Raw genomic sequence first — 66,574 nt, 5'->3', positions numbered from 1 at the left:
GTGTGTGTGTGTGTGTGTGTGTTCCTCGCTACTCCCAGAAGCCCCCGGGGCGCGTGGGCCTTGTGGTTGGCGCCTCCCGCGGGCGAGGCCTGAAGTGGCCACTTGGCCGCGTTTCCCTGCTCGGGCCGTGTTTGCCCCGCGCCACGCGCGGCATGGACCGTTATGAGGTTGGTGTTGCGTCCGTGTGGGAGTGAGGTCGTGCGTGCCTGGGCGGGGGTCCCAGAGGAGGCCCCGGAGCGTCGAGGAGGCCCCACGACCAGCGAGGAGGCCCCAAAGCCCGGAATTGCTAATGGAGGACGGAGAACTCACCGTGTTCCAGGAGCCCACGGGCGTCTGTGGACTCACCGAGAGAGGCTGCGCTCCGCCTCCAAGATATTTTGGGGGGTTCTTTCAGTGCCCATTTCATGATGGATGATGTGCAAGCACACCTGCCCACACCGCGCTGAGTCTTATGTAGTTTTGGACCAAAAACAGCAAGACCCCTGTGCCCCACCCTCCCTGTTTAACCAATCTCGCCCCGAGAGACTTTTGCTTGTTTGTTTGTTTCCCCGATGAAAAAAGTCCTTAAAGGGAAACATTTTGCTGATGTGAAAGAGATGACACAAAAAACGACAGAAGCGCTAAAAGGCATCAAAAATTAATGAATCCAAAAATTGTTTTGAGCGATGGAAAAAGTGTCTTGATAGTTGTACATCAAACAGGAAGTACTTGTATGGTGACTAAAGTTTAAGCATGTAAGAGTGAGTACACAATTTTTATAAATAAATTCTGACCGTTTTCGGGGGACTCCCCCTCGTATTTGAGAACTAACCCTGCACACTAAATGGTGTTGTATTTTGGCAGTGACACCTGTCTTTCTTGGAGTTTGTACAGGAACATGGTTGAAAATGAGTGGCATTGCGTTCAAGAATCTAATCTCGGGCTTCTTTCCTTGTCCTTAGTTCTGCATTCTCAACTCTGTCACTAGTGGGGACACTGTTCCAGCACAGTGGGCATTAGCCATGTCACAGGTAAGTTTTTGTTTTATCTTTGTTTCCTGCAACATCATGGGTCTAAAATTCTAGAAACAACTAGTTGCGCTTCATGAAACTTGCTTGGGTAATAGAGACTGACAAGGACAAGGCCTCGGCTTTTTATTCAGTAGGAGATGGGGCTGTAGGGGCCTCTTTTCTCTGTCCATCTTTTTTACATTTCATTTATTCATTCAGCAAATTATTCTGGATCTTCACTGTGGCCAGTCTTCTTCTAAACACTATTTTAAGGTCAAAGAAACATTTTCCAGAGGAAAAGATGAGAGTCTTTACTTCATCTCGAAGTAAAGGTGAATGCTCAGTCATTTTTTACCTTCTTCACAGCTTTGGGACTGACAGAAGGCAAGATAGAAAATGCTGTTGGGTTTTTCAGTCTCAGTAATGGCACAGTCTGCCTTTGGAAAGTTTTGGGAATAGGAATGTGAGTGGTGTCTAGTGCATGGAAGTCCAGGTTAACAAAATCAGAACATTACTGGAGGCATCGGTGAAAGATGAAGTGTAGGTTCCCAGGGTCCTGTTTGGGGTTGGACAGCTGAAGATGATGTCACAGTCTTCATTTGTGGAATTCAGGGGAATAGCCTATCTATCAGGTCTTGATAAATGAGCAAGAAATATGCTGCAAGGATGAAGATGGATGAGCTGGCTATGTTTCCCGGAATAGAGTTCTGTGCAGGGTGCTTGCATGGGCCCTGAAACTCTATGCAAGAACAAACAGGTTTGATTCTTTTTCAGCCTGCAAAGCGTAGACAACAAGGCATTTTATTTGAAAATAGATTGTCTTCTCAAAAAGGAAACATTTATATTAAGAAAAGAGACAGTATTTTCATTCCACATGCTATTTGCTGTAACTCAAGCTATGCATAAAATTGTTAAATTATATTAATGAATTTTAAAATAAAAAACTATAAAAATGTTTTTAAAAGTCATATACCCACCATATAGGAAAAAAACACTTTTACCACTTTACTGTTCCTATATTGTATGTTGACATAGAATATTTGTGCCTAAGGTTTCTTTTAACCACCAATTCTTATTCCATTTGCTCCATGCTTCCAGTGCTTTCCTACTCTGTTGATGTTTTTGTGTGTTATCATTGTAATTGAGGTATAACTTACAAATAAAACACACAAATATTAAGTGTGCAGTTTGATGCTTTGGGGCAATTATTAAAGCCTTGTGACCACCATGAAAATCAAGATAGATGTCCATCAGGCCCAAAAGTTTTTTCATGCCCTTTTCCCTGCTCCAGCTATCAGAGAAAATCATTTTCTTATTTTTATGGCAATTTGTTTTGCTTTTCTTCCTTTTGGCTTCATATAAATTGAATCAAATAGTATGTAGGTGTGTGTCTGGCTTTTTCCATTTAATGTAATGTTTCTTGAGATTCATCAGTGTTATTTTTTGCTGAAGTGTTCCATTGTGTCACTATACTACAGTCTATCCATTCTCCTGTTGATAGACATTTGAGTTGTTTCTGGATTTCTGGTTATTACAAATAAAACTGCTATGAGCATTATTGTATTCCTTATTGAAATGCTTGGGATCAGAAGTATATCAGATTTTGGAATATTTGTATTATACTTACTGGTTGAACATTCTAAATTTGAAATCTAAAATGCTCCAGTGATCAATTCCTTTGAGGAGCATATCAGCACTCAAAAAGTTTTGAAGCATTTTGAAGCATTTCTGAAGAATTTTGAAGCATTTCTGATTAGGAATATATTCAACCTGTATGTGTCTTTTTGTGATACTTTAGAAGATATAGAAAAATACTGGCAGCTGGGTACAGTGGCACATGCCTGTAGTCCCAGCTACTTGGGAGACTGGGGCATGAGAGTCACTTGAGCCAGGAAATTTTTTTTTTTTTGAGTTGGAGTCTCACTCTGCCACCCGGGCTGGAATGCAGTGGCACACTCATGGCCACCCCAGTCTTGACCTGCTGGGCTCCGGCGATCTTCTGCCTTAGCTTTCCAAATAGCTGGAACTATAGGTATGTGCTACCACACCCAGTCAATTTTCTGTTTATTGTAGAGACAAGGTCTCGCCAAATTGCCCAAGCTGGTCTTGAAACCACAGGCTCAGGCAATCCACTTGCCTTGGCCTCCCAAAGTGCTGGCTGGGATTGCAGGCTGAGCCAGTGAGCCCAGCCAAGCCCAGGAATTTAAGAGCCATAGTGTGTTATGATCGCACCTATGAATACTCAGTGCACCCCAACGTGGGCTACATAGCAAGATCCCTGTCTCTTTAAAAACAGAAAATAAAAGACAGAAAAAATGTCAGCATTTGAAGATATCAAGAAAAATTGTTCATTAAAAATAATGTAGTGTTCCTTATCTATGGTGACAGATTTCAAGATAGTAAGAGGTGATAGTGTCTGGAAGCAGTACTAGGGAATCTTGGAAGTGCTGGTAATATTCAGTTTCCTAAACAGGGCTCTCCTTACAGGGGTGGATTGTTTTGTGAATATTCATCATGTTGTACACTTAATGTTGTATGCCATTTTTGGTATACATATTATATTGTGATAAGAATGTATACAAGTAGGACACCCATTCATGCAGAATGTTTCTTAAACCCCATATTAAAGTGAGAAAAGAGAAACCTTTCTGCCTGATGGTCAGTACTATAAAGTTTTTGATGGCTTCCAACCTTACAGGCTATTGTGACAAACAGATAGTGCAAAGATATATCTGAAAAGGACAGCATAGTGTGTTGGGAGCCAGCCACAGAGGCTCCCTGAGCGTTAGGGATCAGGAAGGGCCCTTGACCCCGAGACCACTAGGATGTGTTTGGGAGCTGTTGACCCCATTCCTTTCCTCCTTTTCCACTTGGCACTGCAACCAGAAGAGGCTCCTGCTGGCTCTAACAGAGGACTCTGAAACCGGAACGAACACAGCTAACTTGGGAGTCTCTTGTTCCCATTTTCCATGGTTTATGCTTTTTGCTTTTAAACAATTTAAGTTCAATTTTGAGTCACATTGAGGAGCCTTAGTGCAGGTCATATGTTCTCTTGATGTGATTTTAGAAATTTATAGATATAGGTTTTAGAAAATAGTTTATATAGATTGAAGAAAATTTAAGTAACCATTTTATTGTAGAAGCGTGGTTAGTTTAGTTTGATTCAGGGGGGCCAGTGAAGTTTGAATTAGGCCAGCTGGTGTTAGGAGAGTGTAACCATAGCAGCAGTTGTTTTAATAGAAACTAGTTTGAATTAGTACAGAATAGTAGAAGTTAATAATTCATTATGGTGGTTTCAGGTTTAGACATTGAGTGATGTTATTTCAAGATGATGTAGTTGTAATACAGTTAAGGATACATAAGAAACTGGTTTGGGGAACATTAAGCAAGCATAAGAAACAAAAAGACAATTTGTGGTTGTTCTTCCTCATGTTCTTCCTCATATTCTTCCTTATGTAGGAAAAAACATTTGCTTGAGAGTGGGGGGTATCCTTTGTGCACCTGGACCTGTTCATGTGAAAGGCACATGCTACCTTTTGTGTCCTGTGATGATGACTTTGCAAAATTTGGGGATAAAAGCCCTTGGATAACACTCAGTAAACGACTTCTGCTCAACCTTGAACAGGAGTCCACTTTCTTTCTTCCCCCTTTCTTCCCTCTAGTCGCCGACGCCCTTTCTCCTCCAGGAATCTCTGGCCCTGCTGAAGCTGGACTCCTGCAATAGTGCAATTGTATATGATTGAAGTAATTATTAATCATAGTTGTATTATGAATTGATGAAATTCCAGGATATTGGAAAGGAATATTAACAATGAGCTAGGTGTCCTTAGTCCATGTCCCAACTTGTTCTTCATAAGCAGCTGAAGACCAAACCATACTCCTTGTTCCTGTTGCAGGCCCTGATAGAGGCATATAAGATGAAATAATAGTACATCTAGTGCAATTTTCAGAACACTACAAACACCATCCTAAAATGTAGCAGTTAGAGCAAAGACAACTTTATTTCCTATGATTCTGTGGGTAAGAAATTCAAACTGGGTTAGGTAGGAATGACTAATCTGTGTTCCTATGATGTCTGCTGGAGCTTGAGTGCTCAAAATGGCTTCTTCATTCACATATCTTATACTTAGCTAAAATAGCCAGGGTCATGTATCTGGGCCTCTATTTTTTGCTGTTAGTTGGATTCTTCAGTTTTATTCCATATAGTTTTAGAGTCTCTCCCTCTCTGTTGGCCTCTTCTCATTGGCTTTTCTTCTTATATGATTCTGAGCCCTCTTGAGGCCAAAACAGAAGAAGAGAGACCTTCCAAAGGTTTTGACCTGTAACTGGCAGCATCACTTCTGTCACATTCTTTTGGTTAAAGCAAATGGTAGGGTCAACCCAGATTCAAGGAAAGATGACTACATTTTATTTCAGCCAAAAAGTGATTTTTTTTGGTATTCACACTAAAAATCCATGGTAGAATTGATCATGAGTGACTTTCAACAAAGTAATTGTGTGGTCATATTATGTATATATACAATTATAGAAACAACTGTGATGATTCTCTTACAAATTGGTTTTGAACCCATGGATATATATAATCTCTGAGTAACACATTTAAAATTTGATTCTTTTTGAGTCATCCTGTTTATCATGAACTTTGTTCTTATTAAATATTTTTCTATACTCAAATTTTAATAAACAGTATACTACAGTAGTGTCCTTTGGTGTCTTAAGCTGCTTTTTTGAGTTCTGATCAGCTTCTTAACATGCTTCCCAACCTCCAGTTCATTACCTGGCATCTTCTAAGAAAATGTTTGTCTTTTCAGGGATCAGTGACATTCCAAGATGTAGTCATTGACTTCTCTAAGGAAGAGTGGGAATTCCTGAACCCTGCTCAGAGAGATTTGTACACAACTGTGATGTTGAATTATCATAATCTGGTCTGGCTAGGTAAGTGAATTGAGTCCTTAATTCAGCCTCTATTCTTGGATATGTCTTCTTTTTTTCTACTTGGAATCTTTGGTGAAGTTCTGAATTTTCCATGAAATGTGGACATTGGAATGAGCAGTTTTCTTTATCCTATGTGTCAGATACTCCTCTAAAATGTTGTTGTTTGATGGCTTATATCCTGATTACAGTGTTGCTATGTCAGAATACTTGAGTAACTACAACATGGCCAATCCTTTCTGTTTATTTTCACAGGCCTTTCCATTTCTAAGTCTGTGATTTCACTGTTGGAGCATAGGAAACTGCCCTGGATGATAGGAAAAAAAGGGATAAGAAACCCATTACCAGGTGGGTAAGAGGAACCAACTATGGGTAAGCCATGTATATGAAAGACCTGCTGGTTCTAGAGGGCAAAGCATCTCTAAGGTGTGAAAGTTGCTCTTTTCTGGTACTCCATGCATGTGTAGAAATTGAGGCTCCTTGACTCTGAGTTCCCAAGGAGATGTTGATCACCGAACGTATATATCTACTTTTATAAATGCCTCTGGCCTCAGAAAGTGTAACTATATCTTTCATCCTTGTCCATGGTAAAGTTGCTTTTAAATTCAGGATCCTGCTTCTTACCAGCTTATCCTTTTTTTATTTGGTCTGTTGTAAGGCTCTATATTTTTACAGAACACCATTCTTTGATAACTGTGGTTTCTTTAATGTAAGTGACGTATATAGTTGTCTGATTTTTTGAGTGGATATATTCACTGATTATTTATTCATTAACAAACATGCATTTCTTTTTTTGAAACTGGCCAACTGTTGAGGGTCCCCAAGATCACCCCCAAGTTCAGTGATTCACTAGGTAGGTGTAGTCACAGGACTTAGCATATAGTTGAGTTCATGCCTGCAGAGTCAGTGAATAGTCCACAAGAACACCCTTGTACCGATGCCAGCTGCAGAGTTTGGGGTCCCCAAGACCACCCTGACTTCTGACACTAATTGCAAATTCAAGGGTCTCCTTTGGGTTTGATAGTTCACTAGAAGGGCTCACAGAACTCACTGAAAACTGTTATACTCATGGTTACAGTTTATTACAATGAAAGTATACACATTGAAGTCAACCAAGGGAAGAGACATACAGAAAGAGTCCAGGAGGATTCTAAGTGTAGAGCTTCCATTTGTCCTCCCACAGTGAAGTCATGGGGAATATTAACTCCTCCTCACAATGATGTATGACAGTGAGCATGGAAGATGGCTGACCAAGGAAGCCTATCTGACCTCCGGTGTCCAGAATTGTTATTGGGGCTCCATCATGTAGATGTGGTTGACTGCTCATGTGACTCACCTCAGTGTTTAGCCTCTCTGGAGGTCACATTGATAACCACGTCATCCAGAGCCCCACATAAATCACATATTGTTTGACTTTCTGGTGTATTCCAAGACCCCTAGGTAAATAGAGATACTTTTATCAGGCAGGATATTCTGAGGGGTCTGAGATTACAGGAACTAAGAGAAAGGGCTATATCTCCCTTTGAAAAAAGTTAAATTCTTTACTATACAATGGCTAAGATTTATTTTAGCAACGTCAGCCAAAGGAAAAAGCTCATGGGGCAAAGTCTGGAGGAAATCAGATGCTTGCTTCCAAGAGTCCTCTCCTAGTGAGCCAACCAGGATGTGCTTAATTCCTCTAGCCGCACATTGTGTGATATGTGTGAGATATTGGCTGCTAGATAGCATTAGAGACTCAGTGCCAAAAGGTTTTACTGGCGACAAGTCACAAGGTTCTCTTTGCCTGCCACATGCTAAAATTCCAGATTCTCAGAAGGAAAGCAAGTGTTTAGCATAAATCACACCACCTGTGCAGAGGATTTAGGGCACAGTGAGTTGCTTGTGTCAGTTCTGGGAATGGCAGGAATCCTTCTGAAATCCAAGGTCCTTAGGGACCATTCAAGGGCCAACTTTGCTAGTGGATCTTTGCAAGTAGACATCATTGCTGGGAGGAGTTAGCACTGTCTATGACTCCACTGTGGCAGGACAAGCAGCCTCAGACCTGCTATGTTAATTCTTTTTTGAGCTTATTTAAAAGTATAAAAACATGGGCAACCCCCTGGAGTCCCCTCCCTCTGTGGCAGTTTTTCTGTTCTCTCAATAAATCCTGCTTTAAAAAGTAGAATCAATAATTGGAAGCATCAAAATTGGTTGTTTCAATGTGTGAGGGTTGTCTGAGCCTATGGGTTCGAGAACAGCCTGGGCAGCTTGGTAAGACCACATCTCTCTAATAAATCAAAAAATTAGCTGGGTGTGTGGCACACGCCTGTAGTTCCAGCTACTTGGAATGCTCAGGTGGGAGGATCACCTGAGCCCAGCAGGTTGAGGCTGCAGTGACTGTGAGCATGCCACTGCACTCCAGCCTGGGCGACAGAGTGAGACTCCAACTCAAAAAAATTTAAAAAATAAATAAATTCAGAATTGGAGATAAATGTGTATTTCATATATTTACTGGTGATAGAAACGTAAGAATGGAAGAAATGGATTACCTGTGGATAGAGAAAGACTGGTTAGCAGTAGGAGAAAAAGGAAAGTCCTGTGTTAGAATTCTAGGACTTCACTATTCAGGAAGAAAAGTTAACCAAAATAAGATCAAGATAACATAGTAAGAAAACACTGACTAATCTATGGTTCTTGGTAAAGGGGATATTTCTGCTTAATGGATTGGGCTGTGACATCAAATAATGAGCTTGAATCATCACATTTGGTAATAATCGTTATTTGGGTTCATTTTAGAAACCTTTGGGCCTTTGTGGTAGAGATGCCTTGTAAAACCAGTCCTTGTACCTTTTATAAGCTTAACTGTCTCTACTATCTGTGTACACAGTTCAGTCTAGAATCAGTGCAGTGGGATACCTATATATTTAGTGCAGCAGGAACAAGCCAGAACTCAGCAGTCATCCTCCATAACTGAGGTTCTGTTCTCACTCTTACTGCTAGCTGGCTCATGAGGGTGGAAAGCGGAAGAACTCAATCCAGCTTGCTCATGAGGGTGGAAATGTAAGAACTCAATTCAGTTGGCTCTTGAGGGTGGAAAGTGTAAGAACTTTAGAATTTTCTAAAAAATGATTTCAATTGGCGTTGTTTACAGATCTCTTCACTTGTAGTACCATGTGGGAATAGTGAGTGCATGGGTCTGTGTGCTTGTATTCCACGTTGCCTTCTGCCTGTCTGTTGTTTGTTACCATTCTATGCCCACCACCATCTTATATTTTTTTTCAACTTTCATTATTTTATTGTCTTTCTTATCTTAGGATCCATGAGTTCCTAAATAGTAAAAATAACTACAGGTTGGAAGGTTACTACTTCTGTTCATTGTGGAAAATCCTTTTGCCTTTCTTTAATTTTTGGTGACATTGATCAGCCTTCCTGTAACATTTTGGGATCTGTGATTCCACATGATATGTTTCCTTAAGGCTTTACAACCTTTTCCTTTTTGCCTTCAATCGACTCTTTAGTCTTATTTCTCATGTGTACCTAGTGATCTCTTCAATCTCACAATATCTATATCACTAAGAATTCATACCCCATTTGACCTTGATTATATGCTTAATTTTACTGTTTCTATGTTACGTCAAATTGTTTCTATATTAAAATAATTGGAGATGCATTCTGTGTCCCAGAGTTGGACACAGTAATTCCTCAGGTTAATATATTCTTTTACCTTTCTGTGTTTTGAAACTTGATATATAACTTAACACACAAGTTTTCACTTTGTTCTTTTCACTTAATGAATGATCCTGCAGGTTGGAAAACTTAGCAGTCTTTTCTTAATAGCCAAGTAATAATCTCAGTATAGATACACTATGATTAATTTTGAGGGATACCTAGGTTATTTCCAATATAAAACTTCTTTCTTTTCTTTTTTTTTTTTTGAGTTGGAGTCTCACTCTGTCGCCCAGGCTGGAGTGCAGTGACACGCTCACGGCCACCGCAGCCTTGACCCGCTGGGGTTAGGCGATCTTTCCACCTCAGCTAAAGCTTATTTCAATAAGCATTCTTATCAGTATATCTTTAAAAACTGGTATCTTTATTTATTGAATAGATTCCCAGTGGTGAAATTGAAAGGGTGAAAGGCATGTGTATTAAGTAGTTTAATTTGTTTCTATTTTTTGATATTTTTCTCCTTTCAGATGAGTCAGGTGGAGAGATTAAGGAGTTATCTACAAAGAGGCTATTAAAGAAGTATTATCTCAGTTTGACACAGAAATAAAATGTACAAAAAATACATGTAAAGAATGTGGAAATGTTTACTTTCACAGTACTCAACTAATTCTCCATCAGAGAAATCATATACGAAAGAAATGCAATCATTGTTTAGATTGTGGGAAACACTTCACTCTTTGATCAACTCTCATTCAACATCAAAGAATCCACACAGAAAAGAGACCCTATAAATGTGATAACTGTAGTAAAACCTTCAATCAGGGGGCACACCTCACCCAGCATGAGAGAATTCACACAAGTGAGAAACCCTAAGAATGTAAAGAATGTAGGAAAATGTTCAGTCAGATGACTCATCTCACCCAGCATCAGAGTACACATAAGAGAGAGAGAGAGAGAGAAAGAGAGAGGAAGTTCCATGAAAGTTCCATGAATACAGCGAATGTGAAAAGCCATTACTCAGACCTTGTTGATCATCGCAGAATTCATTGTGGAGAAAAATCCTATGAATGTAAGGAGTGTGGGCAGAGACTTCACTCAAAATGCACAACTCATTAGACATCAGAAAACTCATTCTGGAGAAAAACCTATGAGTGCAGTAAACGTAAGAAATCCTTTGTATGCCTCTCTTCCCTGATTGAACATTGGAGGTTCACACTAGAGAAAAACCCTATCAGTGTAAGGATTGCAAAAAGACCTTTTGCTGTATTATGCAGCTTTCTCTGCACAGAATTCATACTGGTGATAAACCCTATGAATGTAAGGAATGTGGAAAGGCCTTAAGTGCCCATTCTTCCTTTGTTACTTATAAAAGAACACACAGTGGAAAGAAACCCTATAAATGCAAGGAATGTGGAAAAGCCTTCAGTGTCCACTCCTCTCTTGTTACTCATAAGAGAACACAGTGGAGAGAAACCCTATAAATGTTATGCCTGTGGGGGTGCCTTTAATACTTCCTCAACACTTTGTCAACATAATAGAATTCATACTATTCATATTATTAACCCTTAAGTGCAATCAGTATGGGAGGTCCTTTAGATGCAGCTCTCACCATAATTGACATTGTAGAATGTGTAATGAAAAATGCTAGCAAATCATGACAACTCAAAGTGTTATTTCTTATTCCACATTCTACTATCAGTCTTTAACATAAGCTATTTTAGTTTTTATGAAATGATACCTCATTGCAGTTTAAATTTGCAGTTTCTAATGACTATTGCTATTGAGAATCTGTTTATGAACTTTTTGGCTGTACTTTTCTGTGAAGTTTTTGTCAAAATCTTTTGCTGATTATTTTTAAAATTAGGTTTTTTTCTCTTAGTATGCAGTTGCGAGAATTGGAATGGTTTGCTAGATTTTGGAAACATTTTCTACTATCTGTATCTTGCCCTTTAACTTACATAATAGTGATAAAGTTTTGAATTTGATAACATCCAATTAATCACATTTTTTAATCTTTTATATAAGAAATATTTGCCCATGCTGAGCCTCATAGAATTTCTTGCATGTTTTCTTTAGCTATTTTGTAGTTTTACCATTTATAGTTAGCTCTATTTCAAGTTTTTTCTTACGTATAATGTGAAAAGGCAAGGGTTAACATGTATTCCCTCCCAATATAATTGCCCCATTCTGACATCGTTTTTTGGATATTCATTTTCTCCCTTAAATTGTATCAGCGCCTTTCTCGAAATCAGTTAGCCATTTATGTTTGGGTGTACTTCTAAAATCTATTCTGTTTTATCAGTCTATTTGTCTTTTTTGAAGTTCCACAGTCTTCATTATAAGTTTTAGAGGAAGTCTTGGAATTAGATAGTATAAATCCTCCAGTTTTGTTGCTCTTTTAAAAAATTGTTATAGCAACCCCAGCTCATTTGCATTTTCTAAGTTTTAGTCACCATCAATTTCTATCAAAAAGCCTGTTTGTAATACAATTGAGATTACATGGAATCTGTAGTTCAATTTGAAAATAACTGACACTTCAACAGAAGTGATTTTCAGTCTAACCTTAGCATAACTTTCTGCTTCAGTTTCCTTTAATTTCTCTTACCAATACCTTGTAGTTTTCTGTATAGAAGTCTTGCATATTTTTAAAACTTATTTGTAGATATTTTCACAACATGTAAACTGAATTGGTTTGTCTTATGTTTATTTTTCTGGTTGTTTGCTACTCATATATGAAAATGTAAATGAGTTTTGTACACTTACCTTGTATCCTGTCTTCTTGAAAATGTCACTTAACTCATTCTTGGAGTTGTCTTACTGATTTCTTAGGGTTTTTTTTTTTTTTTTTGGTAAGAAACAATTCAGTTTATTCACTTCTGGTTATTATATTGCCTTTTTTTTCTCATCTTACTGTAATTATCATGTGACCTACAGAACAATGTTGAATGGAAGTGATCAATGTAGGCACCCTTTCCTTGCTTTCTGTTTTAAGAGGAAAGACTTGCTGAAGGAGACTCTTCGGAGATTCATGATATAGAGTTCTTAGCACATACATTTTAGAACCTTGAAGTCCCAGATTTCCCTGTACCCTGTATGTCTTCTCTTCTTGTTTCTCCTTTGCAGAGATTACATTATGTTATCTTCCATGAAGCCAGCAGCTTTAAAAACAATGCTTGCCCGCAACAAGATATTTCCCCAATGCAGTAATGGGTCAAACTTCAGCAATACCAAAACACGGAAATGCTGAGACCGCTATGGTAAGGGATGGATTCAGACACCAAAGGAGCTGTAGGAACTATAATATGCTAGCAAAAACCAGAAGAGTATACCTCAGAGGAGATCCTGAAAATACCGAATCAAGGGGTAGAACATAAAATTGTATAAGGGAGAGTTTGTTGCAATGTAGTCACTGTATGACAGGATTTAACACCCTGGTAAGGGAACAGAAAGATGCTTCTAGTGGATACTGGGATAGTTCTTGAAGTCTGGAAAAAGCAATGTAAATCTAGAATTTTATGCCTGGTTAAAATATTCTTTAGAACTGAAGGTAAAATAGTAATACAAAAAGTAATAAAATTCAGAAAATTAAGCCAGGCATGGTGGCTCATGCCTGTAATCCCAGCACTTTGGGAGTCAGAGGTGAGAAGATTGCCTGAGCCTCAGGGGTTCAAGACCAGCGTTGGCAACTTTGCAAGACATCATCTCTACAATTAAAAAAATAATACAAAGTTATCCAGGTATGGTGACACGCTCCTGGTATTCCAGCTACTTGAAGGCTGAGACAAAAGGATCACCTGAGCCCAACAGGTGGAGGCTGTGGTGGCCATGAGTGTGCCACTGCACTCCAGCCTGGACAACAGAATGAGACTCTAACTCAAAATAAATAAAATGTAGCCAAAGTAAGCCTACATTAAAATAAATGTTAAAGGAAATCCTTCAGAAAGAATAAAGTGATACCAGATGAAAATTTGGAATTAAAAAAATTTGCGTGGATACATATGATTTGTTGTAGGGGTCTCACTGTTGCCTAGGCTGGAGTGCAGTGACATGATCACTACTCACTACAGCCTCCAACTCTAGGGCTCAGGCAATCCTTCTACCTCAGCATCCCGTGTGGTTGGGACTACAGATGTGTGCCACCATGTCTGGCTAATTTTTAAAAATTTTTCCAGCTGGGCTCGGTGGCTCAGCCTGGAATCCCGCACCTTTGGGAGACTGAGGTGAGTGGATTGCCTGAGCCCGCGGGTTCGAGACCCGCCTGGGCAGCGAGACCTCATCTCTACAATAAATCAAAAAATCAGCCGGGCGTGGTAGCGCATGCCTGTAATTCCGGCTACTTGGAAGGCTGAGCCAGAAGGATCGCCAGAGCCCAGCAGGTCGAGGCTGCGGTGGCCGGGAGCGGCCACTGCACTCCAGCCTGGGCGACAGAGTGAGACTCCAACTCAAAAAAAAAAAAAAATTTTTTTTTCCTTGAGACAGAGTCTCGCTATGTTGCTTAGGCTGGTCTTAAACTCCTGGCCTCAAGCAGTCTTCCTGTCTTGGCTTCCCAAAGTGCTGGGATTACAGACATGAGCCATTGCATCCATCCTGAAAAACTTCTTATTTAAATATACCAAGAAAGATCCCTAGAGAAAACATATAATGAACTATTTTGAGATTTATATTTATAAGGTAACATGGATAAAAATGTATGACAATAATAGCAAAAATGTCAGGAGGAGAGAAATAGAATTATCCTAGTTTAAGTCTTTGATACTACATATAAAATGGTATAATAGATTTGAAGGAAGACTGTCCTATGTTAAAGATGTATGCTATAAACCCTAAAGCAATCCCTAACATAACAAATATTTTTAACATAACTAATAAATCTAAAAGGCAGGTAACTGGAATCATAAAAATTTTTTTAAAAAAGATAAAGGGAAAAACTACAAAGAAAATTTAAACAAAATGAGTTATCACCTTAGACTACATAAAATATATCATATACCAAATTATGACATAATATGTGGAAAATACAAAGATATTAATATGAGGCATCAAAGTAGTTGTTAACATAAAAATATATTTGGAAGGAGTATCCTCCTTCACATATAGTTGAACACATCTATATAAGCAATTGACTGATACAGTCACTTGAGCATTGTTTTGTTTGTATCATATGGAAGAACAGTGTCACAGAACAAGAATGACTGAAACAGTAGTGGATAATAGATTGCTATAGTGACTTCATTCTGATCTTGCCGATCACTATCCTAAAACTTAAATTTTGGAAGATAGTATTGCTTTTATTCTGTTCAGAAATTCTCATAGACTATATATGGGTGGAAGAATAAAGAAAAAAATGAAAAAATTATATTGGTGACATCATTTCAATGTAAACTCAGGGTAACAAACATATTTCAAGAACTGTTCACATGAGTCCCTGTAAAAAATCAAAATAACACATTTCAGGACTCCAGACAATTCCTTCAAGCCTTGGGCTAAAGGATTTGTCAGAGGTGTTTAAACTTAAGCTTTAAAAACACAACAAAACACTGCTATTACAACAGTGTCTTTTTTACACTTGACTACAGTAAACCACAAAAGTAATTTTGTCATTTGGATGTAGACACATGTCTGTGGTTCCAGCTACTTGGAAGGCTGAGGTAGAAGGACAGCCTGAGCCCAGGCGGTTGAGGCTGTGGTGGATGTGAGCATGCTACCGCACTCCATCTTGGGCAGCAACAGAGTGAGACTCCAACTCAAAAATAAAAAGTGAAGGCCTTTCTAAATTCATTACATTTATAGAGTTTCTCACCAGTATGAATTCTGTGATGCCCAAAACATGTAGCTTTCCCATATACTTTACATTTGTAGGGCTTTTCACAAGTATGAATTATTAATAAATGATGTTGAATAATCATCAATAAGTAACTAAAGCATTGATACGGGTTCTCACCAGTATGATTGCTAAGTTGCACATTAAGTTATGAAATCTGATCAAAGGCTTTTCCACATTCATTAAATTTACAGGTTTTCTCACCAGTATGAACTCTCTGGTTGGTGGCTAAGCTGTGAGTCCTGCCCAAAGGCCTTTCCACAATCTTTACATTTATAAGGTTTCTCACCATTATGGATCCTATGATGTTGAGGAAGATATGATAGAAGGTCTTTCTGCATTCATTACTTTATGTGGTTTCTCACTAGTATGAATTTTTTGATGTTCAATAAGTTGTGTTACACTTTTAAAGGCCTTCCCCTGGAATGAATTCTCTGATGTTGAATGAGTAGTGACAAGTGACTAAAAGCTTTTCCATATTTAGAAAACTGACAGTGTTTCTTACTAGTGTGAGTTCTATGACTGTACATAAAGTTATGAGACCTGAATATGTTTTCCCACAATCCATGCTCACTCTGGAATGATATAGAGAAGATTAGCATGGCCCCATGATGACACGCAAATTCATGAAGCGTTCCATATTTTAAAAAATTTTTTTTCCACACAATCCATATATTCATAGGGTTTTCCACCATCCTATAATGTCAGGTAAAGAGTGAAAAAGAACTACAGGCTTTTCCACATTCTTTATATTCATAGGATTTTTTCACCAATATGAATCCTCTGATGTTGAGAAAGATAGTAGCAGCAAGGAAAAGACTTTCACATTGCTTACATTCAAAAGATTTCTTACTAGTATGAATTTTCTCATGATTAAAGAAATTCTTCTGCCTAAAACCTCTTCACATTCATTGCATACATAGGAGTATCTCTAGGAGAAACTTACTGAAGCAGGTTATGGGATGTTTGCCATCTCAGAGTGGGCATTTATTCATGCGTGATGATGACTAGACTGGAATTTATTTCCTTTCTCTGATATCTCTCAAATGTGCCTTTACATTCCCAGTCATTGTGGAAACTATGATCCTCAGGATATTTGTTTATAAATTTTTCCATTTTCTACCATTGGGATCCCCACTCTTAAAAAAAAATTAAAAAGCAAAGAGATAACTTGTTTTAATATCTGTTCTCAGAGAGTTATAATTTCTTCAGTAGAAATAAAAGTTTTAAACTGAAAATAATGCTTAATTAAAAATGAGCTCCCAAATAGCCCCCAAATGTGACTGGGAAATTAGGAAAATAGACAATGAGAACAGAATGAGGGCTCCTAAGTAAGTGAGGTCATTATTATTGAGACAGATTGTCAGTTTTCATCATTACAAAGGCCTAAAGAGTTTGTTAAAATAAGGATGCCTGAGGCATTTCTTGGAAGGATCATTTTTTGTAAATGAAAGCATGAGACTCATTACTGAAAATACTTTTAAGAGTTCTATGTTTCACAGGAATAAAGTCCTGATTCCTCAATCTGTCAAATCCGTTCAACTTCATCTTAAGGTATTTGCCTTCCTACCTGTGAAGAAAGTTGCTTCCTATCCCTAGTTGCTTCTTGAATATCTGAAGTGTATTAAGTTGCATCATTCTCTGTATATACTACTATGTATCCAGTTTTTACACATTTGCCTGTGTTCTAGAATTCAGATCTCAAGTTCAACATCACTTCTTTAGATGCCTGTCATTGTCTTAACCTAAATATTGTCTCCTCTATTATTTCCTATTCAATCAACTTGTTGCAAATTTATAAATTATGTATATACACATATATAGATGTGAATATATAAATATGTATAATATATATTTTACTGATATGTTTATTGTATCGCTACTTCCATAAAAGCTTATAAAACAAATCTGATTTACTCATTATTGTATAATAAATCCCAAACTCAGTACTAATTGCACAACTGATATTAAATACTTTATATACATTGAAGGAATGAGCCACTATATTGAGGAAATAAAATCAGGGTGGATAAGGGAAAATATCACAAAGGGCAAAGAAACTAGAATAATGGATCATTTTATAACCTGTAGTAAATATTAGTAGCATCAAAGCATAATTTTCCAAAGTTAAAACATGATTCATACAAATAAAGAATGAAGATATATTGAAGATTTACTTTGTTAATAAGAAACCAAAATAATGGTAAAGCTGCTTCAAAGGAGAAGTAAAGAAATGACTACATAGACATACATAAACATACTCAAATGTCAAAATGAGCTTGCTAACAGGTTGAAACTGGTTAATGTCACATAGAGTAATAAAAAATCAGAGCTTCTGGGTTTTTTTCTGACAAAGCAAGTAACTTCACAAGTCTGGGCCCTAATCAATGGTAAATCAAACAAAGGTAAAAATGTTATGAAGGATAACTGGGCCTTACTCATGCTTGTTATAACCCCCACAATATTATGACTAAGTTCTGATGTGAGAAGTGATGAGTAAAACTTATAATCTTGCCCTTAAAATGATTGGGCATGTGCTCCCTTGTTCTACACTGGTGTGAAAATTGTAACAATCATCCTGGATGTACAAGGGCAGACTACATGTTTAAAATGAAAAGTCAGCCATTATGTTACTAGGCTATGGTGTGGCCATATGCTTTTTGAGCTCTGACCAGGCCATGTTTCCTGGTTTGGGCCTCCTCCCCTACCTTGGGAAAGTCAATCTCCACTCTCTCTCTCTCTTTCTCTCTTTCAAGTTTACATTCTAAATAAACCATATTTTCTAATCTTAAATAAGTAAATAAATATAAAATGAAAAGTCTTCTACTAGCCCCTACTGCTAGACTTGAGGGGGAAATAACTTCTTTTATAGTACTTTATTTTGGGAATCTCTGACACAGAAGCTTCCTATACCCAGTTTCCCTTTCTAAACCTCTACACGCAGCCCAAAAGTTGAGATGGTCTCTTTGAAGTTGGTCATTTCAATTGCTGGCATTTGAACATATTTCCTTTCCTTCCACCACACTTCACCTTTTGTGTATTTTGAGTTTTCAGGCAGCAAGCAAACTTGTTGGATATGCTCTTCTTTAGGAAACTGCAGATTAAGAAAGAAAAAAAGAAGCAAAACTTCTCACAAGCTCAAACATAATGTGATCTCAGGTTAATCTTTTAGAAGTAAAAGATGCTTGACTCTATTTGTGAATGGTCACATTGCCCACAGTGATGGCCTTGCAGAGATATAATCCCGGGACAGGAAAGCCAGAAAAAGCAGTGAGGAGCAGCAGCGTGGTCACATGGACACCTCTGGAACCACCACCAAATCCCAAACACACACCACTATACCTTGCAACCGGCTCCAACACACTTCAGCCTCCTCCCGAACAGGCCAGGGAGACTGCTGGTATGCCCATGCTGATTGGAATCCATGGATCCTCGAGGTACTTGAGGAAAACGACCCTGGGGGAGGGGGTGGGTGGAGGGGAAGCAAGCTTGATGGGGCTCCAGACGCCAGACCTTCCAGGGAATCGCAGAAGGCACTAGGTCTCAGGAGCCCCTCTCCACCCCTCACTAACACACCCCCCGTGGCCCACACCCAGCCAGGCTTGCTCCTGACAGGCCACCACCACACCCCAGAGGTGCCCACTCTAAGAATTGCCCATTTTCCCTCACAGAGCGACACACCTTCTGGCATCACAAGAGTCGTCAGGGATGCACAGGCCGCCACAAAGACCTCTGGGAATGGAGCCCAAACCAGAAGTGCCCTTTGCATCAAATGCTAGAAGTTCCAGCATGGCCAGCCCCAACTCAAAGGCCAGGACACCTAGGGTTCTTGGCCTGATGCGGAAAGTCGGGCTCGGTCTGTGGAAAGGGGCTTAAAAAGACATCTACAATGTCAAAAATTAGGCTAAACATGTACTCAGCCTTTGCATAGTTAAAAGGTTCCCTTCCTGGAAACTGGCAACAGCACTTGCTGGCTAGGTTAAACTGTCTAACAGCTTTTTTTTCATTTCTGTGAACCACGCTTGCATTGCTTGAAAGGCACCTAGGCCTCCAGGATGTTGCGGTTTAGCCCACTTGAAAAGTTCCAATGTGGTTTAGCCTTTCTTAAGCAAGCCCTTACAGCTAGTCAGGGTCTCTTGCTGTGGGACTGTTATGTCCAGCAGGCAAATGACTGCCAGCCCGACTCTTGGCTAATAGAAACCTCTCCTTTTTATAACTTGTACTTTCGGTGTTGGAGTCTGTGAATTAAGCGCTTGGACCCTATTTCATTTGGGGGCTTGTCCGGGAGATCTGAGAGCTTAATCTCCAGCCCCAATCACCAGCTGACCTTGTGGGTCTGCATACCCGTGAACCTCAGTGTTTGTCGGGCCTGGTGAGTCTGTGAACTTGCAAATGGCTGATTGTCATCTCTGGCAGACTCACAACGTCCCCAGAGCCCTCTGAGAAGTGAGTCAAGTTCCTGTTTTGTTTATGCGCACTTCTGGTTGGACCCACAGGAAAGTTGGATGCAGTGCTAATTCCTGGGTCTGAGGTCTCAGTGAGACATCACTGGGCCCTCCGGTATTGCCCTTGGGCAGTTAGGTCTGTCTGTTCAGTTTGTGTTATTGTCTTTATTTGTTCAGTGTTAGTCACTGTTGTGTCTGTCATTGCTATCGACATTATGGGACAGCAGTGCTCTAAGCCTGACACCCCTCTGCAACTGGTTTTGTGCCACTTCAAGGATTTCCAAGGAACAGCACAGCAGTCAGGTTATCAGGTAAACCAAGGAAACCTAACCACTTTTTGTTCCCTCGAATGGCCCACGTTTCCTAATTGCAGCTGGCCATCAGAGAGGACCTTCAACCCTGCCATAGTGGGGAAGGTCTTACAGTTCATCTATTGATGCCACCCGGACCAGATCCCATACATCACTACCTGGTACCTCCTGATAATGTAGCAGCCACCATGGATGAAGAAAGCTGAAAAGAGAGCTATAATTCTTCTTGTGTTTTAGCCCTACAGGAAACTCCAAAAGCCAAACCTCCAGTCCTCCAGAGCCCACCGGAGGATGATGAAATTCCCCCACCCTACTCTACATCTGAGCGGGAGCAGAGGGCCCACAAGGTTCTCAGCCCATCACTCACCAGGAGTGGGTCCCCATATCAGTCCCTTTATCCCCCTCTTCCCCATGCATCTACCGAGGGCCCAACCACCCCCAACAAACCAACTAGCCCCGCCTCATCTTCGGGGAACTCAGAACCACAAACTTCCACAGTCCTTCCCCTGAGACAGGCCCTGGGACTAGACATGGGAGGTTCGAGAGGCCAGCCCTTTATGGTTTATGTCCCTTTACTAGTGATCTTTACAATTGGAAACAACACAATCTGGCATTCTCCGAAAAACTTCAGAGCCTCATAGGCCTTTTAGAAACCATTTTCTTCACCCACCAGCACACTTGGGATGACTGCCAACAGCTCCTCCAAGCCCTTTTTACTGTGGAGGAAGGAGAATGAATCTGTCAGGAGGCAAGGAAATTGGTCCTGGGACCGGATGGCAGACCAGCAGAGCAGGACTGTGTGGACTGTGTCTTCCCCGCTGAGAGGCCTAATTGGAACCTGAACACCAATCATGATAGGGAGTGTCTCACCACCTACCGCTGGACTCTAAGGGGGGGTCTCTGGGCCACCGCTAGGTGACCCACAAATTTGTCTAAGGTAAGTGAGGTAACTCAGGGCCCACTGGAATCTCCCACGGCTTTTCTGGAACGTTGTATGGAGGCCTATCAGACGTATACTCATAGACACAGAGGCTCCAGAAAATTGGAGGGCTTTAGTTATAGCCTTTCTCTCCCCTGATATAAGAAAGAAATTGCAGAAAATTAAAGGCATTGAAGGGAAAAGTTTATCAGAGTTAACTGAGGTAGCCCAGAAGGTCTATAATAGCAGGGACTCGCTTGAAGACCAACGAACCAAAAAGATGGCCAAAGTAGTAGCAGCAGCCTTATAGGAAGTTAAACCCAAGCAGCCAACAGGAAAAAGAGAAACCGGCACCAGGCAAAAAACTCCACTAGTAAAAAAATCAGTGCACCTACTGTAAAAAAAATTGGGCACTGGGTAAAAGACTACCCAGACAGGCCACAAGAGTGCCCTCCTGGGGGAGGGGTGCCCACCAAAATCTACTCCTGTGCTTCAATTACAAACTGACTGACAGAGCTGGGGCTCTGTCAATTCCTCTCTCCCCCCGGAGCCCAGGGTGAAACTTATGGTGAGGGGAAGCCCTGTCCACTTCTTAGTGGACACGGGGGCTAAGTATTCAGTTCTCCAAAAATACAACGGCCTGCTTCAGAATAAGCTTTCCTTGGTCCAGGGAGCAACCGAGACTCAATTATGCCCCTGGATCACTGAAAGAACAAATTTGGGAAAAGGGGAAGTAACTCATTCATTTCTGGTAATGCCAGACTGCCCATACCCACTCCTGGGACATGACCTCTTACACAAGCTTAAGGCCAACATAGGTTTTGAGGAAACCACAGCAGCAATAAGCCTAAACCCACCTGGGGCATCAAAAATTCTTGTTACTGTTCCCCTAAATGAAGAATATGTGTTAACAGAAGGTGGGGCCCCTCTTGGCTCTTCAAACACCATACTGTTGGCCCAGCTGCAGAATAAGTTTCCCCAAGTCTGGGCCGAATTACACTCCCCTGGGCTGGCATCCCATCAACCACCAGTCGTTGTACATCTCAAAAGTCAAGCAACACCCATTAGGGCAAAACAGTACCCTATATCCCCAGAGGCCCAGAAAGGCATAGCAATCCACATTCAACATCTCCAGGAAGCTAAAATCCTAGTGCCATGCCACTGATCCTGGAATAACCCGCTTCTTCCTGTCAAAAATGTGGGCACAGGAGACTACTGCCCTGTCTAGGACCTCAAGGAGGTCAACAGGCGAATGGAGGATATCCATCCCACAGTCCCCAACCCATACACCCTCCTCAGTGGGTTGCAGAGAGGCAGGTATACACTGTCCTGGACCTTAAGGATGCCTTCTTTAGCATCCCATTGGCTAAGCAGAGCCAACCCTTGTTTGCTTTTGAGTGGACAGATCCTGAAAAAGGGGAAAATGGCCAGTTAACCTGGACACGACTCCCACAAGGATTTAAAAACTCTTCCATGCTGTTTGATGAAGCTCTCCACCGAGACCTCCAAGCTTTCCGGCAACAGCATCCTGAAGTTACTCTGCTACAGTATGTAGATGATCTGTTAATTGCAGACGCATAAGAAAGTGAGTGCCTGCGTGCCACGAGGCACCTGCTTAGAGAACTTCAGACTCTGGGGTATAGGGTGTTAGCAAAAAAGGCCCAGTTCTGTGTGACTGTAGCCACATACCTTGGATATAACCTTGAGGGAGGTGAAAAAATCCCTAACTGCCCAGAGCATTCGGGCTATAGCAGGCATCCTGGCCCCAGGAAGCAAAAGGCAGGTCCGGGAATTCTTGGGAGCTGTAGAATACTGCCGACTGTGGATCCCTAAGTTTGCTGAACTCGCAAAACCCCTCAATGAAATAACCAAGGGACCAGAGGCTAATTTTAAATGGACATCAGAGGAGAACAAAGCTGTCTAAGCCCTTAAAACCACCCTGGTCTCAGCTCCAGCCCTGGCCTTGCTGGATATTGAAAAACCTTTCCACCTTTATGTGGATAAAAGACAAGGCATCACCCGGGGGGTCCTAACCCAAAAGCTTGGCCCATGGAACAGGCCTGTCACCTACCTGTCAAAAAAACTGGACCCAGTAGCCTTGGGCTGGCTGCCCTGCCTGCAGGTTATAGCAGCCATTGCCATGTTAGTAAAGGACTCAGACTAAACTACCCTTGGGGCAGAATCTGACTGTCACAGCCATGGATGTAGTGGAGTCTTTACTCCAAGGGGCCCCTGACAAATGGATGTGAAATGCCTGAATAACTCATTATCAAGCGCTGCTTTTACATCAACTCCGCATCAAGTTCCAGCATACCCCCATCTTGAACCCCGCAACTTTACTACCAGAAGAAAGTCCCACGGGGCCACCGCATTGTTGTTATGAAACAACTGAGTTCCAGAAGCTGTGCTGAGACCTAACCGATGTCCTGAGAACAAACCCCAACCTGACGCTTTTCTCGGATGGCAGCAGTTTCATCCAGAATGGGGTAAGGTATGCAGGGGCAGCAGTGGTCACTCTACAGGGAACTATTTGGGCTGAGCCTCTTCCACAGGGAACATCGGCCCAAAAACCAGAACTGATTGCCCTAACCGAGGCCCTGAAAGCAGGTAAAGGAAAAGTTGTCAACATCTACACTGACAGCAGGTATGCATTTGCAACTGCACATGTTCATGGAACAATTTACAGAGAACAGGGATTGCTCACCATAGAGGGGAGAACTATAAAAAATAAAACAGAGGTCTTAGACCTCCTGGCAGCAATATGGGCCCCCAAACAGGTAGCTATCATCTATTGCCTGGGCTACCAAAAAGGGAACTCAAAAGAGGCTATAGGAAATAGAAAAGCAGATCAAGCAGCCAGGGAAACTGCTTACTGCAGAGCCACCTGCCTGCTGGTGCTGCCTCCTCTGGTTCTATGTGAGACACGAAAATATACAGAAGAGGACTTCCTCGCTGCACAAAAATTGCAGACAACCTCAAGCCCAGATGGATGGCTTCAACTTCAGGACAGCAGAACCTTCCTCCCTCAAGTCTTGGGACAACAAATCCTAAGGCAGCTCCACGAATGTACTCATTTGGGTAGGACAAAACTAACCAAACTTATGAGAAAAGAATTCTATCTCCCTCATCTGAACCAGCTCGCCCAGGAGCTCATTCAAGGCTGCGTGTCATGCCAGCAGACTAATAATGCTAAGGTCAGTGTAGCCACCCAAGGGGTCTGAGCTAGGGGCCTAACCCCTGGGAGACATTGGGAAATAGACTTTACAGAAGTCAAACCTGGGCAATATGGATATAAATACCACTGGTCTTGGTAGACCTCTTCTCGGGATGGGTCGAGGCATTTCCTACAAAAACTGAAACTGCTTCTGTAACAGTAAAGAAACTCTTATATGACATCATACCAAGATATGGTCTACCTATCTCAATAGGCTCAGATAATGGCCCAGCATTTATTTCTATAGTTACTGGAGGTATTACAAAAACCTTGGGGATAAATTGGAACTTACATTGTGCTTATCATCCCCAGAGTTCAGGACAGGTAGAGAGAATGAATCAAACGCTTAAAGAGACTTTAACCAAATTAACCCCGGAGACCAGTGAAGGTTGGGTAACACTCCTTCCCTATGCCCTCTTAAGGGCCAGGTGTACCCCCTGTATCAAGGGTCTAACCCTCTTCGAAATTCTCTTTGGATGGCCCCCGCCATTACTTCCAAAAATTGGACTGGTAAGAGCACTAGAACTGTCTAACCATAATTTGCTTCAGTCACTGCAGACTCTTCAAGGAGGTCAGCAAGCTGTCACTGAGACTGTGCAGGTAGCCTTCCAGAAACCGGTTCCAGAACATCCACACCCGTTCCAGCCCTGTAACCAGGTCTGGATAAAATGGCACAAAGCTGAGGCTCTCACCCCAAGGTGGAAAGGATCCCACATAGTAATCCTTACTACTCTTACAGCCATCAAAATCAGTGGTGTCCGCCCCTGGATTCATCATTCACAAGTAAAGGCAGCCACCACCGTGCCCCCGGAAACATGGAAAGTCATCAAACCAGCTACTGGAGAAGATCCTCTAAAGATAAGACTTTTGCGGGCTCCGGTATCTTAATCATATTCCTTGCATACTTTCCCCAGCTTGAGGCTATTGGCCTAACCCATGTAATCCCTATACTCCAGGGAACTATTCCTGGGAACTGAGAAATACCATCACTGGGACCGTAATTGCCACCTACGGAGGAAGCGGGCAACCTGTCTTTAATTTTAACCTTTGTAAATTATGGGCAGGTCTAACCCCCGGGGGCACACACACTGATGAATGCGGTACCTTAACTTATGAAAAAGAACTTAAATCTGTTGGTTTTTATGCTTGCCTGGCATCAGGACCAGCCCATTGCCACAAAGCAGGACAATACCTGCTGCATGGGGATGCCAAACTATTGCTCCTTGGAAAAACCAAGACCCCTACATAAGCCTATGTAGAAAAAAGCCTGCTTCCCAATGCAGCCAAATACAAACATGCAACCCACTTAAACTCACTATAATACTTTGGGATGCCCTCAGCATCTGCCAGGTATGGGAAACGGGTAAAACGTGGGGGCTCAGAATGTATGCTGAAGGACCCGATCCTGGCATGCTGTTTACTATTCAAAGGCAGGCCATCCCCCACATCCTAAATCCTATGGGCCCCAACAGCAACTTAATTCTCCAAAAACCTGAGCCTTCTGAGCACCCCCCAACCCAACCACCCCAGGCATCTGGTTCTACCTACCCTACAATATCGGGGGCAGGTCCTGCTCCCCTACCCACCACATTAGCAAGCAGAAATGAAAATCATTTCCTCCCTATGCTATCTGCTGTTTACTGATTTGCAAATGCTACTCATCCTGAAGTAACGAGAGACTGTTGGCTATGCCTAGACCCTCGAACCCCTTATTACATAGGAATTGCAATGAACTCCTCAATAGGCAACACTGAAAAGCATGTATGCATTCTTAACCTTACTACAACTCAGTCCTTAGGACTATGTGTCCCTGGGGACAGAACTCGGCCCTTACTCTGGGAAATCTTCAAGGAAGTGGATCTTGCCTTTATTCTCCCTCTTATAATATAAGTAAATCTCCCTACCAAATGTTGTGTGATACCACCTCTGTAATAAGTATCCCCAATCCAAAAACCTCTAAAGACCTCCACATGGCTGTGGCACCCCCCCCCACCTGGTTTGCTTGTATGCAAGGTATAACACCCTGTATTGCTTTAGAATATTTCAGGGACACCACGGAAATCTGTGTTTTAGTGCATATACTACCCCAGGTATATATCTATGAAGGAACGGAAGGATGAGAACACCTTGGATTCTCAGGCCTCAGGCAATCCAAGCGGGTCCCCATATTAGTGCCCCTCCTCCTTAGCCTAGGAATTGCAGGGTCCACAGCAATAAGTACAGCTTCTCTGGTTGTTTGGGACCAAAACCTCAAAGAGCTAAGTAAACATGTTGATAAGGACCTAGGACTCCTGGAGTCGAGCATATCCTGCCTAGAACAGCAAGTCAGTTCCTTAGCTGAGGTCATGCTCCAAAACAGGAGGGGACTTGATCTCTTCTTCATGAAGCAGGGAGGGCTATGCATGGCCCTGGGGGAAACATACTGTTTCTATGCAAACCAATCTGGGGTCATCCAAGACACTCTTGCCCTGGTAAGAGACAATCTAAAACAAAGAGAGCTGCAAAGACAAGCCTTGGGAAATTGGTATCAGTCCCTCTTCTCTTGGTCCCCCTGGCTCACAACCCTGATCTCGGCAGTGGTGGGACCTCTGCTCCTCCTAATAGGTATAACAGTAGGGCCTTGCTTAATTAAAAACCTCCTGGGTTATGTTAAAAATAGTGTGTCATCAATAAAATTAATAATCCTCAGAACTCAATATAATCCCCTATATGAAAAGTCAATGATCTGACTCCAGGAACAACTGAAAGGGGAGAATGTAGAAGGGGGCTTAAAAAGACATCTACAATGTCAAAAATTAGGCTAAACATGTACTCAGCCTTTGTACAGTTAAAAGGTTCCCTTCCTGGAAACTGGCAACAGCATTTGCTGGCTAGGTTAAACTGTCTAACAGCTTTTTTTTGCTTCTGTGAACCATGCTTGCATTGCTTGAAAGGCACCTAGGCCTCCAGGATGTTGCGGTTTAGCCCACTTGAAAAGTTCCAATGTGGTTTAGCCTTTCTTAAGCAAACCCCTACAGCTAATCAGGGCCTCTTGCTGTGGGACTGTTATGTCCAGCAGGCAAGTGGCTGCCAGCCCAGCTCTTGGCTAATAAAAACTTCCTTTTTATAACTTGTACTTTCAGTATTGGAGTCTGTGAATTAAGGGCTTGGACCCTATTTCAGGTCCCAGCCTGACGAACAGAGACATCCTGAACCCCACAGGGTAGCCTGGCGCCGCGGTCATTCCCAGGAAGTCCAGTCCACAAAGGGTCAGTCGCCTGAAGCACTCTGGGAAGGTGGGTTCGAGCTGTGATTGGGCCTCTGCTGTGGTGTCTCCTGGGAAGTGTAGTCCGGTGACTTGCAGTGGCCACACCTAGATCCCAGCCTTCTGTCCTCTCAGCCTTGGCCACTTCTGGTTGCCCAGGTCCAGGCTGATCTATGGGATTTGGAGCCTCTAGTTACATGGCTTGTTGTACCTGTCCAGTGTACTACCCTGAGAATGGAGTGTGGGGTTAGGGTGTCATTGTGGTCCTGATGACATGAAATGACTTGTCATGAGGCTGTGTGGGGAGGAGCAGGTAGGTGATTGAGAATAAGTGACTGGGTATACCTACCACTACCTGTGGATGGTGAATGGGATTCCGACACTGTGGTGCCTTGGAATCTGGGGCTTGGTGTGTGATGTGTCTGTGTGGGTGACGGCATGTCTCAGGACGTGCAACTCTGGTTATATGCAAAAATTGGTGTGACTAAACCTTTCTTCTGTCTGTCTGTGAATGAATGTGACTGGAATTCAGAAATGGTAAGTTTAAGATCATATGGCCAGGTGCAGTGGCTCACATCTCTAATCCCAGCTCTTTGGAGGGGGAGGCTAGATGATTGCCTGAGCCTGGGGGTTTGAGACCACCTTGGGCAATTTGGCAACACGTTATCTCTACAATAAATCAATTATCTGGGCATGGAGGCTTGCACCTGTAGTTCCAGCTACTTGGAAGGCTGAGGTGGAAGGATTGAGATCGAGACTGGTAGCCATGAACATGCCAGTGCTTTCCAGCCTGGGCAACAGTGATACTTTAACTCAACCCCCCCCCCCGCACTAACACCATCCAAACGGCAAGTTTAAGATAATACAGAACTGTATATGCAATAATGTGATAGTATGAATTTGAGTTTGGTTGTCTGTGGAATTGTGACAATTTCTTTAGGGTTTACTTTTCCCATTTATAGAGAAACACACAGCTAGAATGTGAGTGGTTGAGTTGGTATTTGTACTCAGGTTTGTGCTGCAAGTTTCTTATTATTCTGAGGTTTTGTAACATTATCCTGAGGTTTGAACCATGATAAATAATTTAGCTGGTGGGAAACCTAAACATGATTTTTACATTAAAGAAACACACAATTGTTATGAGAAAATTCAAAATCAGAATAAAATATGAAAATAGGTTTTCTTTTTTAAAAAATTTATTTATTACAAAGATGTGGGGTACAATTCAGGGGTTAGGCATACAAACATTAAACATGCAGGTACCCTTGTTGATAAGGATGATCCTCTCTCCCCTAGCAGTTTCCCTCAACTTTCAGTCCCACCCCTTTCCCCTTACAGTTTTCCACTACTGCCAGTCGCTTTCTTATAGCATTATAATTGTTCAAGGTCACCTTATGAGTGAGAACATATGGAACTCAGTTCCTTGTTTCCATGATAAATCACTGAGTATTATTGACTCCAAATCCATCCCATTTGCTGCAAAGTTCATATATTTGTCCTTCATTATGGCTGCATAATATTCCATTGTGTATATGTACACCATTTTTAAAATCCAGTCCAGCTTCGATGGGCAAAACGATTTTTTCCATGTTTTTGCTATTGCGAATAGAGCTGCAACAAACATGTGTACAGGTATCTTTTTTGTGGAATAATTTGAGTTCCTCTGGGTATATTCCCAATAGGGGGATTGCTGCGTCATATGGAAGGTTGATTTCTAGTTCTTTCAGAAATTGCCACAGCCGGGCTTGGTGGCTCAGCCTGTAATCCCAGCACTTTGCAAGGCTGAGGTGAGTGGATTGCCTGAGCTTGTGGGCTCCAGACCGGCCTGGGCAACTTGGTGAGACCGCATCTCTACAATAAATCAAGAATTAGCTGGGCGTGGTAGCATATGCCTGTAGTTTCAACTACTTGGAAGGCTGAGGTGGAAGGATCGCCAGAGCCCAGTAGGTTGAGGCTCCAGTGGCCGGGAGCATGCCACTGCTGTCCACTCTGGGTGACAGAGTGAGACTCCAACTCAAAAAAAAAACAAAAACAAATTGCCACACTGTCTTCCAAAGAGGTTGTACTAGTCTTCATTTCCACCAGCAGTGTAGAAGTATTCCTTTTTCTCCACATCCTCACCAGCATCTGTTGTTGTTTGTTTTATTAATGATGGCCATTCTTACAGGGGTTAGGTGTTATCTCAAAGTGGTTTTGATTTGCATTTCTCTGATGATGAGTGAGGCTGAGCACTTTTTCAAGTGTCTATTGGCTGCCCATATATCTTCTTTTGAGAAGTGTCTATTCATATCTTTTGTCCACTTTCTAAAGGGGCTGTTTGATTTTTCCTTTCAGCATGTTTGAGTTCCTTGTAGATCCTGGATGTTAGGCCTTTGTCAGATATACAGTTGGCAAATACTTTTTTCCCATTCTGTGGGCTGTCTCTCTGCTCTCTTGATGGTTTCTTTTGCTTTGCAGAAGTTCGTTAATTTGATGAGGTCCCACTTGCCTATCTGATTTCTGAAGGTATTGGCCTTTAGGATTCTGAATAGGAATTGGTTCCCAGTTCCAATTTCCATAAGGGTGTCTCCTGCACTTTCTAAGATTTTTATAGTTTGAGGTTTTACATTTAGGTCTTTGATCCATTTGGAGTTAATTTTTGTGTATGGTGATAGGTAGGGTCCTGTTTCAATCTTCTGCATGTGATCAGCCAGTTTTCCCAGCACCACTTACTGAATAAGTTCTCCTCTTCCCAGTGCTTATTGTTGTAGGCTTTGTCAAAGATGAGTTGGTTGAGTAATTGAGGCTTTGCTTCTGGAATCTCTATCTTGTTTCATTGGTCTATATGCCTGTTCTTGTACCAATACCAGGCTGTTTTGATTACTGTAGCCTTATAGTAAAGTTTGAAGTCTGGAAGTGTGATACTTCCTGCTTTGTTTCTTTTGCTAAAGATTGTTTTGGCTATTTGGTCGTTTATCTTTCCATATGAATTTCTGTATTGTCATTTCCAGGTATGAGAAGAATGATGTTGGGGGCTTAATGGATATTGTGTTGAATCTGTAGATTGCCTTTGGTAGGATGGACATCTAAACAATGTTGATTCTTCCTATCCATGAGCATGGGATATTTTTCCATTTGTTTGTGTTTTCTTGGATTTCTTTGAGCAGTATTTTGTAATTCTCATTGTAAAGGTGTTTCACTTCTCTGGTTAGTAAGATGCCGAGGTATTTCATTTTTTTGGTGGCTATTGTAAGTGAGATTGTGCTTTTTATTTGGGTCTCTGCCTGCTTGTTGTTGGTGTATAGGAATGAAACTATCTTTTGCACATTTATTTTGTACCCTGAGACTTTGCCAAAGTCCTTTATCAGTGCAAGCAGGTTTTTGACAGATTCTCTCTTGGATTTCCAAGATATAAAATCATATCATCAGCAAAGAGGGATAACTTGCCTTCCTGTTTTCCTATTTGGATACCCTTGATGTCCTTCTATTGTCTAATTGGTCAAGCTAGGACTTCCAACATAATATTGAGCAAGAGGGGTGAGAGTGGGCAGCTTTGTCTTGCTCCAGTTTTCAAGGGAAATGTTTCTAGTTTCTGTCCATTTAGCAATATGTTAGCTGTGGGTTTCTTGTAGATGTCACTTACTGTTTTGAAGTATGTTCCTTCTGTACCTAGATGTTTGAGGGTTTTTACCAAGAAGGATGCTGGATTTTATCAAAAGCTTTTTCTGCATCTAATGAGATAATCATGTGGTTCTTGTTTTTACATCTGTTGATGTGTTTAATGACATTTATGGTCTTGCAAATGTTGAAACCTGCCTTGCATCCTGGGGATGAAGCCTACTTGGTCATGGTGGATGATTTTTGAGATGTGTTTTTGAATCCAATTTGCTAGAATCTTGTTGAGGATTTTTGCATCTATGTTCATGAGGGATATTGGCCTATAGTTGTCTTTCTTTGTTGGAGCTTTACCCTGCTTGAGTATCAGTGTGATGTGAGCTTTGTAAAATGATTTGGGGAGATTTCCATCTTTCTCAATTGCCTGGAATACTTTCAGTAGGATTGGTATCAGCTCCTCCTTATATGTTTTGTAGAATTCTGCTAAAAAGCATCCGGTCCAGGGCTTTTTTTGGTAGGTAGTTTTCATATGACAGAGTCAATTTCCTGATTGTTATTGGTCTGTTTAGTGCCTCAATGTCTTCTTGTTTTAACCTGGGGAGGTTGTGTGATGTCAGAAAGTCCTCCATTTCATTTATGTTATCAAGTTTGTTTCCATATAGGTGTACATAGTAATCTCTGATAATCCTTTATTTCTTCGTGGTCAGTTGTGATTTGATCTTATGTATATCTAATTGTGTTTATTTGGGCTTTTTCTCTCTTTTTCTTTGACATTCTGGCTAGAGGACCATCAATCTTGTTAATTCTTCAAAGAACCAGCTTTTTGTTTTGTTGATGTTTTCTATGATATTTTTGTCTCTTATGTCCCATATTTGGGCTCTTATTTTTGTGATTTGGATTCTTTTTCTAAAGTTGGGTTTTTGGTGGTCTTCTCTTTCCAGCTTCCTTAGGTGATTTGTTAGGCTCCCCACTTGTGATCTTTCCATTTTCTTTATGTGTGCTCGTAGAGATATGAATTTCCCTCTTAGAACTGATTCATGGCATCCCAGAGGTTTTGCTAAGATGTTTCTTTATTTTCATTTGTTTCCAGGGAACTTTCAATTTCTTCTCTGATTTCAGTGTTGGCCCATTCGTTGTTCAGCATCATGCTGTTTAGTGTCCATGTCTTTGTGGTCTTTGGGGATGTGTTGTTGGTTTTGATATTTATTTTTATTCCACCTTGCTCTGAGAATGTCCATGGCAAGATTTCAACCTTATGGAACTTGTTTATGCTTGATTTATGGCCAAGGATGTGATCAATCTTGGAGTATGTTCCATGTGGTGATGAGTAGAATGTATATTCTGTGGTTGTTGGGTGGAATAATCTGTAGGTATCCACTAAATCTGTTTGGTCAAGTGTCAAATTTAGGTTCTGGATCTCCTTGTTGATTTTTTGCCTTGATGATCTATCTAGGCCTGTCAGTGGAGTATTCAAGTCCCCTGCTATAATAGTGTTAGAGCCAATATCTTTTTTTAGTTTATTTAGTAGTTGCTTTATAAATGCTGGTGCTCTTGTGTTGGGTACATATATGTTTGGGACAGATATTTCTTGTTGATGGATTAAACCTTTTATCATTATGTAGTTGTCCTTTTGTATCTTTTAAAATTTTTGATAGCTTAAAGGTTGTTTTGTCTGATATTAATATTGCAACTCCTGCCTTCTTTTGTTATCCATTTGCCTGGAAACTTGTTTTCCATCCTTTAACTTTGAGTCTGTGTGTGTCCTTTGTAATGAGATGAGTCTCCTGGATGCAGCAAATAATGGGGTCATGAATTCTTATCCAGTCTGCCATTCTGTGTCTTTTCAGTGGTGCATTTAGTCCATTCACATTCAGGCTGATTATTGGAATGTGACTGTTTATCCCTGTCATGAGGTTCTTATAAAGTTTTTTCTTTGCTTGCTTGTTTTATTTTGGCTTTGAGGTTAGTTTATGCTTGTTTTCAAGTTTCTTATTGTGCTGTATTCTCTGTTGATTCTGTGCTCTGCTGTTCTCTTGGGAAGTATGTAGTGATTCTTTTTTTTCTTCTATGCTTAATACCTTTCAAAGTATCTCCTGTAGAGCTGGTCTGGAAGCTGCATAATCTCTTAGGGATTGGATATCTGGAAAGGATTTTAATTCTCCATCATTGATGAAGATGAGCTTGGCTGGATAGGAAATTCCTGGTTTAAATTGCTTATCTTTGAGGACTTTGAATATATGCCTCCAATCCCTTCTTGCTTGTAGTGTTTCTGCCGATAGGTCTGCTGCTATTTTGATGGGTTTTCCCTGGTAGGTAGTCTGACCTTTCTTGCTGCCTTTAGTATTTTTTCTTTTGTGCCTACTTTGTGTAGGTGAATTACTATTTGTCTAGGGGTTGGTCTTCTAATTTGATGTCTTGTGGGGGTTCTCTGTATCTCTTGTGATTGGCTGGTCATATCTCTGGTGAGATGGGGAAAGTTTTCTTGGATTACCTCCTGGAATACTTGTTCCAAGTTGTTCTCATTTTCCCTTTCTTCTTCTGGGATACCAATCACGTGTAGGTGTGGCCTCTTGATATAACCATACATCTATTGTATGCTTTGGTCCTTCTTTCTGAGTCTTTTTAAAAAATGTTTTTTACAGAATGGTTAATTCCATGTCTGACCTTCAAGTTCTGAGATTCTTTCTTCAGCTGGATTGATTCTGCTTTCCATGCTTGTCCTTTTGTTACTTATTTCCTAGATGAAGTTTTTTATTGCCAGAATCTCTGTTACATGTTCTTTCAGTGTTGCATCTTGTCTTTCTTGAGTCTTATTCCCTCTTTCCAACCACTTTCTGATCGCTTTCATATTCTGGGGCCAGTCATTGGTGACTTCCATTGTTTGGGCATCAAGGTCTGATTTCTCAGGAGTTTTGTCTTCGTAGACTTGGAATTGCCTGAGGTCTTCCTTTGACTTTTCCTCATTTGTGACAGATATCTTGTTTTCTTTTCTCTTTAGTTCAGTTATTCAGTGTCAGTGGAAGAGGCTTTTCCTTTGACGTTTGTTCAGTCCTCTGTTCTTCCCTGGTCTGGGCTCTGGATTTGTTCTATTTTGAAATAGGATGGTGGATGGGAAGTTTTGCTGTCTCTTGTAGTTTTTGAAATCCAAGTAAATTGGGGGATGTGGTGCTAGGAGTCAAATGCTACTTGCAACTTAAAATGTTCACTTATTGTTGTATGTTTTCCCTGAGATCCACTCCCCACCACAACTCTATATGATGATGCAAAGCAGAAACCAACCCACCCCACAAAACAATCTGCAATAATAACAAAGCGAGACAAAACAAACCACAGCAACAGAAAAACCCCAAGAAAACTAAACACACACACACATGCCTAGTACTAAGTAAATAGAGAAGAAAGACAAAAAGACCTTCCTTATTAAGGGAGAATAAGAAAAAAAGAGAACAAAAAGGTGAGGGGAACCCTCACCTCACACCTCACACATATATTGACACACCTCTTAAATTGTAGAAAATGAATATTTTAAAAAACTCAGAAGAACAAAAAGAGCAAAAACCAATAGCAAAATCAAAAGATGAACACTCAATCATTCACATACACACATAAACAGAGAATGACAAATAAAAGCAGAAAGAAATAGAGAAAGAATAGAAAAAAAAATTGGGAGGGGATGCAGTTCAAAGCCTCACATACACATTCATGCACAATGGAAAAATATCTTTAAAATAGATGAACAAACAAAATTTTTAAAATTAAAATATAATTGAAAATTTTTAAAAAACAGGCCAGACTTAGTGGCTCAGCCTGTAATCCCGCACTTTGTGAGACTGAGGTGAGTGGATTGCCTGAGCCTGCGGGTTCGAGACCTACCTGGGCAACTTGCTGAGACCTCATCTCTACAATAAATAAAAATATCAGCTGGGTGTGGTAGTGCGTGTCTGTAATTCTGGCTACTCAGAAGGCTGAGGCAGAAGGATCACCGGAGCCCAGCAGGTCGAGGCTGCAGTGGCTGGGAGCAGCAACTGCACTCCAGTCTGGGTGACAGAGTGAGACTCCAACTAAAAAAAACCCCCAAAAAACAGAACACAACAAAAAACAAAAACAGAGACCAAAACAATCTGTCCCTCTTTGGCAGGCTCTGTAGTTGTTCATCTAATCAGATCTCTCCTGCAAAGCCACCTCTTTTACCTCTTCTCAGGGAGTGGAGCAGAGAAGGAGGAGGGGCAGTGAGGTGGGTGGGGCTGCAGCCCTCCCCTCCCTCTTTCCTATGGTGAGAGAGATCTCTGGTGGGGATGTACAGGATAGTCTCTTCCCCAGGTACGTACTGTCATGATGTTGCCCCAGCCAGAGCTATCTTGGAATGGGATTCTCCTATTGTGACTAATGTCCAGGCTCCATCTGGGTTTGTCCCTTTCAGTCGTTGCCCAGCTATGTGGGTCTGACGTTTGGAGAATTGCTGAAGAGGAGGGGTTTGTGTCAGCCAGGATTCATCACTACCAGGATTCATCACTGATCTCTTTGGAGTTCTTCCTTGTCCTTTTCTGGCCACATTCTTTGTCCCATGGTTGTATCAGGGTTGAAGATAGGTTTTCAACGTTTATTATGGAGTGGCCTGTCTTGGCTCTGTGGTGTCCACAGTTCCTCATTCATTTCCTTCTGCTTATGGAAGATGGCTATAGAAAAATTCTGGAAGTACTGGACAACAGAATTGGCTTTCACCATCCTAAAGGACTGGTTTAGTATACAAGGACCGGCAATTAACTTTGCGAACTGGCCACGATGTTCTTACATTGGCAGCATTGTACAACTAGGTGAGGTTTCATAACTTTGGTATATCAGTGATTTACAGCTGTGTTCATGCCAACATGTGGTGGTATCTTGCTGTATGGCATTCATTATTGTTGCATGTTTTGTGTGCTGTCATGAAAATGTCAAAGCTTGAATTACAGCAACAAATGGATATTACATTTCTTATTCAACTTGGCAAGAGTGGAAGTGAAATCAGGGACATATTAGTCCAAGTTTATGGGGATAATACCATAAAGAAAGCGACAATGTACAAATGAATTAAACATTTTTCTGAGGGGAGAGAAAGCATCACCGATGAAAAAGACAGGTCAGGATGGCCAGTAACAAGCAGAACTGATTAAAACTTTGCAAAATGGTCCCAAAGGAGCTCTTGCATCACGACAGTGCACCAGCTCACATAGCACTATCTGAAGAAGTTTTTATTCAATAAACAATTAACTGAAAAAAAAAGCAAAAACAAATAATTGTATCAGAACACCTCCCCCACTCCCCTGATCTTGCCTCCAGTGACATTTTTCTTTACCTGAAGATAAAGGAAATACTGAAAGGAAGAGATTTTGATGACATTCAGCACATCAAGGGTAATACAACAACAGCTCTGACAGCCATTCTCAAAAAAAGAGTACCAGAATTGCTTTGATGGGTGGACTAGGTGCTGATGTAACCAAATAGCTTCTTGAGGGGAATACTTTGCAGGTGACCATAGTGATATTCAGCAATGAGGTATGTAGCACTTTTTCTAGGATGAGGTCATGAACCTAATTGTAAGACCTTGTGTCCACGGACTGCTATGCCCACTCTTTAAGAGTACACTTTCCCTCAGAAAGTTCTAAAGCTTGTCTGAGGTAGCTCAGTTTGTCCTTGAGCCACATCCAGAGTTCCTGTCCCTCAATTTAGTTGTTTCCATCTGTCCTCATGACTTCTGTCTTTATTGTGTTTGATGTAAAGACATTTTTTTTTTTGAGTTGGAGTCTCACTCTGTTGCCCAGACTGGAGTGCAGTGGCCGTTCCCGGCCACTGCAGCCTCGACCCACTGGGCTCTGGTGATCCTTCCACCTCAGCCTTCCAAGGAGCTGGAACTACAGGCGCACGCTACCACGCCCAGCTGATTTTTTGATTATAGAGATGAGGTCTCGCTGCCCAGGTGGATCTCGAACCTGTGGGCTCAGGCAATCCACTCACCTCAGCCTCCCAAAGGTACAGGATTACGGGCTGAGCCACCGAGCCTGGCTGATGTAAAGATATTTTAGAGTCACACAATCCTGAGTGCAAATACTAATTCGACCACTCATATCCTAGATGTGCATTTTTCAGCAAGTCACTTTTCTATATCTGTTTTAATTATTCTCCTGGAAAGAAAATAAAACCAGACCGCAGGGATTTTTTGAGGAATGATTACTGCTATTAAAAGCAGAGATGAGTTAGGAATAGACAGATTGAATCTCATACTTTTGAGACTTAAAGCCCTGGGAGATAGTATTTTGTTAGTATAAGCAATCGAATGCATACTCTTCTTGAATCTTTAACTTTTAAATAATTAAGATATATTGTTTTTTCAAAATATTAGTTTTAGAGCAGACACGGTGGCTCACACCTGTAATCCCAGCACTTGAGAGACTGAGGCAGAAGGGTTGCCTGAGGCCGAGTTCAATATCAGCCTAGGCAACACAGCAAGATCTTGTATCTACAGAAACTGAAAAAACTAAACTAGCCATGTGTGGTAGTATGCACCTGTAGTCCCAACAACTCAGGAGGCTGAGGCAGGAAGATTGCTTGTGCCCAAGAATGTGAGACTGTGGTGAGCCATGATCATGCCATTGCACTCCAGCCTGGGAAACAGAGTGAGACTCCATCTCAAAAAAAAAAAAGTTAAAGTTTTAAAATATAAATAATTGATAGTACTAATTGAACAATATTTAGAAAAAAACTTTCCTTGGACTGAAAAAAGGTTTGAGACATATCCCACATAAGATCTTAAATTCCAAGGATAGAAAGAAATTTGCAAGTACCTGGACATAAGCAGTCTCTTACTGTGATAGGCAGAATTATGGCCCTTCAAAGAAGTACATGTTGTCATCCCAGGAGCCTTAAATATGTTGTGTTACATGGCAAGGGGGAATCAAGCTGCAGATAAAATTAATGTTGTTAATCAGGTGACTTTAAAATTAGGGTATTTTGGATTGTCCATATGAGCCCTGTATCATGAAAGTCCTTAAATATGAAAGAAGGAAGCTGGAGAGTCAGTGTCCAGATAATGCAACCGAAGGAAGCTTTGAAAGTGGAAAAGGGCCACAAGCCAAGAAATGCAGGCAGCCTCTAGAAGCTGCAAAATGCAAGAAATAGATTATCCCATAGAGCCGCCAATAGAGAACTCAGGCCTGCCATCTCATTGATTTTAGCCAAGTGAGACCTATTTCAGACTTCTGACTTCCACATAATAAATTTGTGTTGTTTTAAGCCACCAAGTTTGTGCTAATTGTTATAGCAGTGAAATGAGCTAAATCAGTTTAAAAAATCAAATAACAGTATCAACCAGCTTACCCCATTTTGTTAAAACTTCCATTTTAGTTGCCTGCCTGACCTAAGAATCACCCCTCAATGCCTATGTGTGACTGCCTTAACGTTCCCATAACCACAGACTCCCAGCTTTGTTCCCTTTGGGCAGGTCTTGCTGACTGTTTCCTGCTGTTACAAAACTTCCTAGCCATAAGTTCCATGTAATTGTAATCTTTGTTAACTGAAATCAAACGTTATGCTTTACAAAACCCCATTGTTACATTTTCATATTTTGTTCTTATATTTTGTTAGTGACCTAACCACGATAACGCCATTGTGTAATAATTCTTCTACCTTGTCTCTATGTAACTGCCTTAAACTGTATCTTGTTAGCAAAACTCCAAGGACTTTCTGGTCACAGGCTATACCTGGGACATAAAATTACTCAAAACTCCCTAACAATCAAAAGTTCCCATTTTGGTTGCCAAGTTGTTAGTTAATGGTTGCTATGGTGACTAAGTTGCTATGTAGCCAACACTGCAAATTTTACTTATAAAAGCTTGTCACAAACTGCACTAGTTTGTCAAGAGTTTTTCTGGCGTTAGCCTACTCTTGACCCGCACATTAATAAAAAACTCATACGTAGAGTCGGCATACTGATGTTGTCTCTTTCTCACAACTCGGTCATAACAGCAGCAATAAGGAGATGAATACATCTACTTAAGTCAAGATAATTAAACTAACGATTTCTCTTCTAGAAGACTAGAAGACAGAATTTACTGAAGAAGAATTAAGTGACATCTATAAATTACTGAGAAAAAACTACAAGACTATTCTACAACCAAATGTAATTTTGGAAGGTGGAAGAAATTTTTTTGGACATAACAGGACTCGGAATATACCATTTACTGTCATATATGCAAATACCCAAGAAAATGGTCTAGGTGGCATTTAAAATACAACTATCATCTCAAAACACAGGAAAGCAATAAAAAAGTGGCCAGCAGTGAATGTCACTCTGATATTTAAATTTAAATGGGGATGGGTACGGTGACTCAAGTCTGTAATTCCAGTACTTTGGGAGGCCAAGGCAGATAGATTGAGACCATCCTGGGCAACATAATGTAATCACGTCTCTATAAACAAATAAAATTTCAAAATTAGCTGGGCATGGTGCTGCACACCTGTAGTCCCAGCAACTTAGGAGGTTGTGGCTGAAAGATCACCTGAGCTCAAGACATTGAGGCTGCCATGAGCCATGATTGTTATGATCATGCCACTGCACTCCAGCCTGGGTAGCAGAGTGAGACCCCAACTCTAAATAAATAAAAAATAAATACATTTAAATGGAAATCTGGTTATGGCAGTAAGTAAGTTATCAAATAAGTGAAATCAAATAAATAAGAACAAAGTCAATAGCTTTGGACTAGGAGTCTTCATTAGGTTAGTGAAATGAAGGAAAGATGAAAGAATGGGATGTGCAGCAGGGAAAGAGCAAGTAAGAGTGTTCTTTTTCTTGAAAGAGCATGGTAAATAAAATTCACAGTGGGTGAGAAAATACAATAGTAATCTCATTCTGCTCAAATAATGATTTAAAAAATGGAGAAATAGCCACTAACCTAAGCACAGTGGAAGTTCCAATGTAGCAAGAGAAAAGAGGAATGATCATCCAACATAAGGAAAAGACCAAGGTAACATAAATAGCACACACAATGTAAAATGAAAGGAATAAAGTTGAATAATTACACTACATGAAAATGTGAGCTTCTCTATAAAGATTCATATTATGAGTTTTGAAAAATCAGCTATAGTCATACATTATTTAACAGTAGAGATATGTTCTAAGAAATGTTGCTAGACGATTTTACTATTCTGTGAACATCATAGAGCGTACATAAACAAAGCAATATGGTGTAGCCTACTATACACTAGGCTATATGGTATAGCTTATTGATCTTAGGCTACAAACCTGTATAGCATGTTACAGTACTTAATACTGTGGTCAGTTATAATGCAGTAATATGTATCTAAACACAGAAAAGTACAGTAGAAATATGGTATACAAGATAAAAAATGGTACACCTGTATAGGGCATTTATAATGAAGAGGACTTACAGGACTGGAAGTTGCTGTGGATGAGTCAGTGAGTGAGTGATGAGTGAATATGAAGGCCTAGAACATTACTGTCTACTACTGTAGACACTTAGGCTATACTACACTTAAAAATATTTTCTTCAATAATAAATTAACCTTAGCTCACTGTAATTTAAACTTTGATTGATTGAGTTGGGGTCTCACTCTTGTCACCCCGGCTGGAGTGCAGTGCCATGCTCATGGCCACCACAGCCTCAACCTGCTAGGCTCAGGTGATCTTTCCACCTCAACCTTCCAAATAGCTGAAACTACAGATGCATGCCACCATGCCTGGCTAGTTTTTGTGACTTATTGTAGAGATGAGGTCTCATTAATTGCCCAGGCTGGTCTTCAACCCCCTGGTGTAGGCTATCCTCTCGCCTCAGTTTCCCAAAGTGCTGGGATTACAGCTGTTAAACTTTAAATTTAAAAAACTTTTTGACTCTTTTGTAATAGCTCTCAGCTTAAAACAAGCACACTGAACAGCTGTACAAAAATATTTTCTTTATATCCTTATTCTATAAGCTTGTTTCCATTTTTAAAATTTATTTTTAAACTTTTTTCTTAAAAACTAAGAGACATGTATTAATCGAGGCCTACACAGGTTCGGGATCATCAATATTACTGCTTTCCACCTCCACATCTTGTTCCACTGGAAGGTCTTCAGGGGCAACAACATGCACAGAACTGTCATCACTTGTGACAACAATGCTTTCTTGTGGAATACTTCCTGAAATACTTGCCCTTCTACAATATAAGTAAGATTACACACTAAAATAATAAAAACTATAGTAAGTACATAAAATACATTAAGTACATAGTGATTTACTATCAAGTATTATGTACTGTACTTAACTGTATATGCTATACTTTTATACTACTGGCACTACAAGTTTGTTTACACTAGCATCACTACAAACACAAGAGTAATGCATTGTGTTGCTACCATGATGCAACTGGCTATGTCACTAGGTGATAGGAATTTTTCAGCTCCATGATAACCTTATGGAACCACTGTCATGTATGTGGTCCATCAATGAACAAAATGTCATTATGCAGCACATGACTTGCAAGGAAACAGCCTCTGGCATACCAAGAATAACACCATCTTGAAGCAAAACTGCTATAATGACCAAGGTTTGATTCTTGCATACCAAAGTGTTTCCTCAGCAAGGTCATATAATTGCCCCAGTGTTGTTTCACAAGAGGGTCTAAGACATGACTAGCTGCATGTTCTACCCCAAAAAGCTTCCTATATAAATACTTTCTGGAGGGCAGGTGCAAAAATCCACCGTCTCTCAGTCACCACAGATGTCACTTGTTTGTAAGTCCCTATTAAATACTTCTGAGACACTGGATTTACCAGTCTTTCTTCAGTCTCAGCTCCTTCAGCCTTTGTGAGTAGGTTTGCATATGCTTGCTCACTGCAGAACATGACTGCATATGTTCATATATATAACTAAAATAAAGTGATGGGTTGAAACATACAGATGGGCAAAAACAAACCAGGTAAACAAAGATACATTATTATTAATATCAAACGGAAATAAAATATTTAATGAATTACCCTGGGCCAGAGGTTGGGAAATGTTTTACCTAAAGTATAAAATATAGTATATACCTAAAGTATAAAATATAGGCCAGGTGCAGGGCTCATGCCTGTAATCCTAGCACTTTGGGAGGCTGAGGTAGGAGGGCTGCTTGAGCCCAGGGGTTGAGACCAATCAGGTAACATATCAAGACCTCATCTCCTCAGGAGAAAACAAAAAAGCTGGGTGTGCTGGTACAAGTCTGTACTCCCAACTACTCAGGAGGCTGAGGTGGAAGGACAGCCTGAACCCAGAAGGTTGAGGCTGCAGTGAGCTGTAATCATGCTACTATACTCCAACCTGGGTGACAGTCAGACCCCTAACTCAAAAAATGAAACAAAACCAACCCCTCAACTCCCCATAAATATGGGTTTTGAAGCCATATAGACTGTTTCAACTACTCAGTTATGCTGCAGTGGTATAAATGTGTTATGTTCCAATAACTTTACTTCTAAAACATGCAGCAGCCTGGATTTGATTTGCCTGCACTAGGCAAAATGGGACACTATGTAATGATAAAGATATGATTCAAAAATTGAAGATTAGTAATATGTCTTTATAGGTCAAACAACAAATTAAAAGCAAAAGTCTCTGGAAATTCAACATCTTGGCAAAAAAAAAAATCAATTTTAGGAAATTCTGATCCAGTTTATCAAATTATATAAAAACATAGAGTATTGTATCACTGTAATCCACTGGTTTAATAGGCTTATTTTAAAAATGTAGAATATATTTTAAATGTTCATGGAGCATATACAGAAATGGATCCTGTATTAGCCACAAAGAAAAATGTTAAATTCAAAAAAGTAGATATTTTCAGGCCACATTTAACTAATCATAATAAAGTAAAATTTGAAATTACATACTTAAGGATGCTTTTGGCTACATACTTTATAAGTATCAAACTAAAAGTAACTTCAGCAATAAAAGTTTATTTTTCTTATATTCCAAGGCATCAGAGAGGCAGTTCCAGATTGGTCTAGAAGCTGTGTTGTCAGGCTCTGGGTCAGCTTCTCTGAAGACCTCTGTTTTCTCTTCCTTCCAAGATAGCTGCAGCAGTTCCAGGTATCATGTTCTCATAAGAATATGTTTAAAAGCAGGAAGTGAGAGAGAAAGAAGTCTTCACAATATGTGTCTCTTCTGAATAAGGCGAATCTTTCCCAGAAGCCACAGAAGATACCACTGGCCAACACTGGGACATACTGGCCATTTTGAACTGCACAGGAGGTTAGAAAATTAGCATCTAGTATCTTCAAATTCTAAGGCAAGAAGAGATACTGCCTATAAGAAGAGGAACTAGGTATGGCCGAAGGTTGGCAACCAATATTTGTCTGTGACAGTCATGTAAGATTACCCAAAACAACTGAAGAATTCAGAAACACTCTCCTAAATTTAGATCACTCCTGGATCAGGAAGAAATAAAACTGAGATTATTGTAAGAGGATCAGTTTCTATTTCATCACTTTCTGCTTTTCTGTTACTTTTTTTCCTTCACTGCCTGAGTGTTTGGTAGTCTTGAATAGTGTACAAAGGTTTTCATGTGTATGCATGCATTTAAAGGCTGCAAAATTCCTCCAGGTGTAACTTTGGCTACATTTCACATCTCTTTGGTTACATTCATATCTCTCAGTTTTTCACCTGTATGAATTCTATAATTCATTCTTTTCATTACCATTCATGGTAAACGAATGATTTATTTCACTGTTAAAGAATAATTTGGCTGCTTTTTTTTATTTTCAAGAAAACTAAAACTTTTGGCTCTTGTTAAAATTATTATACTGGTTAGAAAAAGTGATTCTGGCCAGGCACGGTGGCTCATGCCAGCAATCCCAGAACTTTGGGAGGGGCAGCAAAGGGATTGCCTAAGCTCAGGGGTTCGAGACCAGCCTGGGAAACTTGGCGAGACCTTGTCTCTAAAATAAATCAAAAAATTAGCCGGGTGTGGTGATGCATGCTTTTGGTTCCAGCACTTAGAAGGCTCAGGTGAAAGGATCACTTGAGTCCAACAGGTCGAGGCTATGGTGGCCATGCATGAGTGTGCCACTGCACTCCAGCCTGGCAAGAGTGAGACTCTGACCAAAAAAAAAAAAAAAAAAAAGCGTGATTCTGGAATGTATTAAAGACAAAATTTTCCAGCCTTTCCCTGCTTCCTTGACAATCATAGTCTAAACAGTTTACCATTCATAACATTTTTTTGTTATGAATTTTCTGACTTAGGATAAAGAATAAGCTCTGAATGAAGGGGTTCTCACTTGCATTACATTCTTCAAGTCTTCCTCCAAGAGGTAGAAGTAAGTTGTGACTATACTAAGCTAATGGGTTTCCCCCATTATTTCCATTCATATGATTGCTTGCCAACATAAATTCTCTGATGATTAATAAGGGATAAGTGCTGATGGAAGGCTTTTTGACATTTATTATATTCACATGTTTTTCTCTATTATGCATTCTCTGAGACGGAACAATAGTTGAATCATGACTTAATGTCCTCCCACGTTCCTTATATTCATAGGGCTTTTCCTCAGTATGGATGACCTGATGTTGAATCAGTTGTGAGCAATGACTAAAAGCCTTCCCACATTCCTTACATTCATATGGTTTTTCACCTGTATGAATTCTATAATGTACAGTAAGATGTGAAACTCGTTTGAAGGCTCTACTACATATCTTGCACTGGTAGGGTTTCTCTCCAGTGTGGATTCTCTGATGTTGCTTAAGTTGTGAGCTCACTCTAAAGGCCTTCCCACATACCTTACATTCATAGGGTTTCTCACCAGTATGAATTCTCTGATGTCGAATAAGAGTTGAGCCTTGATTAAAGGCCTTCCCACATTCCTTACATTCATAGAGTTTCTTTCCAGTATGAATAGTCTGATGTTGAATCAACTGAGACCGATGACTGAAGGTTTTCCCACATTCCTTGCATGCATAGGGTTTTTCACCCGTATGAATTCTATAATGTACTTTAAGATGTGATATCCGATTGAAGGCCTTGCCACATTCCTTACACTGATAGGGTTTCTCACCAGTATGAATTCGCTGATGCTCAATCAACTGTGAGCTTCGACTAAAAGCCTTTGCACAGTCCTTACATTCATAAGGTTTCTCACCAGTATGAACTCTCTGATGTTGTATGAAATTTGAACCAGAATTGAAGGCTTTTCCACATTCCTTACATTCATAGGGTTTCTTGCCAGAATGAATATTCTCATGCTGAATTAGTCGTGAGCTATATTTAAAGGCCTTCCCACATTCCTTACATTTATAGGGCTTCTCATTAGTACGAATTCCTTGATGATTAATAAGAAGTTCCTTTTGGCAGAAGTCTTTTCTATTATATTCATAGGGTTTTTCTCCATTATGAATTTTCTGATAAAAAGTAAGGGATGTGTGTTGGTCAAAAGTGGGCATTTCTTCATGACTGATTATCATTTGACTAAAATGTTTGTCTGGATTTCCCTGTTTTCTGTCAAATTGGCTTCTGCATTCCCAATCATCTTGGAAACTCGGATACTCAAGACCATAGCTTGTAAGGCTTTCCATGATCTCCCACTGGGGTGATTCAACTTCATAAACATGCTGCTTTGGAGATAATACCTTGGTATCACATCCGGACTCCAACACTGAAAAGGAACAAGTAAAACAAACACATTTGGTTTTTTTCTTTCCCAGAAAAAGGAACTATAGTAAAATTTGGTTTAGAGTAAAAAATAATGAATATAAACTCTTGAATGTGGCTAAGCAATTAGAAAAGGCAAGCAGAACAGAGAAAAGGGAAATACTATAAATGAGATGAGATGGGTAATCAGAGAGGTCATTAGAAGTAGACGTAAAATATCAGCGTGGACCAGAATCACCTCTGATCTGTTTTTAAAGAAAATGAGTGTTTCTACGAGGTTCTAGAAAAGACAAATATGATCTAGAGTGACAGAAAGCAGATCATTGGTTGCCTGGGACTGTAGGTATGAGGGACTGTGCAAGAAGGCACAGGCAACTTTTCAGGGTGAAGAAAATGTTCATTATCTTGATTAAGGTAGGGTTACATAGGTGTATAAATTTGTCAACACTCATTAATATTACACAAAATGTGCATTTTACTGAATATAAATTATACCTCAAATAGAGTGGACTTTAAAAAATGATGGGGATTTCACAAGATGAAAAGAGTTTTGGAGATGGGTGTTGGTGACAGTTGCACAACAATGTGAATGTACTTAATGCTACTGTACACTTGAAAATGGTTAAGATAAGCCAGGTGTGGTGGTTCATGCCTGTGATCCCAGCACTCTAGGAGGTGGAGGCGAGAGGATTGCCTGAGTACAAGTGTTCGAGACCAGCCTGGGCAACTTGACAAGACCTCATCTCTACAATAAATAAAACAATTAGTTGAGTATGAGCATGCCACTGCACTCCAGCCTGGTTGACAGTGGGACTCCAGCTCAAAAAAAAAAAAGGTTAAGATATTAAAGTTTGTGTTATGTGCATTTTATCACAATTTAAAAAATTAAAAGTGATGGAGGGGTGTATGGCTGGATCTGCATCCTACCTCAGTGTTTGGAGGACATGTGAAAGAAAGAGCCAGAGGAACATATTGGCACCTCTGTCTGCCAGGACATGCGGTACAGTGGCAGCTATTCTTATGTGTCTGCTGAAAGTTGTCATAACATGGCTGCTGTCTTCTTCTGTGATGTTTTTTGTATTTGAAGTTTAGTGGAACACCATGGGGAAAGCCCATTGCCAACTAAGTAGTCTCTCCTAGACCTTTCTATTTCTTAAAGGTAACCTTGAGAAAAGGAGGTCTTATTCCTTCTATAGCAGATTAGGCCCAATTTATTGGGGGTGGGCCCTTCCAGAGGAACATACTCTGCTGCATATTCAAATAGCAAGAAAAAGCTGAATAATCTAATGAACTCTGATTCTGCCTTATACTTGAATTCAGCTATGGGGCAAATTTTACCGAAATTACAGCAACCAGCCCCATTTGGCTTAAAAAGAATCATTTACATTTTATACAAGGAACCAAAAGGGAAAGTGAATGGGTGCTTTTTAATCTGTGTTCAAAAAGTGTATCAGACAGACGGGCCTGGATGACTTTATAGGCACATGTCTGTTTCATATGGTGGCATCTCAGAGACTGCTATTCATTTTGGTATTTGTGCAAGTATTAAGCAAAGACTACGAGAATATAAGATTGCTTCCATAATGGAAGATGATAGAGGCTGTGAAAGAATAATCAGATTTTACAGGACTGAAGCTGGCTGTTGTCACCTCAAAAACCTGTGCCACGCCAGGTTTACAGGCTCACACCTGTAATCCCAGTACTTTGGGAAGCTGAGGCAGGATGATTGCTTGAATGCAGGAGTTTGAGACCAGTCTAGGCAACATAGCAAGACCTCGCCTTGTAAAAAAAAAAAGCCAGGTGTGGTGGTGCATGCTTGTAGTCTTAGCTACTTGGGAGGCTGAGGTGTGAGGTGGAAGGATCACCTGAGCCCAGGAGGTTGAGGGTGTGGTAAGCTGTGATCATGCCACTGAACTCCAGCCTGGATGACAGAGACCCTGACTCAAACAAAAAACAAAAAAACAAAAAAGCATCCCTGAAAAACCTGTATCACTTAAGCTTTGTCTTAATTCTGACTATGTATGTAACTTTGTGGAACCAACTCTACTAGATGGGGCCCATAAACAATTGATTTATAAGTTCACAACCATGATGAACTATTATTAGATTACTTAGTTCTGCTTTCTGTCTTCTTAGAAAACCCTAATGACACGTGGAACAACTTTATTACATTAGGAGCAGCAGTTTTGGTTGTTAAAAATAATGAATGGTGACTCTTAAGTGTAAACATTTTATCATTTTTAGGTTCATTTTAAATTATTAAAAATGTTGACTTGCATTTGAAGGATGTAAGTGCTAGAAATCAATCTCCCTCTTAACTCTTTCAGCTTTGTTCATGCCTAATACTAAGTTAATGTCATGCCCTTCTGCATGGACTGTTGGTAAGGTAGGGACCACTTAGGTGCTGATAGTTTGCTTTTTCTTTCTCTAATATCAATCATGACTTTAACATCCCTAAGAATATAGATACTTCCAAATGATTTAAATTAACCCTTTGCACTCAAATATTCCCTCTGAGGGAACATCGTAAATCTAACAAAGCACTCACACATAAAAAGACTGCTAGTGATTATATAGGACAAATTTATGCAAGTGCAAATTTTTCAAAAATGTATGTTTCCTTGAAGTTTTCCATACAAAAGCAATGAAAAACCTATGTCCCATTTGAAATTTGTCAAGCTTCTGATCTATCAGTTGAGAAGTAGTTTTCAGGAGTCAAAATTAGCCAGGCATGGTAGCGGACGCCTGTAATTCTAGCTACTTGGAAAGCTGAGGTGGAAGGATTGTCAGAACCCAGCAGGTCGACGCTGGGGTGGCCGTGAGTGTGCCACTGCACTCCAGCCTGGGTGATGGAGTGAAACTCCAACTCAAATAATAATAATAATAAACAATAACAATAAATAAATTATTCATGTGGCAGGAAGAAAACAAGACTGTACTGTCTACTTGAATAGAAAACACCCAGTGGAAGAAGTAAAACAAATTACTATTGCACATATATCAATGAACCTGCAATGTACATTGGTGACTCTTTCATATGTTACCATATATTAGAAAAAGATAAAATTTTGATTTTTTTGTCATAAATAAGTTCCTCAATGCCCAAAGTTCCATTATAAGACAAATATCATTACAATAAAATAAATGGCTCCAATGCTATGCTATTTAATATGAAATGATTCATTTTTCACTACTTAATAAAAAGGTGCAGTCAAATTGCTGTAGGTTATCCATGAGATGTCTCTGAATGCAAAGGATTGAAGCTTATTTATTTATTTATTTATTTTTTAGAGATGGGGCCTCATGTGGCTCTTCACAAATGTGATCATAGCATACTGTAGTCTCAAACTCCAGGGTTCAAGAGATCCACCTGCTTCAGCCATCCAAGTAGCTGGGACTACAGGCACTCACTGCTCTTAGCTGCAGAATGACTTTTAATATATAAATGTATTTAATACAATGTACTCAAATCTCTCAAATCTCTTCTCCATCATGCCTTTATATTTCTTATTAATCTACACACTATTATGCTAATGCTTTCAGAAACATAAAATTCTTGTTTTACTCTTAATTTTTGTTTTAAAAAAATTTTGAATGTGTACTCCTGCATATGTGAAGAATTATAACCTATCAGTCATAGCTAAACAATCAACATTATAAGAGTTGATATCTGAACTTGCTCTTGGGAACCAGCACTATGGTGTTGGGCTGCAAAATTGGCCCATCCAGCCCCAAATTGGCCCATCCAGCAACCTGGCCAATTTAGGGGCCAAGTGCCTCTGGATGCTAGACTCTGGGGCCAATTTCTGTACCTGGCTGTAATGGGATGGGCGTTTTGTTCCCAACATCACCTTTGGTCACCCTGTGGTAGAAAGCCTTTGAAAGCAGCTAGGCCAGGACCCTTTCTTTGACATGCACATGACAGTGTCCAAGCCAGAACAGTGGGTAAAGCCAATGGCTGTAGCTGGAGCCAATCAATACACCTTTCATCTTGAGGCTACTGAGAACTGAGGGGCTTTGATTAAAGACATTCAGAATAAAGAGATGAAAGCTGGCCTTTACACAGTTGAGTATTTGGCACCATGAGCTAATCAAGTAGACATGGCCTTGGTTATGACAGTGGAATCTGGGTTTGGAGGGCATAAATTCATGGAAGATATGATGCCAAAGGTTCACTGGTTGAGAACCCAGTTCTCATCTCTGGATATAGAGATTGATGGTGGCATAGGTCCTGACACTGTCCAAAAGTGTGCAGAGGCAGGAGCCAACATGATTGTGTCTGGCAGTGCCATTATTAATAGTGAAGATCCCAGATCTGTGATCAACCTGTCAAGAAATTTTGTTCAGAAGCTGCTCAGAAACATTCTCTTGATCAATGAACCCCAAAGAAGTCCAGTGTTTCTGTTCATGAAATCCCCTTTTTCCTGGAAAATAGGAATACTGACTACTAAATCATATTGCAATTGAAGCAGTACTGTTTTTCTGAGCCATTTACTCATTCCAGTGATTAAAATCTATCGTGCAGATTTTAGGTTAGAGATTGGTGTGTATAACATTTTTAGTGGTACAATTTGAAGATTAGTGTGGTGAAATACCAAGTTCTAACTGGGAGACTAGATTTTTATAAAGAGAAAAAATATGGCTGAATCAAGGATACAAACAGAAATGTTAAGTCTTAATGCCTAAGGAGGGCATATTAGCGACAACAATTTTTTTTCTGCATTTCTAAAAAGAATTTTGTTGTTTTCTCAGCTGTTTTCCAAAGGAAAGTCCTTATGTTTTTCCTGTTTTAGTTATTTGTGATTTGTTCTTATGCTTGATGATAATAAGTAGCATGAAATTTTAAAATATAAGTTTCGGTGGGATGGCACATCATACTCTTGCATCTGAAAATTATCAATTTTCACCTTATGCTTGATTCATAAAAACTATAAAAACAATTTATGAAGCCCAGGAGTTCTAAAATACAAATAAAGATTTTTATCAAAAAGAAAAAAAGAGTCGATATCTGTTGATTCATATGAGATCTGTCATTCTTGCATATATGTACATGGCTGTAAATTATGTACACCTGCTCTATATTTATGTTAACTGGTTGATTTTTATTTAAATTGTTAAAAGTCAAAAAGTTAAAAATGTGTTTATGAAAAAAAATGATGGGAATTACATTCAAAGACCCTGGGAACAAGTCTGACAGGGTTCTTACTGGCCAAATCTGAAAAAATACCAACACTGTGATAATTAATAAAAGTGGGTTATAATCTGTTATTTAATAAATTAAGATCTATTAATCTCTGATATAATTGAATAAATAGTGGGAAAAAATCAGTTATTTTTTTACAGCGATACGTTAACTAATAAATGAGGAAGAATTTTTTTACAGTGGTGTGTTAACTAATAAATGAGGAAGAATAAAGTTTGTTTAAATTACTGGGCTGGGCATGGGACTCATGCCTGTAATCCTAGCACTTTGGGAGGCTGAGGTGGAAGGACTGCTTGAGCCCAGTGACTCAAGACCAGCCTAGAGAACATAATGAGACTTTGTCTCTACAAAAAAAAGTACAGGCACAATGGCATATGCCTGTAGTCCCAGCTACTCAGGAGGCCGAGTTGAAAGGATTGCCTGAGCCCAGGAGGTCAAGGCTGTGGTGAGAGTCACAATCATGTCCCTGCACTCCAGACTGGGTGACAGAGTGAGACCCTGACTCAAAACAAACAAAAAAACACTATTCCCTAATTATCAGCTATACCTGTTCCAAAAGAAAACTGCCAATAAATTCTGAAACGAGTAGGTAAAAAATGTGTGAAGAGCACAGTATTTATACATTCTCAGAGTGGGTCCCTACAAATCATGGCTTTGGCTCTACTTCTTCACTGGCTTTTCACTGCTCACCAGAGTACAGAATCCAAACTTCTTAACATGGCTGGCTGCCTTTCGTACTGTATCTCTTTGTGCTCCTCCTTTTGCTCATCAACTCCAGCCACATGGGCCATCCAGTCACTCTGAGGTGCCTATGTCTCTCCCTGCTCAGGTCCTTCACACTCACTTGCTACAACTGATATTTCCCCAGCTACAATTCACCTTCCATGTCTTAGCTGAAATGCCTTATCCTTGAAGAGGCCATTGCCTCTGTCATGCATCACAACTGAACCTGTTCTTTTTCTTTCACATATTTGTCTGTGTGTATTTTAATGTCTATTTCATCACTACAGTATAAGTTCCATGATGGCAGAGATAACGTCTGCCTGCTTCACCAATGTATACTGTGGCATACTCTGTGGTGTATAATAAAAGCTTAATAAATACTTGTTGACTGACTCTCCAAAATTCAAACAACTAACCAGTATAGGTTCCTTTGGGAAAATGGAAAAAGGACATAGACATCTTTCCATAGAGAAAATATTTTCCTTAGGAACCACCATATTTGTACTGTTTAGCCCTATATGCTGGTTGAATTTTTAAATGTTTCAGGGAGGAAGAAGCAACCACCTTTGTCAAATATTGCTGACAAGTTGAAGAAGATGACAACTAAGACTGACCTCTAAATGTGGCAACCTGGAGGGAAGATTCTCTAAATACAAAGGGCCACTTCCAGCGGACCTGATACCTTCAGTGGCTGCTCCCTTGCCACCAGTTTTTTTACTCACCTGGGCACAGGCCTGGCACCACCTCTTCCACCATCCAGGGCTCTCTGCCTTGCTCAAGGAAAGAGATCACATCAGGTTTGGAAATGGCAAGACCTAGAGATGAGAAGAAAGATATGGTATAGGGACCCCGGAATTCAGAACAAGGTCCTGGCCATCAACCAGGACAGGCAGTTGCAGAAAGGGCAAGAGAAAGATGTGATAGTCACCTGAGGATAGGGGAAGATGTAAGCTTCAGTTGATGGCGCTACCCTTTAACCACTCAAAAATGACCAGCCAATCACAAAACTGAAAGGCTCAGGAATTGCCCAGGAAGGAACAGACATACCCCAAAATAACCTCTAAACTAATAGACCAGATCACCTTACCCAGTGAAACCAGGTTGCTATAGGTCTCCAACATCACGTCTCTGTACAAATCCCTCTGAGCAGGCACCAGCTGCTGCCATTCTTCTTGGGAGAAGACTATGGCCACGTCCCTGAAAAGTTCTGACCCCTGGAATGACAGGCATGTATGCTAACAGCATATTTCAATGGTTCATAGTGGGATGAGAGGAGATGTAGGAGATCTTTGCAGGAAAGGGTTGTTTTCATGAACAAGAAGGCTGTAGTTGGATGTGAGCAGGTGACAGATGAAAAGAGCATTAGTGAAACAGAATGTTCAAATATTCTCAAACACTCCTCTTACTGCAAACCAAAGCTCTTGTGCACAGGTCTGGGGTGAAAATTAAAATTAAGCCAAATGGAGTTTTCCTTATTGTAAAAAACAGTGTAATAAAACACATTGCCCTATCTGTGCTCAGCATACAGTAGACAATTAAGGTAAGACTAATCATTTCTATCTTTTGGAATAAAAAAGTATTTTAAAAAATTATATAAAAAGGGTTTTCTATATTAGAATTTTCATTTAAGTCAAGAATTTCTTAAAAATAGTAAAAAAAATTTCTTGGAGATTTAAGTTCATCATTATGTCAAAACATATCACAGTTTTTTCTTCATGAAAAAAAGCATGAAGATTACTTTTACTGACTGTACAATTTTCTATCATGTGAAAAGAATGACTCAAATATCCTCTTATTTTGGATTCAGACGATGGATCAGATCTCTAAGTCTCTTTCAACTCTAACCATCCAGCCAGACCATTTGGCCGATCAACTCACTTGCTATTACCTATCAACCTTAGCTCTGCACTTTTCCTGCTCTTAAACTAAAGAGGGGAATGGAAAATGACCCAGATTCAAATGCTCCATTCAACCTCAAACTAGACTTTAATACTGGCATTTAATCTCTCATGAATTACTAGCCAAGCCTCAACTACACACCCAAGTGTCAAGTCTTTCTGAAAGCAGGACGCTGTATCATATGCTGATATTGAAAACAACCAACACCACCTCCCCTGCTTTTCTGTATGTGATTACTCCTAAGTGTTCATTTCCACCTCTTCATACTTCAATTCCTACAAGAGATGCTCTCATTTCATACACAGAAATAGGTTTCTGCTCCATCTGGCCAGAAGAAAACCACCAGGAGATGTAGAATGCTGTACAGAATGAATCCATGAGCATTTGTCACAGATGAAGGGGTAATGGGAGAAAGGACGAGCTACCTGATCCTTTTATTCCTTAAAGCTGGGACCTCTGAGAACCAAATTCCTGGATGGAACCCAGGTGGAAAGTTTCAAAATAAGGAAAGCAAATATTTACATGATTTGAAAACTCACAAGGGACATGACTTTTAGAATTTCAAGGGCTGTTGGGTCCTCCTCCTGGTTCCTCTCTTGGGGAAGGGCAGAGTCATGAGATGGCAGAGCTGGGGGAGGAAAGAGCAAACATCAAAGGCTAGAATGCCTCAGCTCCCAGAATGCCAATGATACAAGCTTCCACCTGCTTGCCCTCCTCCCACCATAAAAATTAGAGTTGGGACAAACTGTGATCCTCACCCAATCCTAAAATATGCTTTAGCTGCTGGGAACCAGTGGTCCTTTCTCTCCCATTTCCACCAAACACCCAGGGATTCTGTCTTGTTGGGTGCTCAGACCTGTTCCAGTGGCTGAGACCTACATGGTATCTTAAGGGCAAGAAGGTTCTCGTCAAGCCAGGGAGCACAGAAAAACTGCAGAATATGCATTCTTCAGCCTAGAACACAGCCTTCCCAGAACCCAACATCTAACTGTCTCATATATAAAACGTAACACCTTCAGAGGTCTACCTTGTTCTATTTCCAACTTCCAAATTTAAAAAGGGCCCCATAGACTAGTCTGAGACACCACTTTGTGAGCTCTACCTTGAATCAACAAATGGGGGGGGATAATAAGACAAGTTAGATGGAGCAGGCCCAGTGTTCTATTATCAGCACATAAACGTGCCCTTCCACAGAGACACAGCAGGGCACAAAGTTGCATGCAGAATAATATTTGCTGAAGAACAGAACTGAAAAGTAGTACGTATTAAGTAGGCAAGTGGTTGAATCATGTTTGGCACAACCATGTAAGGGAATGTCAAACAAATACCAAAAATGATGTTGGGCAACATTAACAAGCAGAGATACTCATAACTGGATCCTCTGTACAATATAAGAACTTTCAGCAAAAAGAAGTGAACCCACTGACACATGGGCAAATCCATTCATCCACTGAGATGTGGGCTAAAAACAAAATTAAAATGCCAACTGGAAACACCCAAGTATTTAGAGTGTTGTTATCTAACCCCTGCTTGAATTCATAAAGAAACGAGTAGTATTTTGTAAAGGAGTATAGGACAGTGCCTGTCACATTACAAATATTAAAAAAAAAAATTTTTTTCAGTCAAGAGTCTCACTCTGTCACTCAGGCTGGAATGCGGTGGCATGCTCATGTCCACTGCAACCTCGACCTGCTGGGCTCCGGCGATCCTTCTGCCTCAGCCTTCCAAGTAGCTGCAACCACAGGTGAGCACCACCACGCCCGGCTAAGTTTTTGATTTATTGTAGAGACGAGGTCTTACTAAGTGCCCAGGATAGTCTCAAATCTGTGGGCTCAGGCAATCTTCTCTCCCTCGCCTCCCAAAGTGCTGGGATTACAGGCATGAGCCACCGTGCCCAGTCTAATTTTTTGATTTATTGTAGAGACGAGGTCTCAACAAGTTGTCCAGGCTAGTCTCGAACCCCTGGGCTCAGGCATTCCTCTGCCTCGGCCTCCCAAAGCACTGAGATTACAATATATTGTAATATTTAATTTTAAGTAATGTGTAAGTGAAACAGTTATGAATGTTGCTTCATATCATGTAATAGACAGCTTTTCCTTATAACCCCTTTTATAATCACTATTTATATTATCAACAGGATATCCTAGACACACAGGATGGCTTAGGATTTACTCAACTCGTTCCCCATTGTTGTTGGACGTAGAATTTGAGCAAGACCATCTAAAATGTCCCCAAGTAAGTCTCTGTTTCAAAACTGTGGTTCTAAATCTTTTGGGGTCTTGCAACTTTCTTGAGAAGCTCATGCAAAAAAGGCCTCGTCCTAGATTTCTTTTAAAACACGCATACGAATGAATACAAAACACCCGCAGCGTTTAGGGCGCCTGGGACGCCCCCCACACACCACCTAAGGGGTTCACCCGCCTGGGCTACGAGGCTGGACGCCGAAAGGGGGCGCCAGCGGGGCGCGCGCAAGTGCCGGCGGGAAGTGTAGTCCGGCGCCGGAAAACCCTCAGCCCGACGCCAGGGCGAGACGTCCCGGTTCTTCTTAGGCCCGAGGCCGGCCCGGCCACGGCGCCCGCTCCCGCGCAGACCCCGGGGCGCCTGGAAAGCTCCGGGGCCCCTCACCTGCCGCCTCCTCAGGTCCAGGTGCCCCAGCAGCTGCGCCCCCCGCGGCCCAGGGCGCGCTTCCACCTCGGTACCGGCGGAGCCGCCGCGCGGAGCCGGAAGACGGCGCAGACACACGAGCACAACGACGCTGCGTCGTGATTGGGCCGGCGTCGCAGTGTCTTCTGGGAAGCGTAGTTTCCGGGCCCAGAGGCCGCAGTGCCGCCTCGAGGCCGGATCTCGCGATGCTTCCGGGTGGGCGGGTCCCGCGCCTGCGTCCGGCCGCGTGTGGACAGGCCGTGCCCGTGTGTTCGATCCCCCAGGGCGCTGCGCCGGGCTCTGTGGAGTGCGCTGTGCGGTCTGCGCGCGATTCTCTGGCGGTGATTGTCATGACGATGTGTGGTGTTTGGTTCTGACCCGGCGTGGGTCGTTGACTGTATGAGTGGGACCGTTTAGCGGTGGATACTGACTGTGTTATTGCCAGGACCGACGGGTTTGAGACCAACCTGGGCAGGATGGCGAGACCGCGTCTCTACTTTAAATTAAAGCAAAACAAAACCACACACACACACACACACACACACACACACACACACACACACACACAAATAGCTGGTCGTGGTGGCACGCGCCTGTAGTTCCAACTACTTGGGAGGCTGAGGCGGAAGGATGGCCTGAGGCCAGCAGATCGAGGCTGCGGTAGCCGTCAGCGTGCCACTGCTCTCCAGCCTGGGCGACTGAGTGAGACTCCGACTCAAAAAACTCCCCCGAGCCCCAAACTTCCCATCCATTAAATGACTTTCTGTGAAGCAGCCATTTCACCAGAAGGTTTGGAACCTTAAGGTTTGGAAGCCTCAGAGCTTATCTGGCAACTGACTCGACACATCGTGGTGAAGAAAATGTGGAGGATGGCGGAGGATGCAGAATCAAGGACAGCGTCCTCACGAGTCGCCCCGAAGCTTCGTGCCATGAGGCGGCATCTCGCGGCCGGGTCCTGGACCACCACAGGGAGCCGTCTGTGCCTTCTCTTTCGCGGCCAGGCGACTTTGGCGTGATGACGTGGGAGAAGCCCTGGGCCTTAGGCATCCCAAGGCCTTATGGTCGGGGGTCCGGCGTCCCGGGTGCTGGTCGGGCCCCGCTGTGCCCTGGCTCCGAAGGAGGAAGCCATCCCTGTCCGCGGGGATGCAGTTTGTCCTTGAGCCAGGCCCAGCGTCCAGAGCTACTGTCTCTCGCTTTGATGCGGTTTCCCTCAGGCCTTGTGACCTCTGTGGTGTGGTGGTCGAGAAGGTGGACTCTCCAGCCCGATGGCCTGAGCTCCAGTCTGAGACGTGCCTCGGTTTCCACATTTGAAAGTGGGAATGATTACCGCACCTAATTCACTGAGTCGTTGGGGAAGGCGACATCAGCTAATATGCATAAAACAATGCCTCCTAGCCGGGCTCGGTGGCTCAGCCTGTAATCCCGTGCCTTTGGGAGGCTGAGGTGAGTGGATTGCCTGAGCCCGCGAGTTCGAGACCCGCCTGGGCAGGCGAGATCTCATCTCTACAATAAATCAAAAAATTAGCCACGCGTGACAGCGCGCACCTATAATTCCAGCTACTCAGAAGGCTGAGGCGGAAGGATCACGGGAACCCAGCAGGTGGAGGCTGCGGTGGCCGGGAGCGGCCACTGCACTCCAGTCTGGGCAACAGAGTGAGACTCCAACTCAAAACAAAAAAACAAAAAAAACAATGCCTCCAGTGCTGCTTCTGATGACGATGATGAAGTGAATGGAGCTAATGCGTTCTTTCTCTGAAGATGCTTTTTCCACATTGCCTTACTACACTTTCTTCAGGAGAGGGTAGAGGCAGCAGTTCCCTTGCAGACACAATGATGTGATGGAAAGCGTGCATTTTAGAGTTAAACAGAAGTGGATTCAAATACCAACTCAGTCATTTATTAGCTTCTTAACGTCTCTGTCAGATTTTTTGGTTCATAAAAGGAAAAATGCAATTGCAGCTTTGTACGGAGGGTCAAATGAAATAATGTAATGAAAGGAAAGTTCAGAGGTTAGTTATTCCTGATTTCTGATTTTAAGAGACAACTTGACCAGGTTCAGTGGCTCGGCACTGTAATCTCAGCACTTTGGGAGGCCGAGGTGAGGGAATTGCCTGAGCTCACAGCTTTGAGAACAGCCTGTGCAACTTGGCGAGACTTCATCTCTACAATGAATCAAAAAATTAGCCGGGCATGATAGCGCAGTCCTCTAGTTCTGGCTACTGGGAAGACCGAGGTAGAAGGATTGCTGGAGCCCAGCAGTCATCAGGTCAATGCTGGGATGGCCATTAGTGTGCCACTGTGCTCCAGCCTGGGCAATGGAGTGAGACTCCGACTCAAAAAAAAAAAAAGATTACTTAAGGATGGTTGAATAAACCTATTGTTGAGACTGTTATAAATTTATCTTACTTTACCTTATTTATGATTTAGTACGGTGTTGTGAGTTCAAGAATGGGGGTAGATGTAACAAGTAATGATTTCTGATCTTGGGAAGAGGGTGAGTGGCTCTTTTCCTTTTAAAATCCCATTATCTGTGTATATGTACATGTGTGTTTGCCTATGGAAAAAAGGAAGGAAGAAGACCAAACTGGTGCAGAGCCAGCTTTCTCTCGGGGTATTTTTCTTCTATAATATTTCTACTTTCTCAGGATTCTTAATCTGCCAAAGAGAAATTTAGAAGATGATAAAATGGGTACTTCATTTTTGACTAAATGTTTCTGATGCAAAACTACATTTTGAATGTAAGAGAACATTTCTCTTCCTCAGTTATTTGTAGAAAATTTTCCATTTAACAAATGATTTCTTTAAAAACATGATTCAAAAGAACTATGTGGTGATTGTAACAAAAATCAGAAAGTACATATAACAAAGAAATTGTACGTTATTCGTAATCTCACAATCCAGAGATAACTGCAGTTGAAATTTTAGGGTATAATTTTCCAAACTTGTTCTATCCATTTGTCTCTGCCCTTCTGTTTTTCTCTTTAACTATCCTTACATTATACTTTTTTGAATCAGAGTCTCACTCTGTCACCCAGCTGGAGTGTCATGACACACTGATGGCCACCACAGCCTCAACCTATTGGGCTCAGGCGATCCTTCCACCTCAGCCATCTAAGTAGCTGGAACTACAGGCGTGTGCCACCACATGCCTGGCTAATTTTTTGATTTATGGTAGAGACGAGGTCTCACCACGTTGCCCAGGCTGGTCTTGAACCCCTGGACTCAGGCAATCCTCTCGCCTCTGCCTCCCAAGTGCTGGGATTACAGGCGTGAGCTGCTGCACCTGGCCACATTATACTTTTCAAAAGAAGTACTTGCCACATACAGTCTGGTAAACTGCTTTTGCTACCTGGAAATAATTATGAATGTATATGTAATTGCATTTCTGATCACCTAGTATTCTATTGTATTGCTATTCCATAGTTTAACCAATCAAGTATTGTTTAACTCATGACTCTCAACACTGGATAAAAGCATGGTCATTTACATTAACTATCTTCCTTATCTTAACTAACTCCACAAATCCTCCCAGAAAATGTGAGTAACTGTGTGTTTATTTCTTAGCCTATTGACATTCAATAATGTAACCTTAGCCAGGCGTGGTGGTTCACATCTGTAATTCCAGCACTTTGGGAGGTAGAGATGAGAGAATTGTCCGAGTCCAGGAGTTCAAGGCCAGTCTGGGCAACTCGGCGAGACCTTGTCTCTACCATAAATAAAATAATTAGCCAGACATGCTGGCGCACACCTGTGGTTCTAGCTACTTGGAAGACTGAAGTGGAAAGATCACCTGAGCCCAGCAGGTAGAGACTGCGGTGGCTGTGAGTGTGCCACTGCACTCCAGCCTGTCATTCTTTCAAGTTACAATGGGTTTGGGACAATTTGGAGCTGCATGTTTTTCAGTTGGTTACGGTTCTTCGCTTACACTAAGAATTTTTTGGTTCACAAGACTTAATAAATAACATTATATATAAATTTGATTTAAAAGCATAAAATAAAGCAGTTGCCATCTAAAGACTAAGGGAGCAGACTGTATTTCTGGTTAACTAGGGAGTTTCAGCAAAGCCCATTTCTTATCTAGGTTCAGCGGAGGCTTTTCAAGGGACAGTTTTCTTTTAGCTTTCTGCTTATCAGGGGGCTTAATGCAAATGATTGTGTTCCTTTTAGTAATAGCAATAGTTAACAGATCCAAGGGCAGTGAAGAGGGTAAGAGGCAAAATGTGCATTCAAGCAGTTTTATACTTTGCCTTACAAAGGAAAGTTTTTAAACTTAACCTTAAACAACCCATTTTACAAAAACTGGCCTGGCAAGAGGTAGAAGTAAGCACTAATTTCCATAGTTTCTGGGGAACTTCCTAATAGCTATTCTAGGCTACATGCTAGAGTACCCCTTAGCTGTAATCTTAGAACTGTAGGGGATTTGTGATGATGGGTTTCTTCATCAGGGGGACGCAAACAGTCCGTAATACTTTCAATATGGTTTATATCCATATTTCAAATCTCAGAAATAATATTTTCAGGAAAACATCAGAAATACACATCTGCAAAGAGACTTATTAAACCCAGCATGTGTTATCATCATGCCTTCCTCCCCCTCCTGCTCCCACTAAATTCTCTCTCTGTCTTTCCCCACTCCTCTTCTCCTCTTCCCTCCTTCCCCTCCCCCCTTCTTTCTCAAGCTGGAAACAACTAATTAGAACATGAATTGGCAGCAGAGAAGTCAGTGATGGGGGCCAGGGGAAAGAGGTCACCAATAATCACATTTCCTGAACTCTCAAAGTGTGGTCCAGGTGTCCTTGGGTCTGATTGAGTGGAGCCAGAGAGAGAAATCGGGAAGTAGAGTAACAAGAGCTGGAGTACAGCATCTCAGGGCAAGATTCTCCACCCTGCAGAGAAGGACAGTGTGGGGACTGTCATTTCTTCCCATAAAGTTCTGTACCTCTCACTTCAACTTTGAGAAGTTCAGGGATAGCTGAGGATTTCTCCCTTTGGTTGTTTTTATGTCATACCCCTTTTCCTATTCTCTCAGTTTTCCTTTACGTACAGAAAACCTACAGCTAATATACTTAATGGTGAAAGACTGAATGCCTCTAAGACTGAGAATAAGGCAATTTGTCCTATCACCTTTATTCCATGTGGGACTGGAAAGGAGGAAAGGAATACAGGTTGGAAGGGAAGAAATAAAACTGTTTCTGTTTGTAGATGACTTGATTGCCACATAGAAAATCTCAAAACATCTACAACAAGCAAATGCTCCTAGAACAAATGAATGAGTTCACAAGGTATCAGGATATATAAGTTCAGCAAAAATTGATCACATTTTCCTATCATACTAAAAATGACCATGTGGAACCTAAATTAAAAATTCAGTACCGTCCCGGTGCAGTGGCTCAAGCCTGTAATCCCAGCACTTTGGGAGACCAAGGTGAGAGGATTGACTGAGCTCAGGGGTTAAAGACCAGCCTGGGCAACTAGGTGAGACCTCGTCTCCACAATATGTCAAAAACAACAGCAACAACAACAACAAAATTAGCTGGGCATGGTAGTGCACACCTATAGTTTGACTACTTGGAAGACTGAGGTGGATGGATCACCTGAGTCTAGCAGGTTTACACTGGGGTGGCTGTGAGTGTGCCACTGCACTCCAGCCTGGGTGATAGAGTGAGACTCCAACTCAAAAACAAAAACCAAAAAACCTCCCAAACTCATTTTATATTTGCTCCCAAGGAAATATAATGTTTAGGTACTGATGTAACAAAAACATGTATAGGATCTGTATACTGAAATTTACAAAATTCTGAAGAAAGAACTTTTAAAACAAATGGAGAGACATAACATGTTCATGGATTGGAACACTCAACATAGTGAAGATTTTGATTCTCCCCAAATCTATAGGTATAGTGCAATTCCTTCTAAAACCCAGGGAGTTTTTTTTTTTCTTCTACACATAGAAAAGCTTATAGTAAAATTTATATGATAAAGAACAGACTTTAAAATAGCTGCAACAATCTTAATATAGAAGAATAAAGTGGGAGAAATCATTCTACCCAGTATCAATGCTTATTATATACTTATAGTATTCAAGACAATGTGGTATTGGCAACAGCATACATATAGATAATGGAACAGAATAGAGAGTCCAGAAGAAAGCCCACAGTTGGAGTGCAGTGGCATGCTCATGGCCACCCCAGCATCAACCTGCTGGGCTCTGGTGATCCTTCTGCTTTAGCATTCCAAGTAGCCGGAACCACAGGCACGTGCTACCAATCCCGGCTAATTTTTTATTTATTGTAGAGATGAGGTCACTCCAAATCAACTGGTTTTTAACAACTTTATTGAAATATAATTTACACAATACAATTCACATATTAAAAATATGCAGTTCATTCTTTTTTATTATTTTCACAGGTTGTGTAACCATCACCACAATCTAATTGTAGAACATTGTCATCACCTCAAAAAGAAACCCTGTAGCTATTAATGGTCATTCTCTATCCCTCCCATCAACCCTAAACAAGCACTAATCTACTTTCTGTCTCTATGAAATTGCCTATTCTGAATATTTCATTTAAATAGATTCAGGCAATATGTGGTCTTTTGTGGCTGGTTTGTTTCACTTAATATATTTTCAAGGTTCATCCATGTTGTAGCATGTGTCAGTTCTTCCTTTCTATGACTGATGAATATGAGCATTTGGGTCGTTTCCACTCTTTGGCTACTATCAGCAATATTGCAATGGACATTTGTGTATTAGTTTTTGCATATATGCATATTTTCATTTTTCTTAGCTATAAACTTAGAACTGGAATTGCTGGGTGACATGGTAATTCCACGTTATGGATTAAATTGTGCCCTGCACCCCCATAAGTTCAAGTCCCAACCCCAGTACATATAAAGGTCTTTAATGAGGGATTGAGTTAAATGGGGTTGTTAGCATGAGGCCCTTATCCAATATCACTGATGTGTTCATAAAAGGCAGGGACACAGAGGGATGACCATAGGAAGAGTCAGAAAGAAGGTAACCTTCTGCAAGCCAAGGAGAGAGACCTTGGGAGAAACAAAATTTGCCAGCACCTTGACCTTGAACTTCCAATTTTTATAACTGAGAAAATAAATTTCTGTTAAGATACCCACTTAGTGATATTTTGTTGTGGCAGTCCTAGCAAACTAATACACTCCATGTTTAGCTTTTTGAGGAAATTCCAGAATGCTTTCCAAAGCAGCTGTACTATTTTTCATTCTTACCAGCAGTGTTTGAGAGTTCTATTCTTAGCCAGTTTGGTGACTCAGCCTGTAATCCCGCGCTTTGGGAGGCTGAGGTGAATGGATTGCCTGAACCCACGGGTTTGAGACCCGCCTGGGCAACTTGGCGAGAACTCATCTCTACAATAAATAAAAAAATCTGCCGGGCATGGTAGCGCGTACCTGTAATTCCAGCTACTCGGAAGGCTGAGGCGAAAGGATCACTGGAGCCCAGCAGGTCAAAGCTGCAACGCACTCCAGTCTGGGTGACAGAGTGAGACTCCAACTCAAAAAAAAAAAAAAAAAAGAGAGAGAGTTCCATTCTCTTCACATCCTCACCAACATTTGTCTTTTTTATTCCAGCCATTGTAGTGGGTATAAAGTTATACATCATTGTGGTTTTGATTTGTCTTTTCCTAATGACAAATGATATCGCTTACCTTTTGAAGTGCTTATGGACCAGTTTCATTGAAGAAGGGTCTGTGTAAATTCTTTTGCACACTTAAAAATTTTTACTATTTACTTATTTATTTATTTGAGTTGGAGTCTCATCATGTCGCCCAGGCTGGAGTACAGTGGCACACTCATGGCCACCCCAGCATAGACCTGCTGGGCTTTGGCGATCCTTCCACCTCAGCCTTCCAAGTAGCCAGAACTACAGGTGTGTGTTCTCCACCTGTCTAATTTTTGATTTATTGTACAGATGCAGTCTTGTCAAGTTGCCCGGGCTGGTCTTGATCTGCGGGTTCAGGGAGTCCACTCACCTTGGCCTCCCAAAGTGGTGGGATTACAGGCTGAGCCACCGAGCCCGGCCACTATTTATATTTTTATTAGTGAGTTGTAAGTGTTCTTCACATATTCTGTATACGAGTCCTTATAAGGCTATCATAATTTTTGGTAAGTACAAAAGCAATTCAGTGGAGAAAGCATATATAGCCTTTTCAACAAATAGTGCTGGGACAACTGGACATTGATAGTCAGAAAAGAAAGAGAACTTTGACCTAAACCTCACATCTGCTACAAAAGTTAACTCAAAATCGATTGTAGACTTAAATTTGTTCCAATGCTAATCTATGAAAAAATAAATGTATTGCATCTTTGTTGTGACAATTGAGGGCAAAATAAATGTGGCTTTCTCTCTGAGGACAATTTTATCACTATTCCTTGAGATTTTGCTCTTAGATAATTAGATAATTATGTTAAACTTGGATATGCTAAGCAGACATCTGTCTGCTGACTACACATTTAAGACAGATAAATGTGGTATTTATGTAAATCCAAGTAAACTTGTATTCACTTAGTGACTAATACCAAGCTTTGTAGAGGGCTCTGCTCTCCTACTGCAGTAATGCCAAACATCAACACCGAGATTTGCAGCATGAGAAAGGAGTGTATATAACTGTAGGGTGCCAAGCATGGAGAATTGGGCAGCTCATACTAAAGACCCGGCCTCCCAGATGGTTTACAGGTAAGGGTTTTAACAGGAAAGAGTAAATTTCAGAAAAGCAGAAACTACAGGCAAAATCATAAATTAATACATGGAGGTTACACATTGGTTTGAAATAAAGAGGTGGGACATGGGAAGGGGAGTATCATAGGTGGGCTTAAAGATGTTCTGATTTGCAATTGGTTCAGGACATGACGCTTGTATAAAAATTTGGGATTATCAGAAAAGAGTGTTCTGGTTTGGGGGTGTGACCTCCTGCAGGCCCCTCAGAAAGAAATTTAGAAGAAAGAACCATGGTCAGATTTCAGTCTGAAGTGTAGGTGCCAGCGGATCCATTTGGTAGGGTCCAGGTTTCTGAAAAACAACTCAAGGATATATGTTCAGATGTTTTCTTTAGTTTCTATAGGGAACCAAACATTCTGTGATTTTAACTTCTTTAGCTATGGTTTTAAGCTACTATTACCTTCTTGCTTATCAAATTGCTCATTTACTTCTTTGGGCTAGCAAGGTGTCTGGAATTGCCCTTGAAGGAACTCAAGAATTCCCTTTATTTCCATGAGTAGGCGAAGGGGGTGCAGATTTTCTGCTATTTGACCAGTTTTCTACTTGCAGCCATATTGTTTATGATTAATATTTTATTATATGCAATGTTTCAATATCTTTGTGAATATAATAGTTGCATTTTTTCTAAAATTTCGATTTTAGAAATTTTATGATTCTTTTTGTCATTGATGACTTTGGTAAGACAATTAAGTTGAAACATGGAAAGGTATAAACCAATTTTGGAAGGACTGGAACATGAATGGGAGTTAGGATTAGTGACAGAAGTTTACAAAATATTTTCTTTTATTTTTTATTTTTATTTTTAATCAATATTTTTTATTATGATATTGTGGGGTACAGTTAAGGGTTAGGTATACAAATATGCTTCATTCAGGCATCCTTGTCAATAAAAGGTATCTCCCCGTCACCACACAGATATTTACTACCGTTAATCCCATCTCCCTTCCCCCCCATAGTTTCCCACCACTGTCAGTCATTTCCTTATAGTATTACGTTGGATGTTCAAGGTCCACTGTGTGAGTGAGAACATGTGATACTCAGATCTTTGTTTCTGTGGGAGGTCACTCAGTATTATAGACTCTAGTTCCATCCAGGTTGCTGTGAAATTCATGATTTTGTTCTTTTTTATAGCTACGTAGTATTCCATTGTGTATATGTACCAGATTTGTTTAATCCAGTCCTCTTTTGATGGGTAGCATGGTTGCTTCCAGGTTCTTGCTATGGTGAACAATGCTGTGATAAACATACGTGTGCAGGCATCTTTTCTATAGAGTGATTTGAGTTCTTCAGGGTATATTCCCAGTAGGGGGATGGCAGGGTCATATGGGAGGTCAATATTTAGAGCTTTTAGGAATTGCCATACTGTTTTCCACAGAGGTTGCACTAGTTTGCACTCCCACCAACAGTGTAGAAGTGTTTCCTTTTTGCCACAACCTCTCCAGCAGCTGTTATTTTTTGAGTTATTGATAATTGCCATTCTGACTGGGGTTAGGTGGTATCTCAGTGTGGTTTTGACTTGCATCTCCCTGATGATTAGTGAGGTTGAACATTTTCTTCATGTGTCTGTTGGCTGCTTAGATGTCTTCCTTTG

At 40.9% G+C, this 66,574-nt stretch overlaps 2 protein-coding genes and 1 pseudogene across 3 annotated transcripts; 2 read left to right on the top strand and 1 right to left on the bottom strand.

Annotated features, from left to right (window-relative positions):
* The first annotated feature begins 948 nt into the window (after positions 1–948).
* Positions 949–10,513, top strand: LOC103268618 (zinc finger protein 140-like). Its single transcript, XM_021716652.1, has 4 exons — positions 949–1,010; positions 5,801–5,924; positions 6,177–6,269; positions 10,094–10,513. Exons 1-4 carry the CDS (start codon positions 1,002–1,004, stop codon positions 10,171–10,173), a joined length of 306 nt encoding a protein of 101 aa, XP_021572327.1. The 5' UTR covers positions 949–1,001; the 3' UTR covers positions 10,174–10,513.
* Positions 10,514–44,244: 33,731 nt separating this feature from the next.
* ZNF582 (zinc finger protein 582) lies at positions 44,245–56,366 on the bottom strand. 2 transcript variants are annotated; one of them, XM_008066209.2, is made up of 5 exons: positions 56,214–56,366; positions 54,128–54,216; positions 52,777–52,903; positions 52,412–52,504; positions 44,245–45,767 (listed from the first exon to the last, which is right to left on the bottom strand). In XM_008066209.2, the coding sequence occupies exons 2-5, from the start codon at positions 54,134–54,136 to the stop codon at positions 44,452–44,454; spliced, it is 1,545 nt and encodes a 514-aa protein (XP_008064400.1). In that variant the 5' UTR covers positions 54,137–54,216; positions 56,214–56,366; the 3' UTR covers positions 44,245–44,451. The 2 variants fall into 2 exon arrangements, with proteins under 2 accessions (XP_008064400.1, XP_008064399.1); XM_008066208.1 differs by having other exon boundaries at positions 44,277–45,767; positions 55,993–56,316.
* Positions 49,461–50,142, top strand: LOC103268616 (annotated as a pseudogene).
* Positions 56,367–66,574: the final 10,208 nt, after the last annotated feature.

This window comes from Carlito syrichta, unplaced genomic scaffold (assembly GCF_000164805.1).
Source record: "Carlito syrichta isolate Samal-C Ts95f unplaced genomic scaffold, Tarsius_syrichta-2.0.1 Scaffold308856, whole genome shotgun sequence".
Classification (NCBI taxonomy): Eukaryota; Metazoa; Chordata; class Mammalia; order Primates; family Tarsiidae; genus Carlito; species Carlito syrichta.
Note: the sequence above shows the minus strand (reverse complement) of the source record. Positions and strands in the feature narration are given on the sequence as shown.

Excerpts from the sequence above, each read along its gene's own strand:
- LOC103268618 (XM_021716652.1), top strand. Across the intron at positions 5,925-6,176 it reads TCATAATCTGGTCTGGCTAG|GCCTTTCCATTTCTAAGTCT; the intron begins GTAAGTGAATTG and ends TTATTTTCACAG. Across the intron at positions 6,270-10,093 it reads GATAAGAAACCCATTACCAG|ATGAGTCAGGTGGAGAGATT; the intron begins GTGGGTAAGAGG and ends TTCTCCTTTCAG.
- ZNF582 (XM_008066209.2), bottom strand. Across the intron at positions 52,505-52,776 it reads TAGCAACCTGGTTTCACTGG|GTCTTGCCATTTCCAAACCT; the intron begins GTAAGGTGATCT and ends TCTCATCTCTAG. Across the intron at positions 45,768-52,411 it reads GGTGCCAGGCCTGTGCCCAG|TGTTGGAGTCCGGATGTGAT; the intron begins GTGAGTAAAAAA and ends GTTCCTTTTCAG.